This window comes from Oryctolagus cuniculus, chromosome 8, assembly GCF_964237555.1.
Source record: "Oryctolagus cuniculus chromosome 8, mOryCun1.1, whole genome shotgun sequence".
In the NCBI taxonomy this organism is placed as follows: Eukaryota; Metazoa; Chordata; class Mammalia; order Lagomorpha; family Leporidae; genus Oryctolagus; species Oryctolagus cuniculus.
This window is the reverse complement of record NC_091439.1, coordinates 61,084,950-61,157,038: the sequence shown is the minus strand read 5'-3', so window position 1 is coordinate 61,157,038 and position 72,089 is coordinate 61,084,950. Positions and strand designations below refer to the sequence as shown.

The following is a 72,089-nucleotide window of genomic DNA, read 5'->3' as shown; positions in this document are numbered from 1 at the left end:
GAGCTCAATACTTCTTTGGGTTACCTATCTTTTTTATGACACTTATAATAAGCCAACATCATAAATTGAGCCAAATTTTGCTATTGTGTAACATTCATTTACTGACCACAGAGAAAGAAGTCTCCACAGTTTCTTAGGCTCTTTCTTCTCATTCATCCCCTGCTCAAGTCACACCTCCAATGATGTCTTTGTATTTGTTCCAACATTTGTTATGCCACTCTCTAATTGCACACTTTCAGCTCTGTTAGAATTAGTTGAGGCCGGCGCCGCGGCTCACTAGGCTAATCCTCCACCTTGCAGCGTTGGCACACCGGGTTCTAGTCCCGGTTAGGGCGCCAGATTCTGTCCCGGTTGCCCCTCTTCCAGGCCAGCTCTCTGCTATGGCCTGGGAGTGCAGTGGAGGATGGCCCAAGTCCTTGGGCCCTGCACCCCGTGGGAGACCAGGAAAAGCACCTGGCTCCTGCCATCGGATCAGCGCGGTGCGCAGGCCGCAGCGCGCCGGCCGCGGCGGCCATTGGAGGGTGAACCAACGGCAAAAGGAAGACTTTTCTCTCTGTCTCTCTCTCTCACTGTCCACTCTGCCTGTGAAACACACACACACACACACACACACACAAGAATTAGTTGAGCATCTTCCAGAGTAGTCTCCCAACTTTTAACTAACTGAATATCTCCCCTGTCCCTAACATCACAAGCAGCTTTCCTCCAGGATGCTGTTCGAGTTCCTGGCCTAGTAGACATTCAATAAACTGTAAGTATAAAATTAAAATACCTTTTATTATTCAACAAAGTACCCAAGTTATTTCTTACACACACATACACACATGCACACACACACATGCGCACAACCTATACTGGCCAAAAGAAGTACAAGCTCTCTCATTTTAGGACTTCAGAGTTCTCTCCTCCCTGGCCAAGAACCGGGGAAAAGATGGTAAGAAAAAAAACATTGCTTGGAAACCACACAGGGCTAGGGGTAACACTCATCACTACCACCCAGATTCTCCACTTAGTTTCAAACAGGGCAAAAATATAGAAAGTTTCTGCTTTGACAACAACTTCCCTACATGGATTATATATTATGGATGAGACTGTGAATCTGGCATACATCTGGGTTTTTTTTTTTGTTCCAACTAACAAAATTCCACAATAAAATACCCAAAGCAAGAACTTCTCAGTCTCACAATTCAGTTTCAATTTCTACCTTATCATTTGTAATCCTTAAACTCCATTCCCCATATTCTTTTTCTCCCAAAGGCACCATTTACTGAGATGGGCCTATCCTGTCTTGGAAGGCTCTTTTCTTCCTTCCCATTTCTACCGAGTATTGAAATCTTATTCAAACTTTAAGTTACAGGCAAAATTATGTTTATCTCTGAAACTGTCATTAATAACCTTATTGGAATTAGAATTAGCTTCTGCAAAATAATTCCCCAGCCCTTTTTTCTTTTTGATATGGGCTATTTATGTATCTACTATGGCTACCTCTCTTATAATTGTTTAAGCATCTTATGAATTTTAGTATTCTATTCTATTTGCCCTACTTTTGATAAACAGCAGGTCATAACAGGTAACACTTAATGGGTCTACTCATTAAGTACTATTTTTTGGGGGATCCCTTTAAAAATTTTTATTACTATAAATAAAACAGATTTTATACATTCCATAAGTACAGTTCCAAGAAGACAACCACACTTATCTCACTCCCTTGCTCATCCTACCCTCAATCTCCTTCCTTCTTTCTAGTCTCTCTTCATAAGTTCTTGCAAGGACATAATTTTAGTTCACTCTATATTCACAAGCTTAAGTCACCACTATTTATAACCTCCAACAAGTAAAAGTAGGAAGGCCACAGTATAAACAAGGGATATAAACAAGGGCTAAAAATGGCAATCATATCCCCAAATGACATTTTATTCCTATACTTTTTTTGGAATTCTATATTAACTGTCACATATAAGAGGTATTTGTCTTTTTGAGACCGGATTATTTCACTAAGCATATGGTTTCCAGTTGCATTCATTTTGATGCAAAAGACAGAATTTCATTTTTATGGCTGAATAGTATTCTATAATGTATAAATTCCACATATTCTTTATCCAGTCATTAATTGAAGGATATCTGGGTTGTTCCCATTTCTTAGCTATTTTTTTAACTTTTATTTAATGAATATAAATTTCCAAAGTACATCTTATGGATTACAATGGCTTCCCCCCACCATAACTTCCCTCCCACCCGCAACCCTCCCCTTTCCCACTCCCTCTCCCCTTCCATTCACATCATGATTCATTTTCTTTTTTTTTCTATTTTTTTAACTTTTATTTAATGAATATAAATTTCCAAAGTACAGAATATTGATTACAATGGCTTCCCCCCATAACGTCCCTCCAACCCGCAACCCTCCCCTTATCCATTTTCAATTACTATTTTAATTTCATTTAATGTAAAATATCTTACAGAATCTTCATAACAACTCACAGAATTAAACCCTATAATTATCACCATTATCTTACAATAAAAAAATGGAAACACAGAATGGCACTATATATGGACAGGTCTAAATGGCTATTATATGGTTAGTTGGGGTATAAATCCAGTCAATTTGATTCCAAAACCCACACTATCAATTACTGTACAATGATAAATAGTTGCTCAATAAGGATTGAATGTATTTTTCAGTAGTTAGTAATTCACTCTTTTCACACAATATTATTTGCACAACTTTACATTATTTTCATATTTTTATAATATCTGCTTTTTCTACAATAACTAAACATTTGCTAAGTCCAAAGAGAAGTAGTCAATGATATTAATTTTTTTAGCTTTTAGTTGTGAAATCATGTTGAGATAAACACTACTGTTTCATACTTTTTATTATACCTAATACATTTTCTCAGGGTCAAAATGAAATATCCTTTAAAGCTTGTGAAATTGGTAAATATAACAGCAATTGTGAAATTGAATTCCCTGATTCTTATTTTTTTATCTTGTGAAATTATAGTTTCATTAAGAATCACACTGTGGATTTGAAAATAAATTCCCTAAAGTATTCCTTCTGTTCTTTTATGGTTTGGGAATGTTTTTTGTTTGTTTACTCGTTTGCTGCCTGTAAGAAATGTAAAAGCTAGAAAAGTTTGCTTAGTGATCAAAACTCTCTTTACGCAAAGAAAACGTTAAGCATCATAAAACCTGTGAGATCTCTGTGTCTTAAATGCAAGGCCTGTTCTTCCAGGTTGACCCTGGCAATTCCTTCCCATGCCAACAGATTTTCTTATATTTCTCTTTTCCTCTTCTTTATCACATGATTTGTTTTCTTATCCAGATCAACCTATAAAGTCCAAGTATAAAAATAAACATGGGGCCAGCGCTGCGGCTCAATAGGCTAATTCTACACCTGCGGTGCTGGCACCCGGGTTCTAGTCTTGGTTGGGGCGCTGGATTCTGTCCCAGTTGCTCCTCTTCCAGGCCAGCTCTCTGCTGTGGCCCGGGAGTGCAGTACAGGATGGCCCAAGTGCTTGGGCCCTGCACCCGCATGGGAGACCGGGGAAGCACCTGGCTCCTGGCTTTGGATCAGTGCAGTGCGCTGGCTGCTGCCATTGTGGGGTGAACCAATGGAAAAAGGAAGACCTTTTTCTCTGTCTCTCTTTCTCACTGTCTGCTCTGTCAAAAAAAAAAATAAATAAATAAATAAATAAATAAACAAACATGGGTGACTCTAGTTGAGATTTGGGGGGTGTGTGTGTGTGTGTGAGAGAGAGAGAGAGAGAGAGAAAGCATTTTCACAATCATGAATTTGTGAGCAGGCAAATTATTACTGAAATAAAGAAGAAAAAGGGAACCAGTATGATTGTCCAGCAGTTGTTACCCATCTGTTCTTTCTAGGACTCCAGATCAAGCACATCCTTTTTTGAAATGTGAATGCTGGTACTTAGTCATGTGCTGCACAGGGCATCTCAATTCACAGCCGACTTCTGGGTTGTCTCATAAGATCACACCGCCATCTCAGCAGCTCAGTTTGTGTACAGATACCACATCATGTTCACACAATGATAAAACCTCCTAACTGCACATTTCTCAGAATTTGTCCCTGTTGTTAAGAGACACATGGCTGTGTGTATTTATAGGTTTACACAGTTTAATTTATTCAGGTAATTCAAGTGAGAAAGCAAATGTAAGTTACAACATGAATTATCAAGTTCATATTTTCAGCATTAGTGATCAAATACATTGGGCTGCTTTTTAAGAAGGATCCTGTGGGTTATGCTTATTGTACAATTGAAACAATAGTCAGAACTTTTCATGAGAATCTCAAAAATGAATGCATATGTAGATATCTATTCTTTAAAGACATTGTATCCAATACTGTTAAATTAATATGATGGTTAGATTTTTGAGTTTTAGATGGTATAGTTAGGAAGAATGATTGGTGAAATTTTGCCATACTTTAATTGATTTTATTATCCTCCAAAACATATTTCTGCCCTATTATATATCTTATACCCCAAATGAAGTTAATATTTATGACTGAAAATTTGAGATGGCTATTTATAAAACACTGTATAAAGAAGGCTTATTTATGAATTGAATTTCTCATTGTACCTTAATGGTTATATAATTGTGTTATAAATTAATTAGCAATTGAATCAGTACATAGATGCCTAACGACTTACTATGATCAAGGAAGGTATGCATTGTGCCAATCCTGGTGGAATATTAAAATTATCATAAGCATGCTTTGTTCTCAAGACATATATTCTATATGGTACAATAAATTATTTTAAACAAAAAAAGGGATTAGTTCCAAGTTTAAGTCACAACCACCTAATGTTTCACACCATTTTACTCATTTTTAAAATTTATTTGAAAGAGTTATAGAGAAGGAGAGGCAGAGAGAGAGAGCGATTTTCCCTCCATTGGTTTACTCCTCAATTAGCACAACAGTCAGGGCTGCGCCCGGATGAAGACAGGAGCCAGGAGCTGCATCCAAATCTCCCACTTGGGTGCAGGGGCCCAAGCAGTTGGACCATGCTCTGCTGCTTTCCTGGGCGCATTAGCAGAGAACTGGATTGGAAGCAGAGCAGCCGGGACTCGAATAGGCATCCATATGGTTTTACCCACTACACCACAGTGCTGGCTCCACAGATTTACTCTTTAACAATGCAAATTTGTCTCCTATTCTGTACAAACATGATACCAATAAACATCAACAAAGTCTTGGCAAACAAATTCCTTCACAAGGTAAAATATGTAAGCATAAAAAAAGTAAAAATGTAGAAATAAAACAACAGTAGCAAAATGCATTTCTCAAATACTTGAAGTTGGAAATCTTTGACTCGTTACAAAGGAAAAGTCAATCAAAGATGCCCATTTGGGTTTATTATCACTTTCACAGTTGCATTTTAAATGGAATTTTTGTTGACATAATTATAGATTTACATATATTTGTAAAAAATATTACAGGTGCCTCATGTATATGCACAGTTATACAGTTCTTCCAGTGTTAACACTGGAAAACTACAGTTTCACACCCTGGGTGTTGTATTGATACAAGCTAATGATATTATTCAGCTTTCCCCAGTTTTCCTTGTTGTAGTGTGTGCATGCTTATATATGTATGTATTTAGTTCTATAAAACTTTTATCTCATGTTTAATTTTGATATCTATCACTACAGTAAAGATACTGAGCAATTTTATCACCACAAGCCTCCCTTGGAGTGTCCTTTCACAACCAAACTCAGCCTCCTATCTCCCCACCACTGCCCAGTCTCTGGAAACCACTAATATGTTCTACATTTCTAAAATTTAGTCTTCTCAAAAAATCATACAAGAAATCATACAATGTGTGACTGTTTAGATTTTTTCCCTTCAGCTTAACTTCTTTGTAGAGGCATCCAAATCAGGTCGTGCTATCAATGGTTCATTCCTTTATACTGATAGGTAATATTCCACAGTATATTACCAAACTACGCATGTTTGCTTAGTCTTTCATCTGTTGAAGGACATCTGGGCTGATTCCAGATTTTGTCTAATATAAATAAAGCTACTATACACATTCATATATGGGTTTTGTGTATTTTTTGTTTGTCTGAGATGAATGTCCAAGTGTACAATGTCAGGATCATTTTGTTATTGTATATTTATTTTGAATGATAACCTGCCCAAATGTTTATGAGAGTGGAAATTTTACATTCATACCAGCCATGCATGATTGATCCATTTTCTGCTGATACTTGCCATCATCTGGTATTGCTACTTAATTTTTATGGTCATTATGATACATGTATAGTGGCATCTCACTATGTTATTGGATTACATTTCTCTGATTGCTAAGGATGTTAAATATCTGTTCATGTACTTATTTGATGTTATACACCCTCATAAGTGAAATATCTCTATATCTTTTTTTTTCATTTAAAATTTTATTTTCACTTGGGGAGAGGGAGAGAGAGCGAGAGCGAGAGCGAGAGAGAGGATTTTCTGTCCACTGGTTCACTCCCCCAAATACCTGCAGCAGCCGGTGCTGAGCCAGACTGATGTCATTGGCCCGGAAGTTTCTTCTGTAATATCATTTCTATAACATTTATCTGAATTATTGTTTGTTGATTCTTATTACCAGCCCTAAATAAACTGTGTATTTTGTGAAATAAGACTTTTTTTTTGGATGAGCTAACATGCCAGCATGCAAATCACATTAAAATTTCTTATTAAATATTTGCTAAGAGGAAAGAAGGAAGCGAATAACAGAAAGAGAAGAAATAGACTAGAAGTGATGGTGGAAAGTAGAGTAGTTTAAGATTTAAGGCCTTGCATCTGATATACTCTTGAAGACAGGCTGGGAGGTTTTATAGACAAAATGAGATTCACAATAGCAGCAATAACAGCTTTTGGCAGATTTCTGATATGAGATTCCTTACATTTCTCTGGGTAAGGATAAAAACTATGGATACAATGTGTGGTAAACAGAACTCCATAGGTAGGGATTAAATAAATAAAAAGTGCTATAGTGCTGAAAGGGTTCAATGTATTGATCAAGTATTTCTTAGACCCAGTTAAATACATCATAACAAAGTAGGGTTTATTCCCAGAAAACAAAGATAGTTTATTATTCAAAAGTTAATAGATGTAGGGGCCGGCGCTGTGCCGCAGTGGGTTAACGCCCTGGCCAGAAGCGCTGGTATCTCATATGGGCACCAGTTTGAGACCTGGCTGCTCCACTTCCAATCCGGCTCTCTGTTATGGCCTGGGAAAGCAGTGGAAGATGGCCCAAGTCCTTGGGCCCCTGCACCCTCATGGGAGATGCAGTAGAATCTCCTGGCTCATCCCTGGAGTAAGGACAGTCTATTCAATAAATGGTGCTGGGAAAATTGGATTTCCACATGCAGAATCATGAAGCAAGACCCCTACCTTTCACCTTACACAAAAATCCACTCAACATGGATTAAAGACTTAAATCTACAACCCGACACCATCAAATTATTAGAGAGCATTGGAGAAACCCTGCAAAATATAGGTACCGGCAAGAACTTCTTGGAAAAGACCCCAGAAGCACAGGCAGTCAAAGCCAAAATTAACATTTGGGATTGCATCAAATTGAGAAGTTTCTGTACTTCAAAAGATACAGCGAGGAAAGTGAAGAGGCAACCGACAGAATGGGAAAAAATATTTGCAAACTATGCAACAGATAAAGGGTTAATAACCAGAATCTTCAAAGAGATCAAGAAACTCCACAACATCAAAACAAACAATCCACTTAAGAGATGGGCCAAGGACCTCAGCAGACATTTTTCAAAAGAGGAAATCCAAATGGCCAACAGGCACATGAAAAAATGTTCAAGATCACTAGCAATCAGGGAAATGCAAATCAAATCCACAATAAGATTTCACCTCACCCCGGTTAGAATGGTTCATATTCAGAAATCTACCAACAATAAATGCTGGCGAGGATGTGGGGAAAAAGGGACACTAACCCACTGTTGGTGGGAATGCAAACTGGTCAAGCCACTATGGAAGTCAGTCTGGAGATTCCTCAGAAACCTGAAGATAACCCTACCATACAACCCAGCCATCCCACTACTTGGAATTTACCCAAAGGAAATTAAATTGGCAAATAAAAAAGCTGTTTGCACATTAATGTTTATTGCAGCTCAACTCACAATAGCTAAGACCTGGAACCAACCTAAATGCCCATCAACAGTAGACTGGATAAAGAAATTATGGGACATGTACTCTATAGAATACTACACAGCAGTCAAAAACAATGAAACCTGGTCATTTGCAACACGATTGAGGAATCTGGAAAATATCATGCTGAGTGAATTAAGCCAGTCCCAAAGGGACAAATATCACATGTTCTCCCTGATTGGCGACAACTAACTGAGCAGCAAAGAGGAAACCTGTTGAAGTGAAATGGACACTATGAGAAACAGTGACTTGATCAGCTCTTGTCCTGACTGTTGATGTACAATGTAATACTTTATCCATTTAAGTATTTTTTTTGTTCTAGTACTATTGGTTGAACTCTGTAATTAACATACAATCATTCTTAGGTGTTTAAATTTTAACTGAAAAGTGATCCCTGTTCAATATAAGAGTGGGAATAAGAGAGGGAGGAGATGTACAATTTGGGACAAAAAGAAAAAAAAAAAAAAAAGAATCTCCTGGCTCCTGACTTCAGATCAGCGCAACTCCGGCCATTGCAGCCAATTGGGGAGTGAACCAGCAGATGGAAGACCTCTCTCTCCCTCTCCCTTTCTCTCTCTCTCTCTCTCTTTCTCTCTCTGTCTCTCCTCTCTCTGTGTAACTCTGACTTTCAAATAAATATATAAATCTTTTAAAAAAAGTTAAAAGATGCAATTCTCTGTATTAATAGATTGTAAATGAAAATTCATTTTCATGTAAAGAGATGCAGAAAATCTGCTTTAAAAATCCACTTTGGGGCTCATATTGTGACATAGCAGTTGAAGCTGCTGTCTTCAATGACAGCATCCCACATGAGCACGGGTTTGTGTCCAACTACTCCGCTTTGATCCAGTTCCCTGATGACAGCCTGGGAAAAGCAACAGAAGATGGCTCAAGTGCTTGTGCTCCTGCACCTATGTGGGAGAGCTGGATGAAGCTGTTGGCTGCTGTTTTATTTGGCCCAACACTGGCCATTGAGGCCATCTAGTGATTGAACCAGTGGATGAAAGGTCTGTGTGTGTGTGTGTGTGTGTTTCTCCCTTTCTCTCTGTAACTCTTACTTTCAAATAAATAAATCTTTAAAAAAATCCAGTGTACAACGTTGCCTTATACAGCCTTGCTTAAAATCCTCACAAAAATATAAATAGAAAGGAATATATCAAGCCAGTAAGAGATGTTTGTAATTAACCCACAGCTGCCATCAAAATTAATTTTGATAAGATTATTTTTCCTAATTTCAGGAAGAAGCAAGCACACTTTTATAACCAGCTAGAATAATAAGGCAAGAAAAATAAATGTTTTAACAAGATTAGACGAATAAGTAAAATTTTTCTTATTCACAAATAACATAGACAATCCAACTTCAAATAAGCAGCTTAATGTGATAATAAGCAAGTTTGGCAAGTTGGTAAGATTAAAGTTAAATATTTAAAAAATCAATTGTACTGTGTGGATGTATATAATGATAGGGAACATACACTATACTCATAACAATATTATTACAATGAACAATTAGAGATTTAAATAAAATATACATACCATTATATACTAAAATTAGTTGGAATACTTTATTTGAATTCAAGACACATTATTAAGTCAGAGTGATCAGGATAGAATAATCACAGAGTATAGAATATATCCACATTTAAAGAACAGGTCTTCAAAGAAGGAGGTACCTTTCTCTGAAGGGAGGAGAGAACCTCCACTTTGACTATGACCTTGTCTAAACAAGATAAGAGTCGGAGAACTCAGAGGGCTTCCATAGCCTTGGAAACTCATGACTGGAGCATAGGGAGATTACTGATGCCATAGACAGGAGTGTCAATTGGTAAAGTCAACAACAGGAGTCACTGTGCACTTACTCCTCATGTAGGATCTCTGTCCTTAATGTGCTGTGCATTGAAATTTAATGCTATAACGAGTACTCAAACAGTATATTTCACTTTGTGTTTCTATGGGGTTGCAAACTGTTGAAATCTTTACTTAATGCATACTAAACTGATCCTCTGTAAAAAAAAAAAAAAAAAAAAAAAAGAAACTATCAACTCCCAACTTGACTCTCACTGGGATTAAACATGACAATAGGTCTGATCTGATTTCATCATCATTTAAAAAATCATCTATTATTTGTCACTTTATGTTTCTGTGTGGGAGCAAACTGTTGAAATCCTTACTTAATGTATACTAAGCTGATCTTCTGTATATTAAGATAATCGAAAATGAATCTTGATGTGAATGGAAGGGGAGAGGGAGTGGGAAAGGGGAGGGTTGTGGGTGGGAGGGACGGTATGGGGGGGAAGCCATTGTAATCCATTATTCGTACTTTGGAAACTTATATTCATTAAATAAATTAAAAAAAAAAAGAATATATCCACATTTTCACACGCAGTTGAGTTTTGACAACATTGACAAGTGAACACAATGGTAAATGCAAAACCTGAACTATAAAGCTTTAAGTTTACTATTTAATAGCCAAATGTGAATTAAAACTACAATATGAGTTAATTTAGATAGGTTGCATAATAACACAATTTAATTTTAAAATAATAAGACATAAGGAAATGTTTGTATATTAGACTTAAGTGAAAATTTCTTGCTTAAAACATGAAAACTACAATTCTTAAAAATTGGGCAAGGGTTAACTTTTAAATGTTATCACCACAGGTTCAGGGGGTTGGTGCAGCAGTTAAGATGTCATTTGGTACAACCATGACCCATTTCGTGGCTGGGTTCAAGTCTTGGCCTTGCTTCCAATCCCAGATGCCTGCTAATGCACACGCCAGGAAGCAAGAAATGATGTCCCAAGTACTTGGGTCCCAACCACCCATGTGGAAAACTTAAATGGAGTTCCAGGCTCCTGACTTCACCCAGGCCCAACCCTGTCTGTTGAGGGCATTTGGCTAATGAATCAGGGGATTTAAGATCAATCTCTCTCCTTCTCCCTTGTGCATGTCACTTTGCCTTTTAAGTAAACATAAATAAATAAATCTTTCAAAAATAAAGTGAGATCACTTAAAAACTTCCATAACATATATGCTTGTTTTGGACAGAATCAAAAAATATTTTTAATTTGGAAGTTTCAAATGATATTCAAAAATACATTGATTATTTTCAGAAGCTGTTAGGAAACATACCAACTCACAATTTTGAAAATTGCTAGAAAAGGTAGAGTCAAACCATTTTTATACCACTTTTATGCAAACTGTAATTGGAACAAGAAAATGATTAGAGATAACTTCATATTTGTAGAAATATTATGCTTCAAATATGAAGAAGGGATAGAATTATATTACATCTGGAAATCCTATTAAATTTAGTTATTTTAATGATGTAGGCACTATCATCAGTGGCTAAAAACATTTGAAAAACAAGCCATCACCAGACATTATGTGATTCCTGAATAAAGTCTGCATAGCACAAATTATGAAAAAGAGGACTAGTAAAAGAAGACAAAGAAAAATTCGATGAAGTCTCTAGATGTAAAGTAATTTACAGATAATGAAAAAGTAACCCATTTTACTCTCCATGGGAATATAATCACCAAATTCTAGACTGGACTGGGACAAATTGCATAGGATTATATTATTTATTCAGCAACAACAACAAAAACAAGGAAAGAAAAGGGAGAAAGGACAAGAGAAAAAAGGGATGGATATAGACAAGATTTTTAAGAGAAGTATCAATGAATCAAAGTAAATTGATCATCTCTGAATTCTGTTTTAAACAAGATGTGACATTTTCACTGGACAATCAGCAAAATGTGACCACAGGCTAGATAACTGATCACGTTAAGAAAGCATTGCTCCTTTAAAAATGGTAATAAGTTATCATAAAGTTTTTATTGTTAATAGATACATACTAAAGTACTTGAAGATTAAATGAATTATATTTGCTTCAGAATAACCTAGGACTAGGGGAATTGGATGAAGTATTGATAAAGCAAAATTACATGTAATTAATTGTTAGAGTTGGAAACTGATATATGAAGGTTTATCACACTATTCTCTACTTCTGGATATTTCTGAAAATGTCCCTATTAAGAAGACATAAAAACTTTCAAAACAAACAAATGGAAAATGTAAAAGTTTTTTGTCAGTGAAGCTCCTTTAATCAATCAACCATTAATGTGCATCAAGAAATTGAGTTTATTGGTGGCACTGTTGTGGCTTAGGCTTAGTGGGCTAAGCGACAACGGCATCCCTGTTAGGCATCCATTTATGTTTGGCTTCTCCTCATGCTATCCAGCTCCCTGCTAATGTGCCTGGGAAAGCAGTGAAGATGGACCAAGTACTCGGGCCTCTACACATGAGAGACTTGGAAGAAGCTCCTGGCTTCTGGCTTCAGTCTGGTCTAGACCTGGCCATTTCTGCTCTTTGGGAATGAACTAGCAGATGGAAGATCTCTCTGTTTCTCCCCTTTTCTCTGTTAATCTGCCTTTAAATAAATTAATGAATCTTTTTCAAAAAGAGAAATTGGATTTAATGCCTATTTTTAGGATATTCTTAATCCAAATATATCTAGAAGAGAGTGATAAGAAAAAACACAGCTATCATTTAATCACCTGGCCTCTTCTATTTTTCCATCTCCATGAAATATTGTATCACTCTATTATGGGCTCCATGAGCAAAGAAAAGAGATTACCATTGATATATATTACAGTAAGTAGCAACTTACTTTAATCAAGTAACATAGTCATTGGAAGGCATTCTGAATTATTAATCTGTTTATGTATCATATTTTTTCCAGTTATTTATTTATTCCACATCTCAGCTTTTTCTTTCAAGGGAGATCATGATAGCGAGTTACTTATATCTTAATGCAATAATGGATATCAAGTATTATCAACTATTTTATTCTCAAAACATAATGATATTATGAGTTTACATGGAATTTACTCAACTTTTTTTTCATTTTCAATTATCTTTATATACAGAAGATCAATTTAGTATATATTAAGTGAAGATTTCAACAGTTTGTTATGTATCATATATTTTAATCAGAATATAGATGGGAGTTACAAATGCATATCAAAATAATTATTCAAATTGAAACAAAATTTTGGTTCATCTTGTGAAATATAAACTTTTTTTAAACTTTTATTTAATGAATATAAATTTCCAAAGTACAGCTTATGGATTACAATGGCTTCCCCCCCTCACAACTTCCCTCCCACCTGCAACCCTCCCCTTTCCCACTCCTTCTCCCCTTCCATTCACATCAAAATTCATTTTCGATTCTCTTTATATACAGAAGATCAGTTTAGCATACATTAAGTAAAGATTTCAACAGTTTTCTCCCAAACAGAAACATAAAGTGAAAAATACTGTTTGAGTACTAGCTATAGCATTAAATCTCAATGTACAGCACACTAAGGACAAAGATCCTACATGAGGAGTAAGTGCACAGTGACTCCTGTTGTTAACTCAACAAATTGACATTCTTGTTTATGGCCTCAGTAATCACCCTAGGCTCTTGTCATGAGCTGCCAAGGCTATGGAAGCCCCCTGAGTTCACTGACTCTGATCATATTTAGACAAGGCCATGGTCAAAGTGGAAGTTCTCTCCTCCCTTCACAGACAGTTACCTCCTTCTTTGATGACCGGTTCTTTCCACTGGGATCTCACTCGAGGAGATCCTTCATTTAGGTTTTTTTTTTTTTTTTTTTTTTTTTCCCCCCCAGAGTGTCTTGGCTTTCCATGCCTGAGATATTCTCATGGGCATTTCAGCAGGATCCGCATGCCTTAAGGGCTGAATATTTATGATAGGAATTGATTTTGCTAATCAATTTGTATGCCATAAAGTGAGTTGAATATATATATCAAGATTTTAATATAAATATATTCAAAGTACATTCACTAAATAAATACAGTTTATTTAAAAAATACTTCAGCAAAGTTATAATAGAATTTTTAAACTTTTATTTTTCCACATCATTTTGATCATACCAGTTTAAATAAAGTGGCTCTAACCAAAAAATGAGCAAGCATTACCAATAATCACTGTTGGATTCCTTGAAAGCATGTAAGGCACAGTTCTCAGGAACTGAAGGATGTCAGTGAGTAAACAATGCATCACATCGCTCATATTGCTGTTTAGGTGGTTTTTAATTTTTTTGCTTCTAGTACATTTGAAAATCTTGCACAGATTAATAAAGAATTATGTTATTTTATGTGTATAAGTTAGAGGAAGTAAAAGCAATGTGTTATGCATTTGTTAGACTTTTGAAATATACGTCTTGTGATAAAATTCATTTTTAATCTCATATTTATAACAAAAGGTGCAGGACTGATGCAGGGAATGGTTCATTCTAGTAATAAAATATTCACTTGTGTAAATAAAAAATTTTAAAAATACAAAATACAAAATTAAAATAGATTTTTCAGGTTTTAAAAATTTTTATTTTTAAAATTATTTACATATTTTGTCAATTATTTAATAATTAACCCTAATGATTTTAATCATTAATCATAATCAATTAATCAGGCAAACACTCAAAATTCAGATACTTTCAAATACATAAACACCCATATAACCTCCAGTGAAGTGTGACCTGTGATTAATGTCTTCCAAGCAGAAAACTATATTAATTAGGAAAAAGGTATGTGGGAATAATAGAGTAGAAATGTACAAAAATGAAAAACATAAATTTCAAACATATTTATTTTACTATACTGTAAATGGAATATAAATCAAATGGAAATATAAATCAAATGCTGTGATCTCTATAGTCAATTATGTCAGATTCAAAAGTAGTATAACTGTGATTTCCAAATGTGACTATTTATAGCACAAATAGTTACATCACTTGTACAATTAAATTAATGAAAAACTCTTAAATGTCAACTTAAAAATATGTAAAGGTATATAGTTTTTAAATGTATATAGATATATGGATAATTTAAACCAAAAAAAAAAATATTACACAAATTCACTTTAGCAGAGTTCATATGAGCAAAGACTAATTTCTGAATCAGGCAGCATTAGGAACCAGAAGAGATCCAGGGCGCTTCTCAGCAACCTGAGAAGGTAGGATTTCCAGACAGAAAATTAAGTGAGGAATGCAAGCAGCTTACTTGTTACAGCCAAGCATTGGCCTTACTTGGGACCAGTGATGGTGTGATAAGTCATTTGCTTTTATATGGGCATGAAATGATCAGTTGGAAGCCTGTGATTGGCTAAAGAAAAGCTTCTGTGATTGACAGTTCAGTGTTGGTAGGAATCATGGTTCTCTCCCCCAAGCCTTATTATCATTCATAATATAAATGTTCCTTTTGCTGTCCTAAAACTGCCTGTGGTTATGATTTGTATCTGACAACTGTGGCTCCAGATCTGGAGATGAGCATGTACTCCAGAGTGAAGGGCAGCGTTAGCAGCCGCGGGAGATGGACTGGCAGGAGGGTCCATGATGGAAGGGAATTTGGAATTGAGCTTGTAGCAAGAAGAACAAACTGCAAGCATTTGGGGAACTAAGGAGTTAGAGTTCGGGATAAACACAATTTACAACAGATAAAAACATATTGACGCCATAAAAATCTCACTTATGTAATAAACTTCCTAAAATGAATAGATTTTTGTGTAGCAAGCACTGCAAGAAATGGTGGGTTGTGGTTCTGGAACTGCTTTTGTTCTTGGTGTTGTGACCTTTGTTTGCATTCTTATACATAAAATAAAGGTGTTAAACCCCCAAAAAATAAATATATAAAGAGTATGTTCTTGGGGCCGGTACTGTGGCTCAGCGGGTTAACGCCCTGGCCTGAAGCACGGCATCCCATATGGGCACCAGCTCAAGACCCGGCAACTGCTCCACTTCCAATCAGCTCTCTGCTATGGCCTAGGAAAGCAGTACAAAATGGTCCAAGTCCTCGGGCTCCCAGCATGGGAGACCCAGAGGAAGCTCCTGGCTCCTGGCTTCGGATTGGCGCAGCTCCGGCTGTTGCGGCCATCTGGGGAGTGAACCAGCAAATGGAAGACCTCTCTCTCTCTCTCTCTCTCTCTCTCTCTCTCCCTCTCTGCCTCTCCTCTCTCTGTGTAACTCTGACTTTCAAATAAATAAATAAATCTTTAAAAAACAAATATATTCTTAAGTTGCATTACCATTGTTTATATTCTAAGTTAGGTTGCAGTATCCATGTCAAGAGGCAGTTCTAGGCCAAATTTACTTTACAAAGAATATGGGAGTAAAAAAGGTGGAAACAGTAAGGCCATAAACTTGGTGGTTCACCTGCATTGTACCTCTTTGATACAATGTATTCATGTCTTCTAGGTATATATCAGATAGTGAGATAGCTGAAGCATATGGCAAGTCTATTTATAGATAATTTTAAGAGAAATCCCCATGCTGTTTTGCACAGTGGTTGTGTTAACCTACATTCCCACCAACAGTGCGTGTGTTCCCCTTTCTCCACATCCTCGCCAACATTTGCTACTCTCATGTTTTACATTTTAGCCATTCTGATAGGGATGTGGTATTTTCTCCCTGTGGTTTTGATTTGCATTTTCTGAAAGCCTAGTGATGTTGAGCATTTTTTCTTCTATTTGTTGGCCATCTGTATTTCTTCTTTCGACTATAACATAAATTAAAAATATGTTATCTCAAAAATAAATGAAGAAGGAAGGAAGGAGGGGAAGAAGGAAGGAAGGGAGGCAGGGATGGAGGGGGGATGGGAGGGAAGGAAATAGGCCTTGGAAGGAAGGAAGGAGGGAGGGAGAGGGAAGGAGTGTGGGAATGAGCGGAGTAAAATAAGAGGCTATAATTATATTGTAACTGTATCTATGACCTGCATTGGCTGTCTTCTGTATTAATAACACAATAACATGAAAAAAATTTAAAAGTGGAAAGCTGCTGCTAAATAACTCAAAGCCATCTTAGAACTGTGTCTCTAAATCACATTGAATCTGTCATAAACTAATTTTTTTAAAAATTAAAAATTTGTTTTAAAAAGAAATATATTCCTCCTGATCTAAAAACAAACAAACAAAATAAAACTATCCAATGAGGTCAAAATGGCTAAGAAAAAGACAACATCTTCAGTGCAAAAATTACAGAAAGATGCATAATTACGCTCACTGGGAAAGACTCCACCAGAACATTTTCCATTACTTTGTCTTGCAACCCTCTTCTTGCTATGTAGTTCTATCCTCTAAGACCCGTAATTTTCTGCCACTTCAGAGCCATGCTCTCAAATACTTTCCCAGGCAATAGGGATTTCCTGATATTCTCCTTCTGTGTATCTCAATCAGGTATCATGTAGGCATGATAACCAAGTTTCTCATTTGACTCACTTGAGGCTATAAAGTCTACCACAAGTGATGACACCTCCAATTACTTAATAGTGTTCTGAATGATTTGGATCTCACACTAACAATTTGAATTTGAGTTCATCTAGGTCCTAGTTAACCCAATACCTTAAAAGTACAAGTCACTAAATAATAATAGTTCTTAATGTTAGTGTGATCACAGCAAAACCCAAGTAACTGGTAATTAGGGCAAGAAAATGAAAAATTCCTTTCAAAGTCTTTACATACTGGAACCTAATACTTTCCTCGTCAAGCTCTACTCATTCCATCTTTATTACATTATCTACAATATATTCAAAATTCACTCCCAGGCAATATCTATGTTTTATTATTCAACAAAGGATAGTCCAATCAGAGTCAGATCAGAGATGATGATGCATGCCGCAGTGGAAAGCAAATAACCATTCTCTAATGGAAGGATCTGAAAAGTTGCTGGCAATGCAACCAAGCAGTGTGTGAGAAAAATGTTCAAGGAAATATTTTATTTTTATTTATGCTGGCTATGAAATAAATACTGCATAGTTGAATCAGTGGATTTTATGTGTCAGGCACTATTTCCTGCCGCACCCAATCACTGCAGAGCTGTCAAAAGCAAAGTGTGCATTTAAAGAGGAGACCCTCTCTGAGCGGAAGAAGAGAAAAACCATGAGAGTTGACAAAATGAATCCTGATGAGTGTCTCTGCCCCTCCTTTTAAAGCTATTCGAGTGTATTCCAATTTTAGTAAATGTGAATTCTGAATGAAAGGTAGCTGAAGGCAATAGCTTCAAAAGGATGTAGACAGGCGAGAGGAAAGACTTGCAGCTTTTCTAAGCAGATGACATTACACAGATGTAATGTATGTCCAAAGAAGAAAAGGTAGAATGGTTTCACTGTGGATTGAACCCGCCCTCCCTGCACTTAATAGCAAAATACATAAAAATATGATGAGATGAGGACTTTATGCTGTGGGTGTCTGGTCACCAGCCTGCATGTTACAAACACGTCAGTGGAGATGAGCAGCAGCAGCAGGCAAATGAGAAAGCTCAGAAAACAGCAAATGTCAGGAGAGCACAGGCAGGGAGGCAACTACAATTTAGCATGTGCCTCTGTATGGAATTTGATGGGAATTACCTGGCAGAAGAATGGATTACGATAAGGCTAGGGGAACGGGACGCAGAGTGCTCACACCTGAGACTTGCTGTTAACGCTGTTAAAACCGCTTTCCTGGGCAGCCCTCTTTGAGCTCTCAGTTCGCTCTGCCTCATTGCTGAGAGCCAGAGCTCTGGAGACTGAGACATTGGCTTTTGGCTCTTTATTAATTGCTGGATATGTTTGCTGCTGTTATGCGACTCAAGAGCCTTACGTTATGAATAATTAAAACCTTGGCTCTCGATGGGCGTAAACTATGATATAATAGTAATAGTCCTTTCAGAGTGCCCCTAAACACTGTGTGGAAACTGAATTTTACCTGCCTTTCATATATATATATATATATATATATATACATATATATTTAATTACCACTAAATTTTGTGTTCTAAAGAATCCCTAGCACATTAATAAAATAAAATAATTCTAGTTGATTAAATTTATCAAAGGTGAGCAACTTCGATAATATGTTGTAATGATGGGTTATGTTTTTTGATCTAACAGATAATAAGAGAAATGCTTTAACTTAGCTGGACAAAGTAAACAGTGTTGAGAGGTAAAAGTTTTCACAATGGGAAAATGATGCTGTCATTTGCCCAGCATTCAGTCACATCAGAGATTCACAGGCCTGATCAAATGTCTGTGTATTTGCTTGCTCCTGTACCTTGGCTCACACACTGCCTCAGCTGGCTGAAAGTAGTGAATTTCTAATGGTGAAATTATAGACATTTTGACAGGCCAATCCAGAGATATTCTGAGGGAGGGGAGATTCCCAGCATCCCTCAAATTTAAATGACAACAAACAGTAGGGTTTAATTTCTTCAGTCCAGGTCTGAGCAGGATTCTTGTCAGTCAAAGACATTCACAGAACACCTGCCCTATATAAAATATTTCTCTTCACATACTAATTCCTTGCCTGACACTTGACAGTTTTTATAAAGAAAGATGGGAAGCTGAGTATTTGCTCTGTAGGATGGAAATTTGATTCATAGCAATTTACTTATTTAGAATGAAATCCTACAATGACAAAGCTGTTCATTCCTATGGTTTTCACTTTAAAGGAATTTTGAATGCACTTCAATTTGTACTGGTTCCTTAATTTTCATAAAGGTGAGTATTTTTTATTCTATTTTTAAGTGCATTTGAGCAGGCTTTAGCAAAGTCCAAAAGTATAGACTACTGTTGAAAACAGTTGTAACTGATTCTAACCTCTGTGTAGAGAAATGGGAAAGACAAGACGCTAAAGCACTGTGATCACATCATTTACATTATTTACAGCCTGCATTCTAGCAACTGTAAATTCTGTATCTTTCTTGTATCTCCTGAGGCCACTTTGAGGTGGGAATTTTTTTCCCCAGTTAACTTCAGGCATTGTTTTTTTCCTCACAGGGTGGTTTGCCTACTGGGAAATCTATGGATTGGCTCATGTTCTGGAAATAGGCTTCTCTTACTATACTTCATATGAATTCTCAAGTTGTCAAGTTGTGCACAGTCTGATACAAAACAAATCAGAGTAAAAGCCCTCAGGATCATATACTACAATGCTTTCACTGATTTGCTGAGTCAACATATTATATGATAAAATGAAGAAAATGAATCTGGTACTTTTAAATACTGTATAGATAACAAGAGTGAAAATATGTTAAATTCATAGAATAAAAAGTCAGCAATAAGTATATAAACATCATTTTGACTGTTCTATTTTAAACTTGTGACTTGTAAAGATAGGGACTCTAGACACTTATTTGAGAGAGAAGGCTACATTCTATATAACACAACGGTTAAAATATTATTAAGCTATCATTGATATTTAACACTCAAAGTGTGTCATTTAGTAGGTGAAAACTCAGAAAGAGGTCTTCATAGGATCTATGAGAAATAAATTTCTGCTGTCTAAACTTTCCAGTACCGTTTAAATTGTGCTTCATCATAGCAACAGGAACTACAACACTATTACACTGTTATCCAACATTCTTGTACCATTTTACATTCAAAGAATTCAGGTGGCTCCATATCTTCACCAATACTTAGTATGATCAATGTTTTAAAATTTGAACCATTTGGGGCCAGTGCTGTGGTGTAGTGGGTAAAGCCCCCACCTGTGATGCTGGCATCCTATATGGACTTTAGTTTTAATACCGGCTTCTCTGCTGCTAATCCAGCCGCTTGCTAATGTGCCTGGGAAAGCAGTGGAAGATGGCCCAAGTCATTGGGCCACTGCACCCATGTGGGAGACCCAAAAGAAGCTCCTGGATCCCAGCTTCAGTCTGGCCCAGTCCTGGCCGTTGGGGCCACTTGTGTAGTGAACCAGCAGATTGACAATCTCTCTCTCTCTCTCTCTGTCTCTCTCTCTCTGTCTCTTTCTCTTCCCCATCCCTCTCCCTCTCTGTAACTCTGCCTTTCAAATAAATAAATAAATCTTTTTTAAAAATTGAACCATCCTAGGAAAAGCGAAAGTAAGATGTTCCAGTGAACATGTGACACGGACATCAATTTGAACAGTTATTCTTACATCAAATCACCTTCACAAGAATCAGGAGTCCAAGTCAGAGACCACAGTGCCTGCTTTTATTATAATAATAAGGAGAGACACACTGATGAATGCATAAAGGAGAGTTGCTCACATTCTTTCTCCCACAGCTCCAAGTAAGACAGCTTGGAGAGAGATATCTCCCACTTAGAGGAGAGAAAGGGAATAAAGTATAGACCTTACACTTAAAACCCAATAACAGGCCTGCTATGAAAACTAAGAATTGGACTGGGTCCCATGGGCTCTGCTGCCAGGCTAGTGCCTGTGAACTGAGCCTTTGACATGAATCTGCCCTCACTCAACCTCTAGCACACAGTAGAGCAAGACTCTAGCTGCTGAGGCGTGAAACTCAGAGACAGCATCAAGTGGAGACCTGACTCTGTGAAGTGCACATATTTTAGCCTGTATCACTGTCAGCATTCTGCAGGTATAGTGTACGCCCTGTGACCATGCAGAGCTCAGTGATGGTGAGACTTGGCTATGACTCAGCTTCCTATAAACCTGGACAGCTAAGGGACTACTTCTACCACACCTCCCCTAACCTCAAGCAAACAGCAGAACAAGACTTTATCCACTGGGAAAGCAGGGTAGGAAAGCAAACTTCAGGCTTTTCTTTGAAACCATGAACTGGACCTGTCCTGATGAGACCCAGCACCATACAAAGCTCAAAGGCATCTATTCCCATACCAGCGTTCACAGACACAACTTGCAGATCTGCCCTGGCATAAGGTGGACATCTGAGTTCTGGTGGATGGATTTGTTTTGGATTGTAACACCACCAACCATCTCTGGGCCAGGCACGTACACCCAAGAATAAAGAGTTTAGGGAAAAAATGAATGAAAACAACCTCCGAGACTTTTGGGACACCATTAAACATACAACTATCAGAATTCTGGGGATTCCTGAAAGCAAAGAGAGGAATAGAGGATTAGAAAAGCTATTAAATAACATCCTAGGGAAAACTTTTCTTGCTTGTAGAAGGATATGGGCATTCAAATAAAGGAAGCCCAAAGCATCCCAAATAGACATGACCAAAATCATCTTCACATGACCCATTTGTTAAAGCCTCTACATTGCAATACAAAGGAAGAATTCCCTAACTCGCAAAAGTGTCAAGTCTCTTTAAGGGAACCCCCGTTAGATGATTAACAGCTGATTATTAATAGAAAACTTATGAATAAGGAGGAACCAGAATGCTATATTATAAGTCCTGAAATAAAGTAACTGCCAGCCAAGAATACTTGGCCCAGTGAACTTATCATTCATAAAATGATAGAAAAGAATGATCCAGATGAAGCAAAAAGCCTTCAGATATTCATCACCAGTAAGGCAGACAAGCAAAGATGCAGAAACAAAAGAAAGATAATAACTAACATGAAAACCTGAATGCATGAAACCACTAGAAAGGGAACAAAGGGTGCTCAAAGTGAACAAAGAATTTTTTTCCAAAATAAAGAGATTAAGTCATCACTCATCATATATAGTAACTTTTTTTTTTCTTTTTCTTTCTTTTTTTTTTTTTTTTTGACAGGCAGAGTGGACAGTGAGAGAGAGAGACAGAGAGAAAGGTCTTCCTTTGCCGTTGTTTTACCCTCCAATGGCCGCCGCGGCTGGCGCGCTGCGGCCGGCGCACCGCGCTGATCCGATGGCAGGAGCCAGGAGCCAGGTGCTTTTCCTGGTCTCCCATGGGGTGCAGGGCCCAAGCACCTGGGCCATCCTCCACTGCACTCCCTGGCCACAGCAGAGGGCTGGCCTGGAAGAGGGGCAACCGGGACAGAATCCGGCGCCCCGACCGGGACTAGAACCCGGTGTGCCGGCGCCGCTAGGCGGAGGATTAGCCTAGTGAGCCGCGGCGCCGGCTTATAGTAACTTTTAATGTAAATGTAAAATCCTCAATTAAATGAATCAGACTAGCTAAAGTGTTAATAAATAAGACTAAACGATATGTTTTCTGAAACAAACTTACTTCATCAATAAAGGTACACAGACAAAGAGGAATGATGAAAGGGATGTTCTATGTGGACAGAAACTAAAATTGGGCAGGAATAGCTTTTCTATCGGTCAAAATAGACATTAAGACAAAAAAGGAGATAGAAAGGGTCAATATAATGATCAAGGTATCAGTTCAGCAAGAATATGTGAAAAACATACATGCATAAACACCTAATGATGGTTTATCCAATTAAAAAAAAACAGATATTATTACATATTAAAGGACTATAAACTCCAATACAAAATTAGTTGGGAAATTCAACCCTCCACTATCTTCAATGTACAGATCATCAGACAAAAGCATTACCAAAGCAACAACAGAATTAAAACATTGAATATCAGATTGACCTAACAGATGTTTACAGAATATCCATTCAATGCTTTCAGAATAAACAGTTTTCATCAGCACATGTAAGTTTATCCAGGATGAACTACACATTAGGCCAAAAAGAAGCCTCAAAAAATTCAAAAAAATCAAAATTATATCAAGTATTTTCTTTCTGGTCACAGTGTAATAAAACCAGAGATAAATAAGTCAAGAATTTCTGGAAATTCTGCAAATACATGGAGAGTGAATGTGAGTTTACTTGTGGATTCAAGATCATTCTCTCTCTCCCTCTCTCTCACATGCAAACATTTTATCTTAATCTCTCTCTTTTTCTTTTATACAGTTCTCAAATATAATTAATTAAAAATACCACTATGAGCTATTTATAAGTCCAGTTTAAAAAAAGCTATTATCAAAAAGGCAAACATTAAATGCCAGTGGGGATGTTAATAAAAGGGAACCCTTTTAAAATGGGAATGCAATTGAGTACAGCCATTAAGAAGAATAGTATGGGTATTCCTCAAAAATCTAAAACAAGATCTACCATATGATCCTACTAGCCCGCTTCTGGTAATATATCTAAAAAATGAAATTTCATTTTTTAACTTTTATTTAATAAATATAAATTTCCAAAGTACAACTTTTGGATTATAGTGGCTTTTTCCCCACATAACCTCCCTTCTACCCACAACCATCCCATCTTCCACTCCCTCTCTCATCCCATTCACATCAAGATTCATTTTCAAATATCTTTATACACAGAAGATCAATTTAGTATATAGTAAGTAAGATTTCAACAGTTTGCACCAACACAGAGACACAAAGTATAAAGCGTTGTTTGAGTACTAGTTATACCGTTAATTCACATAGTACAACACATTAAGGACAGAGATCCTACATGGGGAGTAAGTGCAAAGTGACTACTGTTGTTGATTAAATTAAATTGGCAAATAAAATAAAAGAATTGTCTGCACCTCAATGTTTATCGCTGCTCAGTTCACAATAGCTAGCACATGGAATCAACCTAAATGCCCATCAAAGAAGACTGGATAAAGAAATTATGGGATATGTTCTCTATAGAATACTATACAGCAGTAAAAAAAAAAAAAAAAAAACAATGAAATCCTGTCATTTGCAACAAAATGGAGGAATCTGTAAAACGTTATGCTGACTGAAATAAGCCAGTCCCAAAGGGACAAATATCATATGTTCTCCCTGATAGGTGACAACTTACCAAGCACCAAAGGGGAAACCTGTTGAAGTGAAATGGACACTATGAGAAACAGTGACTTGATCAGCCCTTGTCCCAACTGTCCAGAAACAACATACTATTTTATTCCTTTTAGTATTTTTTTGTTCTATATAATACCATTGGTTGAACTCTTTAATTAACACACAATTATTCTTAGGTGTTTAAATTTAACTAAAAAGTGATCCCTGTTGAATATAAGAGAGGAAATAAGAGAGGAAAGAGATGTACCGTTCAGCACATGCTCAATAGGACTTACCCCTAATGGTAGAGTAAGAAACGTGCAAGGGGATTCCAATCCAATGCCATCTCACTAGGCAAAGTGATCAATTTCAGTTCATAATTGATCATAATGATAGGATTAAGTGTCAAAGGGATCACATAAACAAGACTAGTGTCTGCTAATACTAACTGAAAGAATTAAAAAGGAGAGAACAATCCAACATGGGAAGCAGGATACACAACAGACTCATAGAATGCAGATGTCCTAAACAGCACTCTGGCCTCAGAATCAGCCCTTAAAGCATTTGAATCTGGCTAAAAAGCCCATGAGAGTATTTTAGGCATGGAAAGCCAAGACACTCTGGAAAAAAAAAAAAAAAAAACAAAAAAAAAAACAAAAAAAACCACCTAAGTGAAAGATCTCTGTGAGTGAGATCCCAGAGAAAATAATGGGCCATCAAAGAAGGAGGTACTTTTCTCTGAAGAGAGCAAAGAACTTCCCCTTTGAGTGTGGCTTTGTCTAAATAAGATCAGAGTTGGCAAACTCGAGTCATCCATAGCCTTGGCAGTTCATAACAAGAGCCTCGGGTGATTACTGACACCATAAATAAGAGTGTCAATTGTTAAAAATTAAATTTTCATATGAAAGAGATACCTGCACTCTCATACATTTTGCGTCACTATTCACAATAGCAAAGATATAGAATCAACTTGGATTTCACTCAGTGAGTGAATTGATAAATAAAACTGTATGTGTTAAAAAGTCCATGTATGCTGGATTGGAAGAATCAGTTTCATCAAAATGGCCATTCTTCCACAAGCAATTTACAGATTCAATGCAATACCAATCAAAATACCAAAGACATTCTTCTCAGATCTAGAAAAAATGATGCTGAAATTCATGTGGAGGCCCAGGATACTTCGAATAGATAAAGCAGTCTTATACAACAAAAACAACACCAGAGGCATCACAATACCAGATTTCAATACCTACCGCAGAGCAGTTGTAATCAAAAGGGCCTGGTATTGGTACAAAAACAGATGATATACCAATGGAAATGAATAGAAACCCCAGAAATAAATCCAAACATTTACAACCAACTTATATTTTATCAAGGAGCTAAAACCAATTCCTGGAGCAAGGGCAGTGTAATCAATAAATGCTGCTGCAAAAACTGGATTTATACATGCAGAAATATGAAACAAGAACCCTCTCTTCCAAATGATACAAAATTCCACTCAACATGGTTTAAAGATCTAAATCTATAACCAGACACCATTAAATTATTAGGGGACATTGGAGAAACCCTACAAGATATTGGCACAGGCAAAGACTTCATGGAAAAGACCCCAGAGGCACAGGCAACCAAAGCCAAAATTAACTACCAGCATTACATGTAACTGAGAAGTTTCTGTACTACAAAAGAAACAGACAGATAAGTGAATAGGCAACTGACAGAATGGGAGAAATTATTTGCAAACTATGCAACTGATAAAGGATTAATAACCAGAATCTACAAGAGATCAAGAAATTCACAACAAAATAAACAACCCACTTAAGAGATGGGCCAAGGACTTAAACAGACATTTTTCAAAAGAGGAAATCCAAATGGTCAATAGACACATGAAAAAAATGTTCGAGATCACTAGCCATCAGGGAAATGTAAATCAAAACCACAATGAGGTTTTACTTCACCCTGATTCAAATGGCTTTCATACAGAAATCAACAAACAACATATGCTGGCAAGGATGTGGGGAAAAAGGCACACTAATCCACTGTTGTTGGGAATGCAAACTGGTAAAGCCACTATGGAAGACAGTTTGGAGATACCTCAGAAATTTGAATATAATGCTACCATACAACCCAGCCATCCCATCTTGAGAATTTATCCAAGTGTAATGAAATTAGCAAATAAAAGAGCTATTTGCTCCTCCATGTTTATTGCAACTCAATTCTCAATATGTAAGATATGGACTCAACCTAAATGCCTGTCAATGGAAGACTGGATAATGAAATTATGGTATATGTACTCTATGGAATATTACACAGCAGTAAAAGAAAATGAAATCTGGTCATTTGCAACAAAGTGGAGGAATCTGGAAAACATCATGTTGAGTGAAATAAGCCAGTCCCAAAGCGACAAATATCATATGTTCTCCCTGATCTGTGACAATGAACTGAGCACCTGAAAGAAAACTTGTGGAAGTGAAATAGACACTATGAGAAGCAATGAATTGAACAGCACTTGTCCTGACTATTGAGGAACAGCTTGTTATTTTATTATTTTTACTATTTTCTTTTTCTAATTCGTACCATTGGTTGAACTCTTTATTTAACACAGAACTATTCTTAAGTGTTTAAATCTAATTAAAATTGATTCCTGTAAAAAATAAGAGTGTAAATAAAAGAGAGAGGAGATATACAATTTGGCTCCTGTTCCCAGGGACTTACCTCTAAGGGTAAAGCTAAAAACTTGCCATGGGACTCAAAATTCCATTAAGTTGAGTAGTACTAATGTCATCTTACTAGTCAAAGTGATAATTTTAAGTGTGCAACTGATCATATAGATAGAAATAAATATCAAAGGTATCACATAAATAAGACCAAGTGTCTGCTAATAACAATAGAATTAAAAATGAGAGAAGGATCCAACATTGGAAGCAGGTCACACAGCAGACTCATAGAATGACAAATGCTCTAAACCTCACTCTGGCCTCAGAATCAGTCCTTACGGCATTCAGATCACACTAAAAAGCCCATGAGAGTGTTTCAGGCATGGAAAGCCAAGGCACTTTTGCAAAAAATGACCTACATGAAAGGTCTCTGTGAGTGAGACCCCAATGGAAGGAAGGGGCCATCAAAGAAGGAGGTACCCTTCTCTGAAGGGAGGAGAGAATTCCACCTTGCTTATGACCCTGTCTAAATACTGATGGAATTTTTTGGCCTCAAAAGGTTTCCATAGCCTTGGCAGCTCATGAAAAGAGCCCCAGGTGATCACTGATGTCATAGATAAGAGTGTTAATTGTTAAATCAGCAACAGGAGTCATTGTACATTTGCTCCCCATGTAGAACCTCTGTCCTTAATGAGTTGTACTATGAGAATTAACAGTAAAACTTGTCTTCAAATAGTACTTTTTACTTTGAGTGTTTGTGTGGGGGAAAATTGTTGAAATATTTACTTAGTATAGAGTTGATTTTCTGTATATAAAGATAGTTAAAAATGAATCTTAATGAAGAGAGGGAGTAGGGTGTGGGATCCAAGTGGGGGTGTGAGGGCGTGTATGGGAGGAAGAATCAGTATATGCCAAAAGCTGTACCTATGAAGTTTACATTTATTAAATAAAAGCTTTCTTTTAAAAAAGTCTGTGTATGCACAGTATGCATGCATGCACACAAAACAGAATATTTGGCCATATTAAAGAATGAAGTAAAACTTGCAGCCAAGTGGATAGAACTGAGGTCATTACACTAATTGACAGAAGCCTGATAGAGAAAGATAAATAAATAATCTGTTCTCTCTCATATCGGCAAATAAAAAATGATGTCTGAATTTAGATTGATAATAGAGTTTGAGAAGGGGGTGGGAAGATAGAGAGAGGTTGGATAACAGATACCAAATCACAGTCAGATGGCAATAATCAGTTCTAGTGTTCTATATTGCACTGTGATAACTGTAGCTTACAATAATGTATTATGTACTGTTTAAGTAACTGGAAGAGAGGAGCTGGTAGGTTCCAAATACAAACAAACAAACAAAAAACACCAGAAAGTAGAAGAAAGGCTGAAGAGGAGGAGAACATAGGAAAGATAATTACCTGTTCTGATTGGTTCTTGCTGTGTGTATGTGTGTATGTGTGTGTATGTCACTATATTGCACTGCACTCAGTACAAAGGTACAAATATTGAATGTTCATCAGAAAGATCTTCTTTTCTCTGGTTCACTCCTCAAATGGTCACAATGACAGGAGCTGGGCTGATCAGAAGCCACGAGCCAGGAGCTTCGTCTGGGTCTCCCATGTAACAGATACACTCTCTTCCCAGGATAGATGCTTCACTTTTTCTTCTGACCTTGGGAAGGCTCTAGTACAACTTTAATCATGTCAGTTAGAAATTAATTAAAAGACAAAGGCCTCTGCCTTTGAAAGAAGAACCAGCAGATTGAAGATCTCTCTCTCTCTTCCTCTGTCTCTCTGTGGCTCTGTCTTTCAGATAGATACAGAAATCTGAAGGGTAGAGTGGGAAATGTCATTATGTTCCAAAATCTGTATATATGAACTACATGGAAAGTGTTCAGCTTAAATTTTTTTTAAATTAAAATAAATGAATATTTTTAAAACAACAATAACAACAACAACAACAAAAACCAGAAATCTGGAAAAGGTCCATGTCATAGAGACAGTAACTAGAATAACCCAAACCTCGGGCCGGCGCCGAGGTTCAACAGGCTAATCCTCCACCTTGCGGCGCTGGCACACCGGGTTCTAGTCCCGGTTGGGGCGCTAGATTCTGTCCCGGTTTCCCCTCTTCCAGGCCAGTTCTCTGCTGTGGCCCGGGAGTGCAGTGGAGGATGGCCCAAGTGCTTGGGCCCTGCACCTGCATGGGAGACAAGGAAAAGCACCTGGCTCCTGGCTTCGGATCAGCACAGTGCGCCTGCCGCAGCGCGCTGGCCGCGATGGCCATTGGACGGTGAACCAACGGCAAAAGGAAGACCTTTCTCTCTCTCTCTCACTGTCCACTCTGCCTCTAAAAAAAAAAAAAAAAAAAGGAATAACCCAAACCTGAGTCAATATATTTCTAACTGTAGAATGTATTTTCAGTTTTTTAAGATAGTCTCTTGAGTTGTCAAGTTTCTTGAAGTAGTTCAATTAATATACATATACATATTGAGTTTTACTTGTATTAAAAGAAATTCTTTATTACAATTTGCTTAATAAACATAAATAGAAAGAAGACATGGGATAACCAGCCTGGTAACATGAAGCAAGATTCCAGTCACATGGGACTTGTACTCTGCTATGGAACAGCTGTAAGACTTTGGTAAATTTATGTCTCTGATTTTAATTTGACATCTCTCAATTTCTCAGATGAGGCTGTGTTAGCATAACTCTAAAATAACTATAGCTTTGAAAACTTTTACCCTACTTGGAATGGCAAAGCAATGGAATGGTTTGAATCACCCCCAGATTCTCAACACTCAGATCCAGTCATTTGAAATTGACAGAGACATTACAGGAGGTAGATGGTCTGGCTGTCACAGTATGACAGCATCATATTAGGTCTACTAGTGTAAGGCGACACAACTAGAAGAAGAAACACCTCCACTGAATGAATAAGAGCCACCACAATGGAAAATAGTTTGTTTGTTTTTTTTTTATTCACTGTAGTGATATGCAGAGTGAAATAAAGCTATAAATTTTCCCAAAAATGTCAACCAAGAGGTGATAGATTCTCTGTGAATTTTTATAGATGAAAATATTAAAAAAATTCAATGTAAAAAAATAAGAACTAAGAATTTCTACATTTGAAGTTCAGAATTAATTATAGATAGAAGAAAGAAAATTTACTAACTGAATCTTTGGATTTGAGACCAAGATGCTGGTTTTAGGACAGACAAAAATGTTCTTTTTTCTAATATAACTTAGAATTCGAAGGCTCTTTATCATCTTATGTGTTACAAAGTAGATGCAACATATTAAGTATATTCAAAATGACTCTGGAGAAACAGACATTTGGAACCATAATTGCATAAAATATGGTTATAAATAATACTTAGTCAATATTTCCTTAATGCTGTGGTTAACATTGGACAGCATCTTGTGGTTTTCTCAGGATTGATGATGACAGATGACAGACATGAATATAATTTTATGGTATTTTTTATTCAATTTTCTCATTTTATGCTTGGACAAACTGAACTTGTGAAACATACATAAAGCTCATCATGTAAGACAGCCAGAATTCTAACAAACTAATCTTCAGAATATGAGTTTTGGGGCCCATGCTGTGGTGTACAAAGTTAAGCCTCCTCCTGAGGTGCTGGCATCCCATATTGGTGCTGGTTTTTGTCCTGGCTGCTGCACTTTCAATTCTGTTCCCTGCTAATGGCCTGGGAAAGTAGTGGAAGATGACCCAAGTGCTTCGGCTTCTGCACCTGTGTGGGAGACCTGAAAGAAGATCCTGGCTCCTGGCTTCAGATTGTCTCAGCTCCAATTGTTACAGATTATTTGGGAAGTGAACCAGCAGATGGAAGACCTCTCTCTCTGTATCTCCCTCTCTATCTGTAATAAATAAATAAACCTCTTCTTAAAAAATGGAATGTGAGTTTTGTGACTTCTGAGATAGTATCTATATTCTCTGATACTCAATTTTCTTCATATGTAGACTAAAAACATTAAGATATATAACTATAAATTTGAGGGAAAATTTAAATAACACAAAATTTTATTAAATCTATACATTATTCTAATTGTCATCTTTATTTTTATATAAGAAAAATAAAAACTAAGTTTTTCTTACCCTTAGATTTTTAAAATGTTTTACATATGTCAAGATTTTTTGAGATAGTGGATATTCCTATTCTATACCTTTTGTTTTTTAATTTACAAAAATTTTATTGAACAATAATTGTACTCATTTGTGGGCTACAGTGTGACATTTATATGTATGTAAATAATATGTACTAATCAAGACAGGTTTATCAACATTTCTTCTTCATTGACATTACTTTTTGATTTCAGTCTTGAAGCTTCTTTCTTCTGTTTATTTATATAATGTGTACTATATAATGTGTACTAGGTTGTTATGAATAACAGTCTCCCCGGTATGCAGTGTACAAAGGAACTTATTCCTCCAGTCTAGCTCTGATTTGGTATCCATTATCCAAACTTCCTCTATCCCCATTATTCCTCCCAACTTCTAGTAGTCAGTCTTCAATGCTGATTGAATATGACATTTTTCTTTTATTTTGTTTTTAATTTCTACTATGAGAAAGAGCATGCAAGTGTTTATCTTTCAGCGTCTGGTTTATTTCACTTGACAGGATATTCTCCTGTTCCATCCATTTTGCTGCAAATGATAGGAATTCATTCATTTTTATGGCTGAGTAATAATCCATTGTAAATATACATCACATTTTTTTTAGTTACTCATCTGACGATGAACACCTTGACTGATTCTATATGTTGGCTGCTGTGAATAGTATATATTAAGATGTTTAGTTATTAAAATGAAGTTATAACAAAAATGAATTGGTTTATATTTTCCCAAAGCATACTCTGTTTAGAGCCTATTTTTAAGTCACTTTTAAATTCACATTGGTAGATGCTCACATGGTTGCTTTTCTAATTTTTTTTAAATCATAGACTCCTTTTCTTTGCAGTGGAAGTCTCAGTGTTGCAGCATTTCAGAACAGAGTGCTCTAGTATAATCTCTGGGATTGTCTCTGGCATTGCTAACATTCATTCTGTAACTGTTGATGGCAATGATTTATTACTTATGCAAATACAAAATTTCATTTGCTCCTCCCATTTGAATCACGATTGATGGTATTATAAGCAATTTTTGTTTAAAGCCAATAGGAAGCCTCTGACAAATTGATATTCAATGCCTTAATGATGGTCTTACTACATTGAAAAATCAATCATAAGTGCCACTGGATTCTTTGAAGTTTTCTTCTGACCTTTTAAGGTATTTGACAATATTCTTGTGTATAGTTAAAGGCCTATACTTATGATAAGCGATTCTTTCTCACATAGCTCAGAAACACACATTAAAGAGATGATTGTAGTTAGGGGTGTCTCCTCAAATCCTGAGTGCATTTGGCTATAGATTGTCAAAAAATGTGAAATTGTAATCAGTTGTCTGAAAAATTTCATTGACTAGTATCAGATTCACAGTTCATGTTCATGTTTAGCTGGATACATCTTTTTGTCTTTGTTCCTTTTTTAATATAGTTTTTTAAATATTTTTACACAGTGAGATATTTTGAACTCTTTTCAAAAAGGAACTAAGCTTAATTTGTGTGGTACCAAATATGTTGAAATTTAAAAAATTGAGAACAAGATCAAATTTGCACATGGCAAGCAATGCCAATAGATAATTATTGTTGCCTTCCATAAAAAGAGTTTAATAAGTTTTATGTTTGAAGACTAATCTACTTCAACAGGTATCAAAACATGAAAAGTGACTATCATAAAATTAAGAAAAGGCATATTAAATATTTAATAATGTTTTAATTAATTAATAATGTTTAATAATGTTATCTGGTTGTCATTGTAGTTATTATTAGCCTATTCTTAATATAATTGTCAAATAGAATATTTTGAAATTGCTTGTTGATTTTCCAACAATGCAACGGCTTACATTTAGGGAAATGATATTTTTTAAAAATTTTTTTAAACTTTTATTTAATGAATATAGATTTCCAAAGTACAGCTTATGGATTACAATGGCTTCCCCCACCCCAATGACTTCCCTCCCACCCACAACCCTCCCCTTTCCTGCTCTCTCTCCCCTTCCATTCATATCAAGATTCATTTTCAATTTTCTTTATATACAGAAGATCAGTTTAGTATACATTAAGTAAAGATTTCAACAGTTTGCACCCCCATAGAAACACAAAGTGAAAAATACTGTTTGAGTACTCGTTGTAGCATTAAATCTCAATGTACAGCACATTAAGGACAGAGATCCTACATGAGGAGTAAGTGCACAGTGACTCCTGTTGTTGACTTAACAAATTGACACTCCTGTTTATGGCATCAGTAATCTCCCTATGCTCCAGTCATGAGTTTCCAAGGCTATGGAAGCCTTTTGAGTTCACCGACTCTTATCTTATTTAGACAAGGTCATAGTCAAAGTGGAAGTTCTCTCCTCCCTTCAGAGAAAGGTACCTCCTTCTTTGAAGACCTGTTCTTTCCACTGGGATCTCACTCACAGAACTCACAGAGATCTTTCATTTAGGTCCTTTTTTTTTCCCAGAGTGCCTTGGCTTTCCATGCCTGAAATACTCTCATGGGCATTTCAGCCGGATCCGCATGCCTTAAGGGCTGATTATGAGGCCAGAGTGCTGTTTAGGACATCTGCCATTCTATGAGTCTGCTGTGTAGAAAATGATATTATATATTGAAAGGACATAGCTTCCTTGTGCTTTTTATACCCTGTCTCTTTTTTACCTTATAAATGAGATATTGATTATTTCTTGAATTCTCTCAGTAGTTCTGATTATACACAATTATTTACTATTCCTTCAGGATGTTTATAGAAACCAGAGCTTTTGTAATCTGGTTACAGATTCATTTATAAACACATTTTTAAACGAACAATCTACTCAATTTGACCTAATGATTAAAGAATTTTTTATCCATTTGTGAATTTTAAAATATTAATGAGAGCAAGGCTTCTTATTGCTTAATCAATTTTGGATCCTATAACTTTAATCGTCGTGCATGTTTTCAAATACTTGAATAGTCAGAGACAGCTTCAACACCATCTGATGTAGTTACTTAACATGAAGACATTTCCCTCTCATATTTCTTCTCTGCCAGTGAAAAGTGTATATTAGGTAGGTGAGCCTTATAAATAACTGTGAAAATGTTATTTATTCTATTGTTTATGGGGACCAGAAAGGGAGAAAAACGCAACTCAGTAACTAGAGTACATAGGTATAAGACTTTAAAATAACAAAGTTACAAAGAAATAGGGCCTTATGAGGTTTGAAAGGAAAGCCTAACTATTTGGAAGCAGTGGTCACATAGGTAGCATACACTTAGAGTTAATCTGATGATACATCTTCAAAAATACAACCCTGTGAGTGAAATTATGGCTAATACAATCTCAAGAGTGAAGTTTGTTACATAGAAAGACCATGAAGTGGCATTTCTGCAAAACTAAATAAATATCATGTGCCACACACTGACATTCAGTTATCAGAGGACCCAGTATAACAGTGGTCCCAAATCATTATATTCTGGTCATCATCATAGGTCTAAGTACACTCTACAATTTTTGCACAATGATGAAATGACCTAAAGATATGTTTCTTAGAACACATTCCTGTCATTAAGTGACACATGATAGCAGATATATGAAACATTTAAAAATATGTAGATCTGTAGTATACTAAATCTAAAAGTCACAGATTTTTCACTTTGCCCTTTTGACGTAACTTTCACTACCATCCTACCTGTTGCATACACTGGGAAAGGTATTCTCGATGTTTTTCACAGGTCATGAAACAATAATGTTCAATCATTCTTCAAAATTTTGCTCAATATTTTCTTTTCCAATTTAACACCACATATTTATGTTCACTTCCAAAATACATATCTGAGTGGAAAAAACAGGGACTCTGGACTCAGATATTAAAATGACCACTTGCATAGTTTTACTTGTGCTATTATAAGGATTTATTCTTTTTAATAAATATTCATTTATCTATTTTTATGTTAAAGGCATAACAATGGAGGAAAGATATAGACAGATGGAAGAGATATGGAGACAGGTGAAAGGGAGAGAGAGAGAGAGAGAGAGAGAGAGAAAGAAAGAGAGAGAGAGAGATTTGTTCCATCTCTTGGTTCACTCCCAAAATAACTTCAAAAAAATGGGGCTGGTTTAGACTCAAGACACAGAACTCCACTCAGGTCTCTCAGGACAATGGCAGAGACCAAGGTACTTGAGCTACCTCTTGCTGCCTCCCAAGGTTCCCATATGCAGGGAGTTGCACTGGAGTCAGAAGTGGGAATTGTCTTGACTGTTGAGGAATAGTTTTTTTTTCCCCATGCTGTTTGTTGAATCTTATGAGTATGAAGTTAACTGAAAATAGATCTTTGTAAAAAATAAGAATGGAAATAGGAGAGGGAGAAGGAAGAAGACTGAGAGTGTGGGTGGGAGGGAAGGGAGGGTAGGAAGAATCACTATATTCCTAAATTTGTAATTATTAAATAAATGAAGTTTATATACTTAAATAAAAAGTTTCCAGGTTAAAAAAAAAGTGAGGATTGGTTGACATGCACTCCAACATGGGATGCAGGTGGCCAAAATGGAGGGTTTTTTTGTTTTGTTTTGTTTTTTAAGATTTTATTTTATTTATTTGACAGGCAAAGTTACAGACAATGAGAGAGAGACAGAGAGAAAGGTCTTCCTTCTGTTGGGTCACTCCCCAAGTGGCCGCAATAGCCGGAGCTGTGCTGATCTGAAGCCAGGAGCCAGGTGCTTCCTCACAGTTTCCCATGTGGGTGCAGGGGCCCAAGCACTTGGGCCATGCTCTACTGCTTTCCCAGGCCACAGCAGAGAGATGGACCAGAAGAGGAAAAAACAGAACTAGAACCAGTGTCCACATGGGATGCTGGCGCCTCAGGGGAAGGATTAACCTAGTGTGCCATGGTGCCGGTCCCTGGAGTTTTAACTCAACTGTGCCATAAAGCCAATCTTTAAGATTCAGTTTTAAAAATGTGAATAAACAGTTTAAATAATAAAGAAGTCTTATCTTTTGCAACAAAATGGATGCAAATAGAAGCCATCATACTTAGTGAAATAAGCCAGTCCCCAAAATACAGATACCATGTTTTCCCTGATCTGTGGTAACTAATAGAGAACCTAAAACGTAATGTGTTGGAGTGAAATGGACGTTTTGAGATTTGATGATTGTTTACAGCCTTTGTCTCTTCTGTTGAGGAACAGTGTTTTTTTTTTTTTTTTCTTCATATTATTTGTTGATCTCTGCTTAGTGTAGGGTTAACTATACAATCATTAAGTAAACTAAAAGTAAATCTTTGTAAAAATTAAGGGTAGGGATGGGAAAGGGAAGAAGAAGAAGAGTTGGAGTCTGGGCAGGAAGGAGGGTAGAGTGGGATCATCATTATGTTCTTAAATCTGTATATATGAAATACATGAAACTTGTATGACTTAAATAATTTTAAAATTATAATTTAAAAAAATTTTATAGAAGCACAGGCAGTCAAAGCCAAAATTAACATTTGGGATTGCATCAAATTGAGAAGTTTCTGTACTGCAAAAGAAAGAGTCAGGAAAGTGAAGAGGCAACCAACAGAATGGGAAAATATATTTGCAAACTATGCAACTGATAAAGGGTTGATAACCAGAATCTACAAAGAAATCAAGAAACTCCACAACATCAAAACAAACAACCCACTTAAGAGATGGGCCAAGGACCTCAATAGACATAGTCATTTGCAACAAGATGGAGGAATTTGGAAAACATCATGCTGAGTGAATTAAGCCAGTCCCAAAGGGACAAATATCATATGTTCTCCCTGATCAGCGACAACTAACTGAGCACCAAAGGGCAAACTTGTTGAAAGGGCAAACTTGTTGAAGTGAAATGGACACTATGAGACACAGTGACTTGGTCAGCTCTTGTCCTGATGGTTGATGTACAATGTAATACTTTATCCATTATAGTATTTTTTTTTTTGTTCTAGTACCATTGGTTGAACTCTGTAATTAACACACAATTATTCTTAGGTGTTTAAATATTAACTGAAAAGTTATCCCTGTTAGGAATTTGGAAAACATTATGCTGAGTGAAATAAGCCAATCCCAAAGGGACAAATACCACTTGTTCTCCCTGATAGGTGACAACTAACTGAGCACCAAAAAGGAAACCTGTTAAAGTGAAATGAACACTATGAGAAACGGTGACTTGATCAGCCCTCACCCTGACTGTTGATGAGCAACTTGATATGTTATCCCTCTCAGTATTTTTTTTTGTTTGTTCTACTTAATACTTTTGGTTGAATACTGTAATCAATACACAATTCTTCTTAAGTGCTGAAACTTAACTTAAAAGTGATCACTGTTAAATATAAGAGTGGGAATAAGAGAGGGAAGAGATGTGCAATTTGGGACATGCTCAAGCTGACTTACCTCAAACGGTAGAGTTAGAAACATACCAGGGGATTCCAATTCAATCCCATCGAGGTGGCATGTACCAATGCCATCTCACTAGTCCCAGTGATCAGTTTCTGTTCACAATTAATCACAATGATAGGACTAAGAACCAAAGGGATCACATAAACAAGACTAGTGTCTGCAAATACTAGCTGATAGAAAAAAAAACGGGAAAGAACGATCCAACATGGAAAGTGAGATACATAGCAGACCCATAGAATGGCAGATGTCCTAAACAGAACTCTGGCCTCATAATCAGCCCTTAAGGCATGTGGATCTGGCTGAAATGCCCATGAGAGTATTTTAGGCATGGAAAGCCAAGGCACTCTGGAAAAAAAAAAAAAAAAAAAAAACTAAATTAAAGATCTCCGCGAGTGAGATCTGAGATCCCATTGGAAAGAACGGGTCATCAAAGAAGGAGGTACCTTTCTCTGAAGGGAGGAGAGAACTTCCACTCTGACTATGACCATGTCTAAATATGATCAGAATGGGTGAACTCAAAAGGCTTCCATAGCCTTGGAAACTCATGACTGGAGCATAGGGAGATTACTGATGCCATAAACAGGAGTGTCAATTTGTTAAGTCAACAACAGGAGTCACAGTGCACTTACTCCTCATGTAGGATCTTTGTCCTTAGTGTGCTGTACATTGAGATTTAATGCTATAACTAGTACTCAAACAGTATTTTTCCCCTAATGTTTCTGTGTGGGAGTAAACTGTTGAAATATTTACTTAATGTATACTAAACTGATCTTCTGTATATAAAAAGAATCGAAAATGAATCTTGATTTGAATGGAAGGGGAGAGGGAGTGGGAAAGGGGAGGGTTGCGGGTGGGAGGGACATTATGGGGGGGAAGCCATTGTAATCCATAAGCTGTACTTTGGAAATTTATATTCATTAAATAAAAGTTAAAAAATGTAAAAAAAAATTATAAAAGAACCAATTAAGTTGACTGGAAGAATAAAAACTGCAATTGATTTGTAAAATAAAATAAAATAAAATAAAATAAAATAAAATAAAAAATGTGACGTGACCAGCGCTGTGGCATAGCAGATAAAGCCTGCAGTGCTGGCAATACTTATGGGCACTGATTTGAGTCCCAGCTGCTCCACTTCTGATCCAGTTCCTTGGTAATGTGCCTGGGAAAGCAATAGAAAATGGCCCAAGTCCTTGAGCCCCTCCATCCACAGAAAAAGCTCCAGGATCCCGGCTTTGAATCTACTCAGCTCCAGCAGTTGTGGCCATTTGGGGAGTGAACCTTTGGATGTAGGACCTCTGTTTCTCTCTGCCTCTCTGTAACTCTGCCTTTCAAATAAATGAATAGATCTTTTTTTTTTTTAAAAAAAAAGTAAGTATTCTAATAAGAATAGAGCATACTGATCCTACTTACTTTTATCTGAAATTCAGAGTTAACTGGGATCCTCTATCTGACTTAACCATCTTATCTAGAATGACTCTGCCATAAGAACATATCAATTGGCACAGCAGCTCCAGGAAGAAGATGAGAAGCAAGTGAAACATACATATCCTAGCTGAAGTGCAGCATGAAATGAAATTCAAAAACAAACATGTCATTATTCAATTATTCATGCACAGATAACATGATTCTATACTATGAGAATCTACTATTAAATACTCCTAATTTTAGCAAAGTTCCCATGTAAAACGGAATATATATTAAAAATGCATTTCCACAGATATTTCTTCTAATAGTTCATAGTTTTAAGTTTACTGTCAACTGTTCAATCCATTCTGGTTACATTTTTGTGTATGGCATGTGATGAAAGTTTAATTTCATAGTTCTTTTTGAGAATATTTATTTTTCCCAGCATTTTTTTATTGAAGAGATTATGATTTCTATATTGTGTGTTTTGTCACTTTTTTTTTTTTTTTGACAGACAGAGTTAGACAGTGAGAGAGAGAGACAAAGAGAAAGGTCTTCCTTCCATTGATTCACCCCCTAAAAGGCCGCTGTGGCCAGCGCACTGCACCAACTCGAAACCAGGAGCCAGGTGCTTCCTCCTGGTCTCCCATGCGGGTGCAGGGCCCAAGCACTTGGGCCATCCTCCACTGCCTTCCCGGGCCACAGCAGAGAACTGGACTGGAAGAGGAGCAACCTGGACAGAATCTGGCGCTCCGACCGGGACTAGAACACGGGGTGCCTGCGCTGCAGGCGGAGGATTAGCTTAGTGAGCTGCAGCACCAGCCTTTTTTGTCACTTTGATGAAAAATATATTGACTGAAAGCATGTGTATTTATTTTAAGGATCTCTGTCTGTCTCACTGACTGTTTTCATATCAGTAGTATGCTTTTTCATTTTATTTATTTTTTTACTACGTAATTGGTGATTCAATATGAACTTTAGAATTTTTTCTATTTTTGTTAAAAAAATTCCATCCATTTATCTGAATAGAAATACAGTTTTCTAGAAATAATCAAATATAAATTATTCTTTATCAAATTTTGCAGTGAATTTTCCTTCATTGACTCTATTATAATGTTATAGTTCCTTTTTAATCTTTTTTTTCATTTTGCAGAGAATATTTGATGTATTGGTGAACGATTTAATTAATGAGTAACACTACATATATGTGATTAAGGTAGTAATTTTAAAAGTGAAAATCATTTTTAAACTGATGTCTACTTGTGGAAGTATGGAAAATTTTGCATTCTTGAGAGATACTGAGCAATTACTTTCACTTAATTAGTTTCCTTCCTCCCTCCCTCCAGCCTCCCTCCCTCCCTCCCTCCCTCCTTCTATCTCTCCTTCCCTCTTCTCTCCTCCCTCCCTCTCTCCCTCCCTCCCTCCTTCTCTCCTCCCTCCCTCCCTCCCTCCTTCTAGCTCTCCTTCCCTCTTCTCTCCTCCCTCCCTCCCTCCCTCCCTCCCTCCCTCACTTCCTTCCTCCCTCACTCCCTCCCCTTCCTCCCTCACTCCCTCCTCCCTCCTTCCTTCCCCTTTTCTTCTTTTTCACCTTCTCCTGCTCCATCTCCTTACAGCCTCCTCTTCTTCCTTCATCACTTATTTTTTCTGCTTTTGTTTTCTGCAGGCAAAGAATGTGAAACATGAAGTATCCTCCTAAGTGAAATATTCCTGTGACATTATATTTGTACATTAAATTATGTTTTAATTTTATAATATTTTTAAAAAATTTAGCAGACATAAAACTGTGCATACTTGGGAGTACAATGTAATGTTCAATAAATGTACACCTGGTATAATATTCAATTATGGTAAATACATATATATCTCCTCAAACCTTGAACATTTCTTTATGATAAAAACTTCCAAGATCCTATCTTCTAGTTTTTTTTTTTAACAGTTGAAAACCTCACCATTTCCAACAACATGGATTGAACTATAGGTCAATATTTTAAGTAAAATATGCCAAGCACATAAGAAAAGTATCACATGCTCTCTCTCACATGTGGAGTCTAAAAACAAATTATGACCTCATAAAAGTTAAAAGTATAATGATGGTTGCCAAGCCTGGGGAAGGAACACGGAAGAGAACTAAGGGGAAATGTTGATTAATTGGTACTAAATTATAGTTAGATAGCAGCAAAAAGTTCTGAGATTCCATCGCACAATAGGAGGACTATAGGTAATTTTCTGTTTATTTCTCTATAGGTTATATTGTAATTAAAAAATAAAGAAAAAAGAAATGTCAACATCCCCCCAAATAAATCCCTTGTCTCTTCTTAAACATTTTTTCATTATATCCAAAGATTTGTGTAGGTGAAGCCATATGGAGAGCTTATTTCCTTTGATGTGATTAATTTGATTGATTAATTCAAGTCATGCCCATACAAGTTAAAAGCAAATTTAAACAGAAATGAATCAAAGCTACTGAGGAGATTCAGCCAAAACCTTGAATCTAATGAAATTTAATCCTTGTGGAAATCAGTTTTGGAAGAGGGAGATTAGGTCTGGGCTTCTGTCTCTATTTCTGACGTTTGAAACAGCCATACTCACTAGCACTGCTCTGAAATCTGGCTCTGGGCTTTATTCTCATTGTATCTCAGGTTGATTAGCAATATATGATATATAGATACACATATATATATGCAATATATGATGTTTACATATGTACATATAAGTATACATACATCACATATATAAATACACACACACTGAACTAAACATTACTTAAATTTTCTAAGAACTAACATAACTGAAGGCACATATGCATGTTCTCCACACATAATAACCTCTACTGGGTTGAAGGTTTTACAGAGTGAACTTATGGCATATCTGCTTGCCCTTGTATTTTGTTAATTTGCTTAGCATAAATAAATGTGCAATGTGTTTTGTTCAGAAATAGCCTTATGGGATATTTAAATAATTAAGACTGACCATCATGTATATCAGGAGAGATATAACAGAACTGATACAAACCTTATAATATGCAGAATTGTCATGAGTGCCACGAGACTAGCAAAAAAAGCAGAGAGAGCACTGAGGAAGCTGGAACAATCCATGCTGTGCTAAAGGGAAAGACAGACTCTTAGAAGCATGCCAACAGCCAAGTAGAATTACATCAGGTAGAATAATAATAATAGTCAAAATCGTACTATTTTAATATTTGTGACACACTGTTCTATGCCCTTTACATGAGTTAAATTTCTTAATTTAACTTACATTTATTTAATTTGATATGTGCTACCATTATACTCACAGTTGAGAAAAGTTAGATACAGAATTGTTCTTTCCCCCTTTCAGGCATATAGGTGTGGCCTTGGGGCTGGCCTTGTCGTGTAGTGGTTATAGTCAGCACCTGCAATTGCAGCATGCCATATGGGTGCTGATTCAAGTCCCAGCTTGCTTCACTTCTGATCCAATTCCCTGCTAATAGCCTGGGAAAAGCAGTGGAAATGTGTCAATTATCTGCGCCCCTGCCACTTATGTGGAAGAACTGGATGAAGCTCCTGCCTTTGGCCTGGCCTAAACACAGCTGTTATGGTCATCTAGGGAGTGACCCAGAGGATGGAAGATCTTTGTCTGTTTATGCCTCTCTTTCTGTATCTCTTGCAAAATAAAAAATAAAATCTTTAAAAAAAATAGGTGTGGCCTTCCCCTAAGAAGAAGGGTATCTATCTTGGGTATAAATACCCGCATTCAGACAAATGAATTATGAGTGCTTATTTTAACTCAGTAAATAACATAAATTACCCAAACTGAAAAATCATTTTCCAAGATGGAGATAGTTTCAATTTTTGAGTTTCATAAAGTGTATTTCTCTGTTTGGTTATATTTACCAATAATTAAATCAACCATATGAAATATTCATATCTTGAATTCAAATGTTTTTCTGTTTTATTTTTAGATATTTATTTATTTGTTTGAAAGGCAGAGTTACAGAGAGGCAAAAGAAGAGAGAGAGAGAGAGAGAGAGAGAGAGAGAAAGTCTTCTAGCTGCTGATTCACTCCCTAAATGGCCACAACAGCTGGAGCTGTGCCAATCCAAAGCCAGGAGCTAGGAGCTTCCTCCAGGTCTCCCACACAGATACAGGGGCCCAGGCACTTCGGCAATCTTCTACTTCTTTCCTAGGCCACAGCAGAGAGTTGGATCAGAAGCGGAGCAGCTGGTACTCGAACTGGCACCCATATAGGATGCCTGCACTTCAGGTAGTGGCTTGACCCACTATGCCACAGTACCTTTCCCCAATGTTAATTCTTTTTTTTTTTTTTTTTTATTTTGACAGGCAGAGTGGACAGTGAGAGAGAGAGAGAGAAAGGTCTTCCTTTGCCGTTGGTTCACCCTCCAATGGCCGCTGCAGCCGGCATACTGCGCTGATCCGATGGCAGGAGCCAGGTACTTATCCTGGTCTCCCATGGGGTGCAGGGCCCAAGGACTTGGGTCATCCTCCACTGCACTCCCTGGCCACAGCAGAAGGCTGGCCTGGAAGAGGGGCAACCGGGACAGAATCCGGCGCCCCGACCGGGACTAGAACCCAGTGTGCTGGCGCTGCAAGGCAGAGGATTAGCCTATTAAGCCGCGGCGCCAGCCCCAATGTTAATTCTAATTAATGATATAGAGATCAATAAATCTGTTGATGGGGCTAAGTAAAACAAATGTGAACTCTTCTAAAACAGGAGAAGACTGCGTTTACTTACGTGTCAGAGTAGAACCCTCTTCATGGCTAAGAGTTAAGAAACGAAGAGAACATTGAATCCTTCAATCAACATTCAAAAAACTGCATGTATAGAGCATATTAAAGTTATCACTGTGATATCAACAGTATGCATTTTCCTAATATTTAATAGGAAAGAAAATTTCCTTATAAAATGGTTAGATAGCTTTTCTCGTATCACTCCTAGAATGATCGTTGCCCAGAACCCAAAACATTAGGATGATATGCCTCCTAAAACTAGCTAAGTGAGATGTTCTTTATCCTCAGCCTTTCTATCTGTTGCAAACCAGTTGAGTATGAGATGCCAATGGTTTCAGAAACAGCTCTGCACACCTCACTCACAGAAGTGAGCATAACGTTGACATTCATAAAGCAGTGGGTTCTTCCTTGTAGAATTTTCTCATTTTTATTTTTAATGTTGATACCACTCTTAAAATAGTCTACATGAAAATGAGCCAGCATCAATTATACTATAATTGTATATTTATGAAATCCCATAATAGTGAATTTTAATTCAAGAGATGCAAAAATAACACTGCAATATCACAGGCTGGCAACATTTTTCATATGTGTGTGGTCAGCCACACTAATCATAGTTCCCCAAATATTAAACATATGTCATAAATGATTCACTTTCATGGCTCTCTAGATTCATGAAGTCAGATCCCCTTGCACTAATCAGCTCATGCTGTCGGAAGTTAGAGGAGCATCTGTTCACACAAGGGGAGATACACACTAGGCATTTTAAAGTGATATAAACTGAACCATCAGGAGAAGAGTCATTGTGATACATTGGGCTACAATGATAGAGGAATCTATAGAATAAAGAAACTCACATAAATGGAGAGGAACAAAGCACAGGAGCTGTATTTGGACCAAATATAATAGTAAGATTAACATTTATCAAATCCCTAGCATGTGGCAGGTGCATCCCTTCTGTTATGGTGAAACTGCACAATACTGCTACACTGTATGTGACAGCATTTTGAATGCACAGATGAGGAAAATGAGGTTCAAAGAAGGTGACTGCTCAGGAACTCACAATGGCAGTGGTAGCACCAGAATTCTGTATGGGAAAGTACTAAAAGTGTCAAGCTAGTTGGAAGATAAGGCTTGAAACTGCATTTTATATAACTCTCTAGATATTATTAAAGAACGAAGGAAGGGCAAATCCAATTATCTGAGGGGTCAAGCACAGGCCAGTCTGTGCCCTCCTGGGGCTGCTGCCGGGGCTAGTCAGGGCGCTCTGGAACTAACACCCATTTCTGTCTGACTCCAGTTCTGTGTTTGTTGTTCACTGTATCATACTGCCTCCTAATTGATCAGATTCAACATCACATTAAAGTTGAACTTGGGGTGATTTCTAAAGAGTAAAACTGAGTTATAAAAGCCTCTCCCCGAAAAAAAGGAAGACAGCTGTCAAATTGTCTCTTTAGTCTAAAAACTCTATAGTTCTCTCTCCAAAACTGAAGGCTATCACGGCTCATCTGCCCCCCCACGGTCTCCTGGACCTGCCCTCGTGACTCTGAGCCAATGGTCTCACTGAGCCGTAGTGCTCCAGGAAGCTCACATTCAGGGCAGCAGCTTCATGGCCTGCTGTGGCTATAACCCCAAGCCTCCTGCTGGTCTTATCCCGTGGAATTTGCGCAGCTGTAAGTCCAAAGTCCCTTTCATTAGCAGAGCAACTACGGTGTCATGATCTGCCTCATGCTCCACTTCAGAGAGACGTGATGAGCACTCTGAACAAGCATAGAAAGAAGAAAAATATTTTTCATGTACCACAATGCTACTTTCTGAGTTATTCCTATTTAGGATTACTAAATTGCACACAGACACTCACATAAATTTGAATTTTAGTTAGCAGTGAAGGCTTTTTGAATAAGTATATATAATAAATGCAAATATTAATGTAATATAAAGTCTGTTCATACCATATTTGAAGTATATTTCTTTTAATCATTAGCATTCTTTACCTGAACTTCTTCACATATATTGATCTTCTAAATCTGGCGAGCCTACCTCTGTGCTCAGCATAAAACTCCATCTCTGACCTCAAGGAACTCAGTCTGAGGGAATCATGTTTATCAACCTCAATTAAAAAAGAAAATAAGTTTCTCTTAAAGGTATTTGAGGCCGGCGCCGCGGCTCAATAGGCTAATCCTCTGCCTGCTGAGGATTCCTGGTTCTAGTCCTGGTTGGGGTGCTGGATTCTGTTCCGGTTGCTCCTCTTCCAGTCCAGCTCTCTGCTGTGGCCCGGGAGTGCAGTGGAGGATGACCCAGGTCCTTGGGCTCTGCACCCGCATGGGAGACCAGAAGAAGCACCTGGCTCCTGGCTTCGAATCAACGCGGTGCGCCAGCCGGGGCGCGCCAGCTGCAGCAGCCACTGGGGGGTGAACAAATGGAAAAAAGGAAGATCTTTCTCTCTGTCTCTCTCTCTCACTGTCCACTCTGTCTGTCAGAAAAAAAAAAAAAAAAAGGCATTTGATAATGCTTTGGGATCTCAGGCAAAGAAGTGCCTAATTCAGATAGGGAACCCAGACTTTGTATTAGTGTCTTTCTGATACAAAGCAGACAAATGGCTGCATGGAAAATACATGGAGCTTGCAACAGAGTTGGAAATGAAGCATAATTATAGGCAAAAGTAGCAAATCATGCAAAGTAACAATACCAGATATACCATGAGAGAACCCATGGTTAGCTGTTAAATACTTTGTACACTAGTATTATCTTCCTACTATTATCTCGGAAGGTTTCATTTGGTGAGAATACATTTGATTCATATAACCAGAGAAGAATCTTTTCCCAAACCCTGGATCAAATGACATGTTCACATACGTGCCCCAAAGAATGTACACACTTCGGTATTACAGAGCTCTCCACGTGTCTCATTTGTATTTCTGTGTAATTCTTTAGACTATAATTTTATAGTGGATAGTCTTTGTATCATTTTTCTCTATATTCTTTTTATTCTAAGTCCCTGACCAACACTTGGTACTATGTAGGTGCTCAGAAAATATGAAGCTGACTCTGTTGGAATTGATGTGAAAGGAGAAGCTCCTTCAGGAGGTAACAATCAAAAGTGCTGACACTTGAAATGGTAATTGTGCATACGTTTTGGTGTGTGGTGGCCAACATTTCCTGCAAAGACACTGATGATGATGGTGATGAAGAAACTGGAGAAACAAAGGAAATTTGAATAAGAAGAGCAGAATTCACAAGCCAAAAATACAATAGCAGAGAAGAATTTTTGCTTACGTTAAAACATTTTAGTATAAGTTACAATCATTTTAGTCCCAAACCCTTCCAATTTTGTGTAAGATTTATTTATTTGAAAGGCAGAGCAGCAGAGAGTGGGAGACACAGAAAAAGAGCAAAAGGCTGAGATATTCTATCTTCTGGTGTGCTCCCCAAATGGCTACAACAGCCATGTCTGGGCCAGGATGAATCCAGGTGCCAGGAATTCCACTGGGATCTCTCTTGTCAGTGGCAGGAGTCCAGACACTTGGGCTATCACCAGCTGCTTTCCCAGGTTTATAAATGGAACTGTGTTGGAAACAGAGTAGCCAGAACCCAAACTGGGACTTTGATATGGGACAATGGTGTTGCATGTTGTAGTTTAACCTACTAGACCACAATACAGGGCCTCCCTTCCAATTTTTAGTGTGCCAATCACTTTACCTCATACATGTTATCCAAGCTATTAAATTATTCCCCATTAATATTGACATTTTGAGTTTATTTGATTCTACATATACTTTATTTTTTTCCAACACAAAAGGAAGCATTATATACGCATACACATACACACAACACCCCATGGAAACTAAGTAACTAATTGGATTTGTTTATATTGACTAATTATTTAGAGTCATTTGGATAGAAACAAATTTCCTGTACACCTTCATTTCATATTTCCATGTGTTCTTGGTCTTCCTTAACTCAAATTATCGACTTTGTACTACTTACCCATATTAAGGCAAAAATATGTGAGTGTATGCATGTGTGCCTGTGTGTGTGTGTGTATTAGAAAGAGGCTTAGGCATATAACATCTAATAATATTTTAAAAATGTATCTTGGAAATATATTCAAATGTTTTTATCTAAATATCTATATATTTATGAATAAATGTGTGAACTGTGTATATATAAATATATGCTTATACAAAACAAACACATGTGTTTCTACATATTTCATGTAATACATACACGCATACACACACACATATATATATATGAGGTGCTTAGGTACAGAGCATGGGTCGATATTTTTAAAATTCTGTATATGCACATAATTTTGCTTCAAAACAAAATTTGAAAGTAAGGAGAGATTAATTTATCTGTACTTTATGGAATACCATGTACACTGCGTGTGCTTAATAAATGTTAAATAATAGTAATCTATTCCTATCCATTTATCCGCTATCTGCAATTAAGCAATAGGGTGCCAAATTATATATCAAGCAGTTTTTATTGGCTATATTTTTCTAGGCAGCAGGTAGAGGATTTACAACGCGTTATGCATCACAGATCATTCCCAGAGCAACTTACCATGCAGTTTAAGTAGGTAAAATTCTGACCCACACCCTACAGAGGATTGTCAAGGCTAAAAGCTGCATTCAGCTTGTCTGCCTTGGCTTTCTTTCTCTCTCCTCTACCTCAATCATCACTTGCTTTCAAATAAATAAAACCTTATGTATTTTGAGTAAATTACTCCTGCTCTTGAAACTGGTTAAAAAAAAATCTCCATGCCAATTTTAAGTTTTGATATCAGTAACCCCTTTGTGAGTTTCTTTTCTTTATGTTTCTTTTTTGTAATTTGGCTATATTTTGTTACATATTTTAAAAATATATATTGGATTTAAGCATTATTATAGTTTATCAACAACAAAAGAGCACTGTTTATAAATCAGAATGATGAAGTGAAAGTAATCATTTTGTATGAAAGAGAACTGGCAGCAACATGAGGACCTGATAAAATTAATCATAAAGCATGGAGTGCAGCTTGGGTGTCATCTAGTCTGATTCTCTATTTAAGGAGTCTCTGCCTTGTCCTTGTCATGAAGTTTGTGAAATCTTCTGAATAATGAAGTCATCTCCTCAGAAGTGAGCTCCTCTATTTTTATTTTTAAGAATGTCTAATTGCCACTAGTTTTTTTTTTTTCTCTCTGGTCATTCCCTCCAGAAACACAATAAAAGAAGAAAAAAAAAAACATGAACCATGCTAAAATATTTGCTTAGATTATTTATTCATTGAGTTGCCTGCTTGCATCATATTTTCTTAGACACCAGTGACTCTCACATTGTGAAATCCAATGAGCAATATTTCATTCTCATTTTACTTAAACTATCAAAAGCATTTGATATAAATGATTACTCCCTATTCTTGGAATCTAGTCTTTTTTTTTTTTTTTCTTTTTCACCTTGGGTGTCATACACTCCCTGTTTCCTTGCTATCTCACCTGTTCACCTGTTACTCTGCCTACTCTTATTGAAACACTCAAACCCTCAATCAATTTTTGTTTATTTTATCCTTTCATAACTAATTAACAAGTCCTATAGGCTGTACCTTCAAAATGTAGCCCTATTCTAAACATGTCTCACTAACTTTTCCACTACCACCTTATTAGGCCAAACAATCAACAACATTTTTAATTCTATTCATTTATTTGAAAAAGAGAGAGAGAGCACTTAGATCTGATGGTTCACTTTCCAAATGCCCATAGTCTCCAGGACAATGTTGGACTTAAGTCAGGAGCCTGGAATCAATCCAGTGCTCTGTGTGGGTGGTAGGAACCCAATTACTTTAGCCATCACTGCTGCCTCCTAGGGTCTGCATTAGCAGCAAGTTGAATTAAGAAGCCAGAACCCAGCATCAAACTCAGGTAATTTGGTGAGGCTTAAAGAGTTCGAACTTGTGGCTTCTTAATTGCTAAGCTAAGCTCTGCTGACACCATTCATTCTTGATTGGACTGTTGTGATATTGTCCTTCAGTTGAATGGTCTTCTATATTAGACACAAAGAGATGGTTATAAAATATATATTCTCCCCTTGATTACTATTGAGATAATCTTACGCATCTTTAGGATAAAGTTTTCAGATGCAATTCTCATATCTCCACCCTCCCTTGCAGAGATTGCCATATGAAGCAAAAGGAAGACTTTAGTGTATTTTATTTTACTGCTTTAAAATTTATCTTTCTTGCTTGGGAACTAGATGCAAAGTCAAAGAAATAGTAACAATGCTGCAAGCATGAGAAGTGTGGGCTGCTACTACAAGTTATCATGGGGGCCGGCACTGTGGCCCAGTAGGTTAATCCTCTGCCTGTGACGCAGGCACCCCATATCGGCATTGGTTCTAATCCTGGCTGCTCCTCTTCCAATCCAGCTCTCTGTTGTGGCCTGGGAAATCAGTAGAAATGGCCCAAGTGATTGGGCTTCTGCACCCATGTGGGAGACCAGGAAGAAGCACCTGGCTCCTGGCTTCGGACAGGCGCAGCTCCAGCCATTGCAGCCATCTGGGGAGTGAACCAATGGAAGGAAGACCTTTCTTTCTGTCTCTACCTCTCACTGTAACGCCACCTCAAAAATAAATAAATAAAATCTTTAAAAAAATGTTACCATGACTGGGTGGCTTAAATAACATTGATTTTTAACAGTTCACTAAGCTGCTAAGGCCAAGATCAAGGAGCCAGCAAATGTCTAGTGAAAGCTTAAATACAGGGAGAAAAGCCCAGGATGGGGCACATTTAGCAGGGAACTCTAACAAACACTTTGAGAAGAAACAATGCCAATTCTATGCATATTTTTCCAAATTCTGTATGGCAAATGCTTTCCAGAACATCCTATGTGCCCAGCATGAACCTGACACAAAAAGACAAAGATCTTACAACAGGAGAAAATTATGGATCAATGCCAACAATAATTAAATGGAAAAATTCTAAGCAAACTCTAAGCAAAAGCTAAATCTAGAAAAATATATAAATGATTATACACAGATAGTTCAAAAGTTCATGAAAAAATGGAACTAAAAATAAGTTTAGGGGCTGGCATTGTTCACTATAGTAAGGCACCACTTGCAATACCAACATTCCATTTTGGGGTACCAGTTCAAGTCCTCTCTGTGCTGTATTTGATTCTTTCCCATTTAAGTTGTCTGGGAAGACAAGAGAAGGTCATAGGAGTCTTTTGCCAAATACCTGGGCACTTGGCCACTACTGTGGGGGACAAGAATGGAGTTACTGGTGCCTGGCTCCTGGCTTTGTCCTGGCTCAGACTTGGCTGTTGTGGTCATTTGGGTAGTGAACCAGACAGAAGATCTCTGTGTGTGTGTGTGTGTGTGTGTGCGTGTCTTTCTGTATCTCTCTCTGTCCCCCTCTCTTTATGCATATCAAATAAATAAATCTTAAAAAACAAAAAAATCCATTTATTTTGAAAAAATAATTTCAATAAATTTTGAAATTCATGTTTACAAGGGGTTTTTGGGAACTGCATGGGAATGCATATTATTTATGAATTTCAAGGTGGTCTGATTTATGCTGGATGAAATTAATATAAAGAAAGTGGAGAAGGGAAACTGCAGTGGGAGATCCTGCAAAAACAGAACAAACAGCCCGGACTTGTGTGGAAAGTGCAGACATGAAGTGAGGTGCAATGAGACAACAAACAACCCAGCAGCTTTGATCCAGGGAGGAAGGGGCCCACCAGGTTAGATCAGACTGCGAGAACCCATGTCACTGTTGATATAGCAGGAAGGAGAGCTTAGGGAACCGCAACTTTTTTGAGTCTAGCTTGGATTCCTCAGGATGGCAGGGCAACTGCTTACCTGTGTGTGGTGGGGAGGGAAGTACCGCATCTCTATCTCTCCGCTTCTCACTGCTACAACAGTGACCTGCAGCCAGTGGTTGGAGGGCTGGTGCCATTTTGGACACTGACAGTTAGCAGCTGCTTCAGTTTATGTGTGTGCACCCAGAAATTATTTGGCGTGCCCTCCACGCAGTCGACAGGGGCAACAACTGAATCTCAAGAGGAACCAACCCAGATGGTCTCCACTGTGGCAGTTGCACCCACCCAGCAATGGGAGGGGAGAGGGAGCCATCCTTATGGAAGGGAAGTGCCACCTGTGGGACTCTCCTAAGTGACCAGCACAATTATGAAGTGAGCAGGGCTGCAGCTGGAGGGTATTTTGTGTGCCTGTGAGTGAGAACTTACCAGAGGGAAAACCGCATTCCTTTATGACATCAACTGGTTGGGAAGACCAGACTCAACCCAGCAGCCTAGAACACACAAGAAAAGCAGGTCTGGAAACACCTCAGTCTCCTTGCAGACAGGACAGGCTTGTGGGGTGGAGTGGTCGCATGGGCAGTCCTTGACCCTGAGAGCACTGGGAGCTGAGAGTGAGCAAACACAATGATTGCATGAGAGGAGGCAGGGTGTAGCTAGATTCTGGGCAATCACAGAGTGATCTCAATCCAAGCCATTTTAATTGGTGAAATAAGCCAGTCACAAATGGCAAATTCCATAGGGTCTCTCTGATATGTGGTAACTAATAGAGGATTTAAAATGTAATCTATAGGAATGAAACTGACACTTTGAGATTTGATTTTTTGAACAGCCTTTGCAAAGATTATCAAACAACAATGTTTTTCTTCTTTGTGTGGTTTTGTTCTTTTCTTCTATTTTTATTCACACTAATCAGTGAACTCTCTACTTAGTGAATAGTTACTCTTAAGTATTAAAATTAACTGAAAATTGATCTCTATAAGAAATAAGAATGGGAAATGAAAGGAGGGAGGAGGAAGAAAGGCAGGAGTATGGGTGGGAGGGAGATAGGGGAGGAAGAATCATTATGTTCCCAAATCTATATATTAAATGGATTAAGTTGTATTCCTTAAACAAAATAAAAAGATAACCAGTAAAAACAAAGAAATTTGAATTTAGAAAAAAAAACTTATTTTTCACCAAATGTCTTTTGACTCCATTTTTTTTTTTCACACACTTTTTGATGTACATGCTTGAAGAGTATTGGGGGTTTACACCATGGATGCAAGCATAGTTTAATGTTAGAAAGGCAAGAAGTATAATTGCCATTTGCAAGTAGGAGGAAAAACACCTGAACATCTCAAAGCATACAGAAAAAAATTTGACAACTGTCAATGTATGTTCTTTAAAAAAAATTAACCTAGGAGGGGCCAGCACTGTGGTGCAGCAGGTTGGCACCCTGGCCTGAAGTGGTGGCATCCCATATGGGTGTCAGTTTGAGACCCGGCTGCTCCAGTTCTGATCTATCTCTCTTCCATGGCCTGGGAAAGCAGTAGAAGATTGACCAAGCCCTTGAGCCCCTGCACCCACGTGGGAGACCCGGAAGGGGCTCCTGGCTCCTGGCTTCAGATCGGCTCAGTTCCTGCTGTTGTGGTCAATTGGGGAGTGAACAATTAAATAAATCTTTTTAAAAATTACCTAAGAAACTAGGAAAAGACAGGAATTTAACCAACTTGGCAAAGGCTAGCTGTTAAAAATCTAGAGCTAACCTGATACTGATGGTGAATAACTACATGTTTCCCTACAAAGTACAGGAACATCACAGCTATATCTGTACTCACTTCCATTCACCATTGAAATGAAATATGTAGGTAATCAGGAAGAAAAAGATAACACACAGAAAACACACACATCATACATACCTACACTCATGCAAAACACATGCATTGAGAAATAAGCAAAACTGTCTCTATTCATAGATGATACATTTGTCTTTTTGTAAAATCCAAGGGCATCTGTATTGAAAAAAAAATAAACTGCTTGAAATAATAAGCAAGTTTCCCAAGGAGTAAGCTACAACTTCATTTTACAAAGTCAAATATGTTTCTATATGTAGTACAGAATAAAGAAATTGCTATTTTAATATATTAAGTAGCCCTAAAAGTGTGAAATACTTAGAGATAAATATGACAAAAGTTGTATAATACCTGTGCTCTGAAATGTACAACATTGCTGAGATAAACTTTTAAAATTTTAAATCCGAGAATTTCCCATACTCAATTTAAAAGCTGCTGCCTGCAGTGCCAGCATCCTGTATGTGCACCTGTTTCATTCCTGTCTACACCACTTCCAATCCAGTCCCCTACTAATGTAACTAAGAAAGCAGAGGAAAATGATCCCAATACTTGGGGCCCTGCATGCACATGGGAGACCTAGAAGAAATTCCTGGTTCCTGGCTTCCGCCTGGCCCAGCCCAGGCCATTGCAGCCATTTGAGGAGTGAACCAGGATAGAAGATCTCTCTCTCTCTCTCTTTCTCTGTGTGTGTGCACATGTGTGTGAGTATTTCTCCTTCTGCCTCTCTGTATCTCTGCCTTTTAAACAAATCTTTTTTAAAAGGCCACATAATTTACCCAAATGAAAAGAAATCAGAATGTAAAACAGTTATCTATACCCCTATGTTCATTACAGCTCAATTCACAATAGCTAAGGTATGGAATCAATGCAGATATCCATCAACTGATAACTGGATAAAGAAATTATGTTGTATACTATGGATTATATGTAGTACATATAGTACTACTATATGTAGTACACTATGGAGTACTACTCAGTTGTAAAAAAATGAAATGCTTTATTTTGCAACTAAATAAATGCAATTGGAAACCATTATACTTAGTGAAATAAGCCAGTACCAAAAAGACAGATATCATGTTTTCCCTGATCTCAGATAATTGAGTGCCTAAAATGTAATGTATTGGAGTGAAATGGACATTTTGAGATTTGATAATTGCTTACATCTGCAAGTTAGGACTCTTTTATCCTCATCAAAGTTTACGAGTTTGATGCTAGGTTCTGGCTCCCAAATTCAGCTTGCTGCTAATGCAGACTCTGGGAGGGAGGAGTGATGGCTAAAATAATTGTGTCCCTGCTACACACGCAGATGCTACCCATGCAGAACACTGGATTGATTACAGGCTCCTAACTTCAGTCCAGCATTGCCCCAGAATCTATGGGCATTTGGGGAGTGAAAATAAATGAATAGAATTAAAAATATCATGGATGGTTTTAATTCCTTCCCAATTTGTATCCCTTTGATTTCTTTTTCTTTTCTAATGGCTCTAGCTAAAACTTCCAGCACTGTATTGAATAGTAACTGTGATAGTGGGCATCCTTGTCTGGTTCTTGATTGTAGTGGGGATGCTTCCAACTTTTCCCCATGCAATAAGATGCTGGCCATGGGTACATCATAAATGGTCTTGATTGTCTTGAGAAATGTTCCTTCTATACCTAATTTCCTTAGAGTTTTCATCATGAAAGGGTGTTGTATTTTATCAAATGCTTTCTCTGCATCTATTGAGATAAACATATGTTTTTTGTTCTTCAGTTTGTTAATATGATGTATCACAATGATTGATTTGAAATGTTGAACCATTCCTGCATACGAGGGATAAATCCCACTTGGTCTGGGTAGATGATCTTTCTGACATGTAATGTGATTCAAATGCCTAGTATTTTGTTGAGGATTTTGCATCCTTGTTCATCAAAGAAATTGCTCTGTAGTTCTCTTACTCTGTTTTATCTTTTCCTGGTTTAGGAATTCAGGTGTTGTTGGCTTCATAGATTTTCAGGAGCATTCTTTTCCTTTCAATTGTTTTGAATAGCTTGAGAAGAATAGGAGTAGCTGTTCTTTAAATGTCTGGTAGAATTCAGCAGTGAAGCCATCCAGTTCTGAGCTTTTCTTTGTTGAGAGTGACTTTATTACTGATTTGAGTGTTGTTTTTAGCTGTTGTTTATACTCTTATGGAACCATATATGGTCTTCATATTTTTTACTTGTTGAATATTATGGTTACTGTAGCATTAAGCCTGTTATTGTAAAAAACTAAACTATAAATCTTATAAATGCAAAAATAGGAAAAAATTTATGAGCTTAGAGTTGGCAAACATTTCTTAGGAAATAAAAGTACTACCCATAAACCAAAATGGAATTTTAAAACTCACTTCTTCTAAGGGCAAGATAAAACAAACCCACCCAAGCACATTCACTCATTCATTCATTCTTGCATGCATAGCTATTGAAAAGAAGGGAGATGTCTTCATTCACAGATGACACATTTATCATCTCTTCAAAAGAGAAGGCAAAAGAAAGTCTGACATGAGATATATTTGATAAAGTTTTATGTGTAAAACATAATGAGAAGATAATCAAACAAATTTTGAAATAAAAAGACAAAGATTCTAACAGGAGCTCCACAGAATAAGATATTATGGATGAGACACAAAAAGATTCTGAATAACATTCTTATCATGAACGTTAAATTTAAAACCTCTATTGAGTGCTACATCATATCAACTGCTTAAAATTTTATACCATCAAATTTTGGAAAGAATGCTAAGCATTTTGGATTTATACATTCCTAGTAAGAACCTAAATATTACCACCAATAGTTGGATGATTTTTAATAATATGCTTACTAAAGAAACTCTATTCCTGAATATTTACAAAAAGTAGAAAAAAGAGCTTCTTTTCTTTTTTCTTTCTTTCTTTCTTTCTTTCTTTTTTTTTTTTTTTTTTTTTTTTTTGACAGGCAGAGTTAGACAGTGAGAGAGAGAGAGACAGAGAGAAAGGTCTTCCTTATGTTGGTTCACCCCCCCAAAATGGCTGCTATGGCCAGTGTGCTGTGCCAACCTGAAGCCAGGAGCAAAGTGTTTCCTTCTGGTTTCCCATGTGGGTGCAGGGGCCAACCACTTGGGCCTTCCTCCACTGCCTTCCTGGGCCACAGCAGAGAGCTGGACTGGAAGAGGAGCAACCGGGACAGAATCCGGCGCCCCAACCGGGACTAGAACCCAGTGTGCCGGTGCTGCAGGCGGAGGATTAGCCTAGTGAGCCATGGCGCCGGCCCATGAGAACTTATTTTCATTTGCCCTAAAGTCACATTTTATTCTGGAACCAAAGAGTTTAGTGAACAAATAGTTTTAGTTTTTAATTTTTTATTTATATAACTAATTTCATGTATTTAATATATAAAATACCTACACTTGTAACTAATTTTTTGGAAAATATGTATTCTTACTAAAATATAAATATGAATTATAATAATTTCTGAATTCTTAATATTTACAAAGTGGAAGCAGCCCAAATATTCTTCAATATGTAGATAAAAATGAAATTGTATTATATCCATATCATAAAATAATAATAAATAGAAGAAACAGGTTTCAGGCAAGATGGCAGAATAGGAAGGGAGCACACTGATAGTCTGGGGAGAGACAGTTTAATAAAAGTGGAGATACTGCAGGTTCAAGGAAGAGTAGGGGAGGAAACAGCAGAAGAAACTCTTCCAGAACGCGTGATTCACAGTGGACCTGCGTGGAGAGCGTGGGAGCCCACAGTTCGGGACAACAGCGGCAGACTCAACACACCAGCGCTGCAACACGAGCTGTGTGGAATTACTTCCCTTTTGAATCAAAAAAAGAAAGAAAGAGAGAGAGATATCTACCACACCTAACCTGGGAGTGTCACCTTTGGCACACCAAACAGAGCTCTCAGGCCACACCCATCTCAAGCCTCTAAGGCTCCATCAAAAACACAGTCCACTTAATCTAGAGTCATAGTTTAACAAGAAAAAGCACCACAGTGAAGAAACCAAATATCTCCAATATGCCAAATAGCAAACACAAAAACCGAGGTAATAAAAACAAGGAAGTCACCATGACGCCCCCAAATGAAGAAGACACCCCAATTCAAGATTATGAAGATGATGAGATAGAAGAAATGCAAGAAGCAGATCTCAAAAAATTGATAAGAACATTAAGAAGTTGTCAAAAACAAATTCTTGAACTACAGAAATCCTTAATGGACAAGATAGAAAATCTCTCTCGTGAAAATGAAATATTAAGGAGGAATCAAAATGAAACAAAACAACTAGTACAACAGGAAACTGTGATAGAAACTGTGATAATGAAGTGAAGAATTCAATAGATCAAATGAAAAACACAATAGAGAGCCTTACAAACAGAATGGGTGAAGCAGAAGAGAGAATATCGGACTTAGAAGACAGAGAACAGGAAAGTATACAGTCAGACCAAAGAAAAGAAGAGGAAATTAGAAATCTCAAACATAATGTCAGGAATCTGCAGGATACTATTAAAAAACCCAACATCCGGGTTCTAGGAGTTCCTGAAGGCATGGAGAGGGAGAAAGGATTAGAAGGCCTTTTTAGTGAGATATTAGCAGAAAATTTACCAGGTTTGGAGAAGGACAGAGAAATCCTAGTACAGGAAGCTCACAGAACCCCTAATAAACACGACCAAAAGAGATCCTCACCACGACACGTTGTAATTAAACTCTCCACAGTGAAACATAAAGAAAAGATCCTAAAATGTGCAAGAGAGAAACGTCAGATTACTCTCAGAGGATCTCCAATCAGACTCACAGCTGACTTCTCATCAGAAACCCTACAAGCTAGGAGGGAATGGCGAGATATAGCCCAGGTACTAAGAGAGAAAAACTGCCAGCCCAGAATATTATATCCTGCAAAGCTATCATTTGTGAATGAAGGTGAAATAAAGACTTTTCATAGCAAACAGAAATTGAAAGAATTTGTGGCCACTCGTCCGGCCCTGCAAAAGATGCTTAAAGATGTGTTACACACAGAAACACAGAAACACAGTCATCAATATGAAAGAAGATAAAGGAAGGAAACCAAGGAAGGAAAGCTCACAGCAAAAGATCACAGGGAATTCAAAGCATATATTAGAACTTATCTTTGGCAAATGGCAGGGCAAAGTTACCACTTATCATTAGTCACATTGAACGTGAATGGCCTGAACTGTCCAGTTGAAAGACACCGATTGGCTGATTGGGTTAAGGAACAAAACCCATCTATTTGCTGCTTACAAGAAACCCATCTTTCCAACAAAGATCCATACAGACTGAAAGTGAAAGGCTGGAAAAAGATATACCATGCCAACAGAAATGAAAAAAGAGCGGGCATAGCCATCCTAATATTGGACAACATAAACTTTACCACAAAAACTGTTAAGAGAGACAAAGAGGTACACTATATAATGATCAAGGGATCAATTCAACAGGAAGATATAACAATTATCAATGTATATGCACCTAATTACAGGGCACCGGCTTATCTAAAAGATTTGTTAAGGGACTTAAAGGGAGACTTAGATCCCAATACAATAGTACTGGGGGACTTCAATACTCCACTCTCAGAAATAGACAGATCAACAGGACAGAAGATCAACAAGGATACAGTAGATTTAAATGACACTATAGCCCAAATGGATCTTACAGATATATATAGAACTTTCAATCCTACAGCTAAAGATTTTCATTCTTCTCAGCAGTACATGGAACCTTCTCTAGGACTGACCACATACTAGGCCATAAAGCAAGTCTCAGCAAATTCAAAAGAATTAGAATCATACCATGCAGCTTCTCAGACCATAAAGGAATGAAGTTGGAAATTAGCAACTCGGGAATCCCTAGAGCATACACAAACACATGGAGATTGAACAACATGCTCCTGAATGAACAATGGGTCATAGAAGACATTAAAAGAGAAATCAAAAATTTTCTGGAAGTAAATGAGGATAACAGCACAACATACCAAAACTTATGGGATGCAGCAAAAGCAGTGTTAAGAGGAAAGTTTATATCAATAGGTGCCTACATCAAGAAATTGGAAAGGCACCAAGTAGATGAGCTTTCAATTCACCTCAAGGATCTAGAAAACCTACAGCAAACTAGAACCAAATCTAGTAGGAGATGAGAAATAATTAAAATCAGAGAAGAAATCAACAGGATTGAATCAAAAAAAAAATTACAAAAAATCAGCCAAACGAGGAGCTGGTTTTTTGAAAAAATAAACAAAATTGACACCCTATTGGCCCAACTAACTAAAAAAAGAAAAGACCCAAATCAATAAAATCAGAGATGGAAAAGGAAACGTAACAACAGACACCACAGAAATAAAAAGAATCATCAGAAACTACTACAAGGACTTGTATGCCAGCAAACAGGGAAACCTATCAGAAATGGATAGATTCCTGGACACACGCAATCTACCTAAATTGAACCAGGAAGACATCGAATACCTAAACAGACCCATAACTGAGACAGAAATTGAAACAGTAATAAAGGCCCTCCCAACAAAGAAAAGCCCAGGACCAGATGGATTCACTGCTGAATTCTACCAGACATTTAAAGAAGAACTGACTCCAATTCTTCTCAAACTATTCAGAACAATTTTATGCTAAACTGATCTTCTGTATATAAAGAGAATCGAAAATGAATCCTCATGTGAATGGAAGGGGAGAGGGAGTGGGAAAGGGGAGGGTTGCGGGTGGGAGGGACGTTATGGGGGGAAGCCATTGTAATCCATAAGCTGTTCTTTGGAAATTTATATTCATTAAATAAAAATTTAAAAAAATAGAAGAACTAGATTGCTGATATTGCCCAATGCTCGGGGCTGAGCCTCCTCGGCCAACTGCACTGGATGTTGGGTATGGTCAGGGGAAAGGCACCGTGCCCATGCATGAGAGTCAGGAAAAACACGGAGACTAGCAGAGGTCCGACATGAAAGCGGGAAGCTTAGTCAACAGTGCAAGGACATGATAAGGGTCCTTGAGTCTCAGAGTTGCAGCAGTAGGGGCTTCAATCCATCTTCTTAAACTTTCTATGTTGAATTTCCTCCCAATTCCTAGAAAGACTGATTCCATTATTTATATGAAGACACAAAACTAAGTACTCTAATTTGGTTTCTCTGAACACTTTGATGTGTAACCCAGATCCCCTTCAGACAAGGAAATGTACCTGTGACGACAGTTTGAAACAAACTTTTACTGAGCACTTATATGTAATAGACACCATTCTATGAGCTGAAAACATAGTTGCAAAGAAGAACTAACACAAATTATTTTCAAAATAGTAGCAAAAAAAATCAAAGATAACACTTTCAAATGTGTTCTATGAGAAAAAGATTTCCTTAATTCTGATACCAGATGTAGACAAAGATAAAAAGAAAGAAAATTATAGACCAATAAGCCTGACAAGTATAGATGCAAGAATTCTCAACAAAATACCAACAATTCGCATCAAACAACACATGAAAAAGTTCATTCAGGGCTGGTGTAGTGGCACAGGTGGATAAGACATTGCTTGTACCTTCTATATTTCATAATGGAATGCTGGTTCAAGCTACGGCTCTTCTGTTTCAAATGCAACTTCATATAAATACACCTGGGAAGACCCTGGAAAATGGCGCAAGTACTTGGGTCCCTGCCACCCACGTTGGAGACTGGGTTGAAATTCCTAGCTCCTGGATTTGGCCTTGCACAGGCCTTGCTATTGCAGCCATTTGGGTATTGAACCGGGCGGGGTGGGGGATATCTCTCTCTCCCTCTCTCTTTCTCTGTGTTGCTCTGCCATCTAAATAAATATATAAATAAGCCTTAAAAGGAAAGATCCTTCATTCTGACCGAGTAGGTTTTAGACTACGAATGTGTTCAACATACATAAATCAATCAGCATATTTCATCACATGAACCAATTACATCACAGAATAAAGGAAAAAATCATATGATCCTCGTGATAGATATAGAAAAAGCAGTTGATAAAATACATTATGAGGCTGACGCTGTGGTGCAGTGGGTTAATGCCCTTGCCTGAAGGGCCGATTCGAGACCCAGCTACTCCACTTCCGATCCAGCTCTCTGCTGTGGCCTGCGAAAGCAGTAGAAGATGGCTCAAGTCTTTGGGCCCCTGCACCCGTGTGGGAGACTCTGAGGAAGCTCCTGGCTCCTGGCTCCAGATTGGCGCAGCTCTGGCCATTGTGACTATCTAGGGAGTGAAGTATCAGTTTGAAGACCTCTCTCTTTCTCTCTCTGCCTTTCCTCTGTGCAACTCTGGCTTTCAAATAAAATAAATAACTCTTTTTAAAAATACATTATTTTTTCATGTTAAAAAGCAATCTTGGAAAAATTTTAGGAGGGATATATCTCAGCACAACGTATCTATTATACACATACATACACACACAAATGCACACATATTGGCAGACAACTTATCTTTTACAAAGGTACTGAAAACACTTCCTGAGGAAAGAACTGTTAGATTTCCACATGCAGATGTTGAAAACAAGACCATAACCTCCTACCCTGTATAAAGTTCAACTCAAGATGGACAAAATATCTAAAGGTAAAGCTGGAAACAGTAAACTACTAGAAGAAAGTAAAGGAAAGCATTTTAGACATTGACATAAGCAATGATTATTTAGATTAAGACCTCAAAAGCAAAAAAAAAAAAAAAGGAAAAATAGACGAAAGGAATTTTGTTAAACTAAGAAACTTCTGCACAGCAAAGAAAACAATCAGAAGTGAAGAGATAACCAATAGAATGAAAGAAAATATTTGCAAATTATGTATCTGAAAAGGGATGGATATCCAAATTACATATGAAGCTCAAAAAAATTCAATAATAACAAAACAATCTGGTTAAGAAGTGAGCAAAAGACTCAAATAGACCTTTTTTAAAAGAAGACACACAAATAACCAATTCAGACATGAAAAATATCTCAATATCACGGGCCATCAGGGGAAGGCAAATAAAAGCCACTATGGAGTACCATCTCACTCCAGCTAGAATGGCTGTTATCCAAATATCAGAGAATAATGCTTACAAGGATGTGCCTAAAAGAGAACCCTATATTCACTGTTGAAGGAAATACACATTAAAGCAGCTATATAAAGAAGTGTATAAAGATTCCCTAAGATTTAAAAATAGATCTACCATGTGATCCAGCTATCACACTTCCAGGAATATACACAAAAGAAATCCAATCAGCATATGAAAGAGATACCTGCACTCCCATGTTTATTTTTTAAGCAATTGCATATCATTAAAACTGTAGTAGTATAGCATTCTTTTTTTAAGATTTATTTATTTATTGTGTCTGGCACCTTGGTGCACTAGGTTAATCCTCCGCCTGAGGCACTGGTTCTAGTTCTGGTTGCTCCTCTTCCAGTCCAGCGCTCTGCTGTGGCCTGGGAAAGCAGTAGAAGATGGTCCAAGTGCTTGGGCCCCTTCACCCTCATGGGAGACCAGAAAGAAGCACCTGGCTCCTGGCTTCGGATCGGCGCAGCTCCGGCCATTGCTGCCATTTGGGGAGTGATCCAACGGATGGAAGACCTTTCTTTCTGTCTCTCTCTCACACTGTCTGTAACTCTACCTGTCAAATAAATAAATAAAATCTTTTTTAAAACAAGATTTTATTTATTTATTGAAAGGCAGAGAGTTGCAGAGAGGCAGTGAGAGAAAGAGAGAAAAAGAGAGAGAGAGAGAGTATTCTTCCATCGGCTGGTTCACTCCTCAAATAGCTACAATGGCTGTAGCTGGGCCAATCCGAAGCCAAGAACCTGGAGCTTCTTTTAGGTCTCCCACATGGATGCAGGTGCCCAAGACTTGGGGCATCCTCTAATGCTTTCCCAGGCCATTGCAGAGAGCTGAATCAGAAGTAGAGCATATGGGACTCGAACCAGCACCCATATGGGATGCTATCACTGCAGGCAGTAGCTTTACCAGCTACGCCACCATGCCAGCCCCTAGTATAACATTCTTAATCATTGGTTTACAAAGAAATAAAACAAAAGTTTGGCAAAACTACATTTGCAGTAATACTTATACACACAGGGATTCCCTTTTTTGTTATACTCCCATGTTTATTTCAGCACTACTCACAATGCTCAAGGTATGGAACCAATCTCAGTGGTTGATGATGAACATTAACTCATGCCCATCAGTGGATGAAAAGATAAAGAAAATGTGGTATATATACATTATGGACTAACATTCAACCATAAAAATAAATGAAATTCTGATATTTGCAACAAAATCAGTGTAATTGAACATCATTTTAAATAAAATAAGCCAGACTCAGTAAGACAAATATAATTACTAAAGGCTATGAAGTGTGGGGAAGTGGGAAAAGATTAGGTAGTGAGTATAAAAATGAAAGGTAGGCTCTGGATCGTCTTATACTGCATATATCCATTGAAATATGGCATTATTGCATTGTAACATATCAGATAAAGCTGCTGTCTGATATGCCAGCATCCTACACATGCATCTGTTTCTGTCTCAGCTACCCCACTTCTGATGCAGCTCCTTGGTAATGGCCTGGGAACAGCAGTGAAAAGTGGCCCAAGTGCTTAGGCTCCTGCCACTGATGTGGAAGACCTGTATGAAGCTCCTGACTATTGGCTTTCATCTGGCCCAACACAGGCCTTTGTGGCCATCTAGAGGGTGAGTCAATAGATGGAAGATTCTTTCTGTGTCTGTCTCTCTGTCTCTCCCTCTCTCTCTGTAACTCTGACTTTCAAAATAAATAATCTTTTTAAAGATTTTATTTGTTTCACTCCCCAAATGATCACAACAGCTGGAGCTGGGCTGATCTGAAGCCAGGAACAAGGAGCTTCTTCCCAGTCTCCCACATGGGTACAGGGGCCCAAGCACTTGGGGCATATTCTACTGCTTTCCCAGGCCATAAACAGTGTGATAGATTGGAAGTGGAGCAGCTAGGACATGAAACTATGTGGGATGTTGGTGCCACAGGCATAGTCTTAGCATACTATGCCACAATGCTGGCTCCAAAATTATTTTAAAAAAGAAATATTGCATTATACATCATAAGATATAGAGATATTTCTTACTAATCTAAAATCTAAAAAATATACTAATAAACAAAATACAAATTCCTTCATTTATTGAGTTTAGATTGCATTTGGCTCAATATTTGATAAATTTACTGGAATATACCTCATGTTTAAATAAATAAGTGTTTCAACTCTCAGTAATAGGTACCATGAATTGTGCAGAAGTAAGAAAAAAATCCATCTTAGATAAGTCAGAAAATGTTTCACAAGAGATTTGGGTTAATCATTTGCAAAATTGAATTAAATTTAGCTTTTCACAGTTGTCTCTGCTCCAAACTGAATAATTATTTATTGTTTATCTATCCCAATAATTCAAATACCCATGAAAGAATGAGTTGCAATATTTTTAATTTACTGCTTTTACCCTAGGACTCAGGGTGCTTAGCACCAAATAGGCCCTTAATAAATATTTATTAATTTAATAAATGAATGAATAAATTAATGAATTAATGTCATTCTTACCTAGATTGCCCCAGGGGAAGAATTCATGAGACTCACTGTATTAGGATATTGACCTAATCCTTTCACAGGAGTATCCAGATTAGTTTGAGGTTAAATAATGGAGGAAGATGTGCTGCTGTTTCCTTCCTAGCCCACTCTAACGTGAAACACACTGAGAGGGCATTCTTAGGAATGTAATTCAGCCTATCCAAGTTAGTACATCACAAATACCCCATATTCATGCATTATCAAAATGAATTCACTGATTTATATTCTGAAACTCCAATTGGAAAGTCCTCAAGAAATCAAATGGCAAAATTTCATGCTTTCAATCAATACTCTAAATGCCTATTTCCATCTTATTGCCCTCTACAAAATTTAATTAAATTTGAATATCAGATTAAAATCATATATCAGCAGTATCATATCTTTAAAATCACATATATAGCATGTGCATTATCGGGAAGATAGATTGGAAGCAGAATAGCCTGGACTTGAACTAGGAATTCCAATATGGGAAGTGCATGTCCCAAACAGTGGCTTAACCTGCTGCACCACAACCCCTGTCCACATGGTGTTTTTTGTTTTGTTTTGTTTTTTAAATGATAGGAAATTGTTGGAAGATTGTTAAATTAAAAGTACTAAAAACACATTAATTGACAACCATATTCCATACTTGGGTCTAATAGGAGATAAAAAGTAGAAAAAAATCCTTTCTTCACTAAGCTTACAGTTTAGCAGAGAAAGACAATAATAATCATGTCTCTCTACTAAAAGGTAAGTTCTGAAAGGGAAATGTTTTTTCTTCTTTTTCCTTTTTTTATAAGAACATGCATTTGCAGTAGGCAATTCCTTTAACTATTATGCACTTCCACCTGCTGTACATTGAAATCATCTATTACTGACACTTGAAGCTAATGGTTGGCCCAAATCTATAAGAAAAATGTAAAAGCCTACAACAGGAAAGTCAGTAGATAGAATTAGTTTCTATTGCAGCAACTGGTTCAGAGACCATAATTGATATTTATTATCTATCTCCCCCCAACACATGATCAGAGTTCACAAATACCCAGCCTTTCAGCAGGTCTAGGATGCTTACACAGGACTTCATCTTTGAAGGTGAGAGCCTGTGGTTTCCTTGTCCTTATCATTCTGTAATTGCTATAATTGTCCTTCTGATGCTAGTCACTGTGGACAAAAGTGACAGGAGAGGCCCCAGTGACTCCCCACAGTCCAGACACACCCGTCTCTGTGCACGTCATAAAATGGCAGTGGTGGCTTCCTTTGATAATAAGGATCAGTGACTTGGGCTGAGGACTCCAAAGTGATCAGGCATTGCAAGGAACCTCACTAGGACTCCTGGTGGAAGAGAATCCCACTGTCCTTCAAACACCAGCAGAGCCTTGATGGAAAATCATCCTAATGACTAAATGAACTGTGATAAATCACATCATGGCCTTAACCTTCATGTCCGTGTTAGAAAGTTAGTTTTAATTCTCATGAACAATAAACTCCATAGGACTATCCAAATTAAATGGTTGTAGTTTGCATTGCTTTACTGGATCACGTGTTAAGTATTGCTGGACTAACGCAAGCTATTAACTGTAGTTTTGTTAGAAATTTTTATTAGTATTTATTGTAATATTTTACATGTATGAGTCTATTAAAAAGAATTTGGAAGGGTCATGTTTACTATATAACAACATTAATCTAAACTTTTAATTTGTTCTTATTAGTGTCCTTAACTATTTAAAGTATTAAAACGCATATATTTTAATTGATTAGAATACCATTATACATTTTAAAATATAAACAGAATTATTCATTCTTTTTTTCAAAATACATACAATGCATCAGTTATAGAATCAGGTAATGATAATATAAACATGAATTAGACATAATTAAAATATCATGAACATATCCATCTAAATTTCTAAATTTTGCATGAAGACTTTCTTTTTTTTTTAAATCAGGAGATACCAAGATCTGTCAGCTGACATCTTGCAGCATGAATGAAGATTGGAATCATGCAAAATTTTTGTAATGAGAGTAGAAACCTCGTTCGTTTTCATTTTTATCAGGAGTCTGAATTAAGCTTATGCTCACTTAGAAATTCATTACCTTTCCAGACAAATCTAATCTCCATTTCTAGGTCATTCTCCACCCTTTCCATTCATTTTCGCTAAGATGTAATGGAATATTGGCTCAGGGAAAAGCTATTTTCCCATTCTCATCCAATTAACATTCTTGACTGAGAGCATAGGTTTTGAGTTTAAAGATTTTAAAATAGATGGAAGGAGATGCTGGGCAGGCACTTTTACTCTTATTGATGTATGAGTACAAGGTTTAAATTTTTTGAGCATTAGGTATCTTTTATTTTTACTTATGAAAGGGAACAAATTTCATGTAGTTCAGATGTACAGTGTTAAGAGCATAATGCTACTTCCCATATTACCCTCACTCTCACCCTTGCTCCTCCTTCTTTTCTTATTTTTCTTTTAGTTTTTACAATGACATAATTTCAATTTGTTTTATAATCACAAGCTTAGCCATCAACTAAATAAATAATTCAACAAGTAGTAAGTAGAAATAACACTGTTTTGAGATTTGAAAATTGTTTATATCCCTTTTCTCTACTGTTGAGGGACAGTGTTTGTTTTTATTCTTTCTTTGCACCATTTGTTGAATACTTTATGTAGTGTAGGGTTAATCTAACAAGTATAAAGTAAACTGAAAATAGATCTCTGTAATAATTAAGAGTGGGAATGGGAGAGGTAGGAGGAAGAGGTGTGGGGCATGGGTGCAAGGGAGGGTAGGGGGAAAAGTAGCACTATGTTTCTAAATCTGTATATGTGAAATACATGAAATTTGTGTATCTTAAATAAAGGTTTATAAAATAAAAAAAGGAAATGCAAATAAAAATTATAATGAGGTTTTACTCACCCAGTTAGAATAATTATCAATCAAGAATCAAGAAATAGGTTTCTTTCTCAGTTATAACTTTGTCCATAAACAAGGGAATTAAAAAGAGGACACAAAAGCACAATTAATTAATTCAAAAGATACATACGAGGTTCTCTCTCTTTCAAAGAGCTTTCATTATGGAGTTTGTAAAAAGATATTATATATAATTTCCCTTGTTCCTATTTGAATGTTTTCACAAAATCCAGTTGACAATTTCAAACTCCCAAGCCCTTCATGTTGTCATTAATATCATCTTAGTTTCATGTACTGCCAAGTAACCCAAGATCCATGCTCTTTCCCTGTTTGACTAGTTCTAATGTGTTAACAAAACAAGAACTTACAAATGCCAGTTCCTCAACTACCTATTATCTACTTGAAAATTCCTGCTTACTCTATACTGTAAGGTGAATTTGAATTTTCAACTTGTCAAACAGATCAATATTTTAAATCTTAAAATCATGAAAATTTTCCGCAAATTATTATGTTGTGAAGAAATCATCTGATTGTGAAATCCTTACAAAACCTTTCATATTACAGTATATTTTCTTATTTATCTTTAAAATAAAGTCTTATTTACTAAAAGCAATATAGCTATACAATTGTGCAATTAATAAAAATATTAGAGTCCTATAAAGCTCTACCCACACAAGTGGAGTGAATTTTTACGCTTAGTGAAATAAGTCACTTCCAAAAGATAAACGCCATGTTTTCTTTGACATGTTATAGTTAATAAAGAATGGAAGAAACAGTATAAAAATTAAACTGACATCTTATTATTTGACTGCTGTTCTTAGCCCTTGTCTGTACTCCTGTGACACAGTGGTCTTTCTACTGTTTTACTTGTTGAACATTATGATTAATAGTACATTAACCTGCCATTATAAAGTAAATTGAAACTATGCTATTGCAAGAATTAAGGTAAAAAAAAAGAAAGGAAGAGAGGAGGGAGGAGTTAAGGATGGAAACAGGGAAATAAGTATAGTTATTATGAAATACATTGTCTCTCCCCCTCTTCGCGGAGGAACGACACAGGACCCTGCGCTGTTCTTTTGTCTGCTCGGCCCTTCCCGGGTTTGCTGCTGGTTCTTCCCGGGTTGGCTGCCGTCCCTCCACCTCCGTGGAGGGGCGGGCCCCCTGCCACTTTCCCCACTTCCACAGGGGAGCGGCACACCGCCGGCTGGCTCTCTCGGGGGCTGCTCAGGTGTTCCTCAGGTGTTCCTTTAGATAGATGTTCCTGGTGCATGTTGTCTCTCTCCTCCTTTATAGTCCTCTTCCACCAATCCCAACTCTGCTACCCACACGCCAAGTACGCTGCTCTCCTCCAATCAGGAGCAGGAGCAGCTCCTGCAGGTCATCACTCAAGTTGGCAAGAGGCAGCTGTGTAAAAGCTGTTTACTCCTCTCCCAGCGCCATATTGTGGGAGAGCAGATGCATAGAATAAGTCTTAATTCCAGTAACTTAGTCTAGTCCAAGTTGCTCCCCACAATACATGAAATCTGTTCTCTCTATATTAATAAAAGTTCTCCTTATATTAATAAATAAAAGTTTACAAAATAGGAAGTGAAGACATTTAATGTAAATTTGGTTATTTTATTTTTGACATATGACCTAAAATCACAAGTTGGATATAACATTATTTAAAATAATTAGCGATATAAATGATTCCATTAATGATTAATATGCAGAATTCACAAATGTATACCACTAGGACAAATTAAAAGCCCACTAACTCCATTAGAACAGTGACAGCCTATAACACGTTTTCTAGCAATAGAAGTACAGACAAAATTCAAGATTATTCAAGTAAACTAGAAGCAGCAGCAGAGTGCTCTGGATAATATGGTAGAAAACATGCCAATCATGACTTTGGTGTTGCTATGGTTTGAATGATCTTATCTTCAAAAATTCACATTGGATTCCCAATAGTGTTAGGGGATGAGAATTTTTGGGAGGCATTTGGGCCATGAAGGCTTTCATGAATGAGCTAATGGAACAATAGAAAGTTGAGTTCATTCTCTTTTGTCCTTCTTCTTCCCGCTGTGTGAGGACACAGTCTACCCACTGGATGATACTGCGTTCAAGGCGCCATCCTGTGAGCAAAGGCTTGGCCACGCCATCGCCAAAATTCCCAGCACCTTGACCTTCCCAGCCTCCAGAACTGTGAAAAGCTTTCTGTTCTTCATTAACACCTAGTCTTAGTTATTTAGTTACAACAGCACAAAGTGGATGAAGGAAGTGATTTTAAAAAGAAGAGGAGAGATAGGTACTAAAAGAGATTTTCGAAGTGACTACTTCATAATATTTAAAAGAAACAAAAGCAATATTTATAATTAACGATTATTATAATATTTTACATATTTATTTGAAAGGCAGAGTTACAGAGAGGCAAAGGCAGAGGCAGAGGCAGAGAGAGAGAGAGAGAGAGAAAGAGAGGTCTTCCATTCATTGATTCACTCACCAAATGGATGCAACAGCCAGAGCAGGGGCCATCCAAAGGCAGGAGCCAGGAGCCAGAAGCTTCTTCCAGGTTTCCCATTATGGGTGCAGGGGCCCAACAACTTGGTCCATCTTCCACTGCTTTCCCAGGACATAGCAGAGAGCTGGATTGGAAGTGGAACAGCTGGGGTTCGAACCAGCATCCATATGGGATGCCAGCACTGCAGACAAAGGTTTTATTCATTACACCACAGAACTGGCCCCATGATTATTATTTGTTACTTACTGAATCTCTCTAGACAGATAGCACTAAAAAGCCAGAAAATGCAAAAAAATTGTGTTTGGATTTTTTCAAGGAGGTCACCTGATGAATGTGCCTATGTAATAGTAAACATCAATATTTGCATACAAGTCAGTGACTGATATTTGTACCTATTTACAATATTATTTTTGTATATACTGAAAAAATAGAAATGTTACTTGTGAACATGTTAACAAGTGCTCAATATTTGTCCCTATTATCAAATAATCTTATCTGATCATAATCTGTGATCTGCATGTTGTCATCTATGTACCAGGGAATTTGCATGTTATTTGAAATAGAGTGGAAACCAGCTCTACTGAAGTTCAAAGTCATTGTTCTGCCATATAATCTTATACACAACCCTCTCTCTTTTCTTACAGTGGATACTAATATAATTTTATTATCATTGAGTTCATACTCATAACTCTCCTGCTTCTCTTGACCCCTCAAGATTATAAATTTCTTGAAAGCAAAGACCATTTCTGATGTTCCATACATAGCAAACTACTTGGCACATAGGTGATATTTTAAAAGTTTCCTGAATTAAAGATTAGTGATCAAACCATCTCAAAAGAATTTATTTAAACAAATTAAACTTCATTTTAAATATTGTTTCATCTGGGGGGTGGCCATTGTGGTTCAGCAGGATAGTCTACTGGTTTGAGTATTGGCTACTCCACAACTCTGATCCAGCTTCCTGCTAATGCTCCTGGCAGACAGCAGATGAAGGTCCAGACACCTGGGTTCCTGTCATTCATGTCGAAACCTGGATTCAGTTCCTGGCTCCTGACTTCGACCTGTCCCAGTCCCTGGGTCAAGATCAGTCCCTGGATGTTGCAAGCATTTGTAAACCAGTGGATAGGAGTCTCTCTCTCTCTCTCTCTCTCTCTCTCTCTCTGTGTGTGTGTGTGTGTGTGTATGTGTGTGTATGTGTGAGAGACTCTGCTTTTCAACCAACTAAACAAATCTTCAAAACCAATGTATCATCTACTGACTAAGAAGCTGGGGAAATTGATTTTTAAAAATAAAACAGTAGTCTATTTTACAAAATTTGACCATTACATTATCTTCTAAGTAAAGAGAGCCCTAGAGTAATATTAATCAAATATACATAACATGTAATCTAGTTTTAAATGTTACCCTTATGATTTCCAGTTCTACAAAGCATGAGTGTAACCTTGTTGGTAACTTTCAGTGACTATCAACCATCAGTCTGCTCAGGAATTTCAAAAATATCTTCTTAAAGTTATACAATGTTTGACCTG

At 37.2% G+C, this 72,089-nt stretch overlaps 1 long non-coding RNA gene across 1 annotated transcript; it reads right to left on the bottom strand.

Annotated features, from left to right (window-relative positions):
- Positions 1-40,801: 40,801 nt before the first annotated feature.
- LOC127483286 (uncharacterized) lies at positions 40,802-70,736 on the bottom strand. The gene is made up of 5 exons (XR_007909422.2): positions 70,543-70,736; positions 52,181-52,245; positions 47,085-47,146; positions 42,238-46,356; positions 40,802-40,882 (listed from the first exon to the last, which is right to left on the bottom strand). It is a non-coding gene; the product is annotated as an uncharacterized lncRNA (long non-coding RNA).
- Between the last annotated feature and the right edge of the window lie 1,353 nt (positions 70,737-72,089).